The sequence below is a fragment of the Buteo buteo genome, chromosome 7 (assembly GCF_964188355.1).
Source record: "Buteo buteo chromosome 7, bButBut1.hap1.1, whole genome shotgun sequence".
Lineage (NCBI taxonomy): Eukaryota > Metazoa > Chordata > Aves > Accipitriformes > Accipitridae > Buteo > Buteo buteo.
This window is the reverse complement of record NC_134177.1, coordinates 1,672,087-1,744,175: the sequence shown is the minus strand read 5'-3', so window position 1 is coordinate 1,744,175 and position 72,089 is coordinate 1,672,087. Positions and strand designations below refer to the sequence as shown.

The 72,089-nt window shown below is 40.1% G+C and overlaps 2 protein-coding genes across 5 annotated transcripts in view; one reads left to right on the top strand and one right to left on the bottom strand.

Moving 5' to 3' along the window:
* The window catches only part of STRIT1 (small transmembrane regulator of ion transport 1), a 5,529-nt gene extending 3,481 nt beyond the window's left edge, over positions 1-2,048 (top strand). The window contains exons 2-3 of the mRNA XM_075033176.1: positions 1,271-1,370; positions 1,461-2,048. Coding sequence (XP_074889277.1) covers positions 1,271-1,365 — 95 coding nt within the window. The 3' untranslated portion in view covers positions 1,366-1,370; positions 1,461-2,048. The remainder of the gene's footprint in view (positions 1-1,270; positions 1,371-1,460) is intronic.
* A 16,058-nt stretch (positions 2,049-18,106) lies between these two features.
* MME (membrane metalloendopeptidase) lies at positions 18,107-69,283 on the bottom strand. 4 transcript variants are annotated; one of them, XM_075031240.1, is made up of 23 exons: positions 69,036-69,283; positions 65,186-65,355; positions 63,732-63,767; positions 56,462-56,623; positions 54,811-54,891; positions 53,960-54,055; positions 53,736-53,854; positions 52,649-52,714; positions 49,150-49,284; positions 46,676-46,777; positions 43,510-43,646; positions 43,317-43,410; positions 40,177-40,305; positions 39,136-39,234; positions 37,185-37,265; positions 35,800-35,903; positions 33,259-33,317; positions 29,412-29,531; positions 28,573-28,706; positions 26,288-26,353; positions 22,786-22,881; positions 22,298-22,374; positions 18,107-19,525 (listed from the first exon to the last, which is right to left on the bottom strand). In XM_075031240.1, the coding sequence occupies exons 2-23, from the start codon at positions 65,343-65,345 to the stop codon at positions 19,426-19,428; spliced, it is 2,253 nt and encodes a 750-aa protein (XP_074887341.1). In that variant the 5' UTR covers positions 65,346-65,355; positions 69,036-69,283; the 3' UTR covers positions 18,107-19,425. The 4 variants fall into 4 exon arrangements, with proteins under 4 accessions (XP_074887341.1, XP_074887338.1, XP_074887337.1 ...); XM_075031237.1 differs by having other exon boundaries at positions 69,024-69,160; XM_075031236.1 differs by lacking the exon at positions 69,036-69,283 and adding an exon at positions 68,556-68,924.
* Between the last annotated feature and the right edge of the window lie 2,806 nt (positions 69,284-72,089).

The window sequence follows — 72,089 nt, the reverse complement described above, 5'->3', positions numbered from 1 at the left end:
CATGCAGATTTTCTATCTATATGTTCTCTCTTTCCCTTTCAGTAGGTATACCATGCAATATCATGGTGAGACATGTTTGTGTTGTGCATAGCTTTAAAAGAGCAATGTGGAAAACCTTAAATTATTAAGCATCCATCCAAAATCTGTCTGCTTGATCTAGTGTGCAAGGTGTCGTGAATAGTTTCACATTATTTATTAATCCTTTCAAAAACGTGGAAGGAAATCTTTTAACTGCAAAAGATGTGCTTTAAAATGTTGTAATATATTGGTAGTAATATGATCTCAAAGGTTGATATGCTGCTTTCTGGCAAGCTTCTGCTATTTGCAGGAAACTGATAGATGGGTCTTTGAAATTCTGATGCTGTATAGAAACATATTTATATCAAGCACTAGTCCTGCTTTCTGCATGCTCCTTGAAGAACTATTGCTTGCACTGGACTCCATGTCTCCATGTAATTTTTTAGCTAGTTCTAGGACTAGTGGGCTATATACAGGCGAGACGTCACGTGTTTGTGCCTGGCCCAACTCAGCCAGGCAAGTGGTACATTCACATTGGAAACTCTTATGTTATTTTCTTACTTGAAAGTGGGGAACACCCTTGCAGCAGGTAATTACGTCAACTGTAACTACCCTGTATCGCTGTGGTGACAGGGTAGGAGAGGGCTAAGTCAGGCACCCTGCACAGAAAGCACAGAGATGAGCTATGAATCCCTGACACACAGCTGCTGGCAAATGTCCCTTCGGGGTGTGGGAACTCATACAGCATCCCCTTATTGCAGCCCCAGGCACGCTGATCTTAAATGGGTGTGATGTGAAATAATCACTGTATTTTTAATCTGCTGTTGCCAGCCTAATGAGATTTCTAGAAGGTGCTGCACATGTCAGGGATTGAATCCTGAATCTGCTGGGATAGCTGATACCAATAAAGCCCAGTACAGATGTTCTCCTGATGACCTGTGGAGACCAAGGGCAGGAGCGTGCTTTTCTCCTCCCTGTATCCTGCTGCTTTTGGAAGCGCTAAGCCTTGTACCTATCTGATTGCAGAGACCATAGCGTGGAAATCTCTTTGGGCTTTTGCTATGTATTCTCATTAGAAGGCCTGCCAAGATACGGTGACTCCATGCTAAAAACAGCAATCATAGATAATGTGGCCTAAGCTCACAGATATCTTTTTGCTCTGTGATAATCATGGTTTTGATGTGTTTAATTTAGTGAATTCAGCATCAATGTAATGTGGCCTTCCTGAAAAAGACCATCTTTTCTCTTTCAGCCCAAGTCCCGCTTTCACGTCTCATTGTACCTATACTCCTTGCAGTTGGCTGGATAGTGGGTTGTGCACTAATGGTTTACATTGTCTTCTCTTGATAGAAGTAAGTGACTTCTACAGTTATCATATACCATCCATGCTTTCTTTGGTTTGCACTGCCACCTTTTAAAATGTAATTTTCTTTGTTTTACAGGACAGAAGAATTTACAGTTATGTTGATTAGAAGAACCTGGAAGTTAAACTGAAATGTCTAATGACTACAATATGTATAAAATGAGTTATTTTTAATATCAACACTGTAAACATGGTGTACACTTTTTATCTACAACAAAGGTTTGAAATGCTAATTAGAACATTGGGAAGAATCATCAAACCAATTTCCCAGTTTTCAAATGTTTCGTAATTGTGGGAGTAGTTTTTGGAGTCCAGTGGTAGGTCAGATACCTGCCTGTTCTGCAGCCTGCTTTGTTGTTGCCACCCTCAATTTAAGCAGTTTTGGAAACAGTATTCCCAGAGTTAGTGATGCAATGGTGGACAAAAAAGTGAGTTAACCTCATTTGTGATATGTGCCAAGCTTGGGAAGAAGTATCTTGATGTGTTTGGGAAAGTTTTAAGTGAGTTAAGATAATTTTTTAAGTTTTGTAGTAAAAAATAAATTGTTAAACTTAAAATATTGTGGTGGTACACTCTCCCTGTCCCAAGATCTGAAGTATAAAGATCTGAAGTTTAAATAAATTTTCTGAAACTACATTTAAATTCCTCATTTAAAAAAACAAACAAACAGTCATACAAGCATACCAATACATAAAGCAAAAAAAAGGCCTTTAGAAAATGAAAGGAAGACAGGGTGAGTTACATGGAAGCAATGCATCCTAAAATGTATGACTACATCATAAAACATTTGGGTTTTATTTAACAGTATGTAGATAAATACCAAATTAACTGCTGGTCTCTTCTGTTTACATGATGTTCAGGGCCCAATTTTGTATTTTTCCATTGGCAACCAATCCGGTTCTTGTCAAATGAAATGCTGCTGGACTCAGCGGGCACTGAAATGGATTGAGACCATGTAGAATTCCAGTCCTGTTTTCTGGCATGCTGGCAGCCTCCCTCTGCTGGCACCAGCTGGAGTGCAACCCAGCGAGACTGGAGAACAAAGCTAGAATTCAAAATGGAACTAAATAACTAGTCTGGAAAAAAATGCAATGCAATAGGTGAAAATTTAATTCCTACACCTTACAGGAATTGTTAAAAAGCACAAATACGGGACAGGGAGCTGCTGGCTGGATAGCAATTTTCAGAAAAGAGCCTTGAATTGCCATGTATGACAGCCTGAATTCAGGTCAGCAATGTCATAATGTTGGTGTGAAAAGTGAAACTTTGTCTGGGAAGATTATGAGAAAAATGGCCTGAGAGATGCATGAAATCACCCCCTGCTCTACCAGCAACGGTAAGGCCTCCCCAGCCTGCTGCAGCTGCCTTGGGCACCACGGGAACCAGTCATGGGCCGGTGGGAAGAAACTCGGGGGAGGGCAGCAAGGGGGAACTGAGGTTTGTAACGTTCAACCAGTGGGAAGATGAGCACACTGGAGTGGTTCAGCCTAAGAGCAGACTGGAGAAAACGTAAGTCTTAAGTATATCAGACTTTTTGAAAGAGGAAGGGAATAATCTCTTCTTGGTGATAAACAGGCCAAGAAGTAACGAAGAAATAGAAAGTAAGATTCAGGCTGTCCGGGCACTGAAGCACTGGAAGAAATTTTTAGGCATAATAATCAGTATTATTGATTACTGGGAACCTTTGGAAATGGATGGACAAACATCTCTCGGGCATGCTGCAGGAGGACAGGTGATCCTGTGTTGGTGCCTGAGCGCGACAATATTTGACATCTCCTTATGCACGAGTCTCCATGACTATTGGGTACTCGCATGAAATTCTGCAGGACTGTTTGTAGAGAAGACAGAACAGACTGATGGTAACAAGAGGCAAGTACTACTTCCAACATCAAGCTTTTGGCATACAAGGATAACATTTTAATACTGGTTGCAGGGTTAGGAAAACTCTGTATAACGTCGAATAGGAGCCGCTCACACATGCGGTGCGTAGGTAAAGCCACGCGAAGAAAGGCAGCAGTGCTATTACAGCAGGGAGACTGACGATGGGGGCTAATGTTCAGATGAATGCATTGCATGTCAGTCGACTGCATCTAACTATGGACTACGTAGCAGAAAGGGCTGAGCCTTCCATCACGTATTTAATGCCTTAACTTCACATGTTCTTAAATCCTCCTAGATGTTTCCTGAGTCATTAAGAGGAGGAAGAGGCACGAGAGAACCATTTCTTTAGTTCAGTCCAAGGGGCGGGTGGGCTGATTCTCTGTATTTCCCAGGTTTCATGCTCTGCTGTCAGTGAGCACACTCATGTGCGTCTACCGAGGCAGTTCAGACTCACCTGTCAAACAAGGGTAGAAGCTGAGAGGATCACAGGCCTTTAGGTGAGACAGGCTGTATCTACCACACAAGTGCTGGTAGGTGTTGCATGATGTACCAAAATGTAGTATACTAAACTGTTTGCCCTGCAGTCATCTGAAGATACTGTAGTGCCTGAATCAGCCTTGGTATGGTACTCCTACGCCTTTCTTTAGAAACTTGGCCTTATGGGGCACATCGCTGAATATCAAACTTTTAAAATAGGTGCTATCAGCTAAGGAACTTCAAACTTTTTAGAAACAGGCAAGAGTTTATTTCTTGTGAGGCCTGAGGAAGTATTTTTAGCTTTATTATGTGGAAAATTTCTTGGAATCTATTGTTATGAAACAGAAACATGTATGTCCTTCAAAAAGAAAACATCGGACTTATTTAAGGTTGGGAGGTCCGTTGTACAGCATAGTGTGTCTAGAATTGTGGTTCAGACTCGTTGTCGCCTCCTGATTATCCTGTACTAGGCGTTTTGCCTTTTTAATTATAACTTGAGATAATTATATTCACCCTCTAGATAATGTGACCTGGTCATTTACATCAGAAATGATCATCAGATTATCTGAGCCACTGCATTTTCACAGACAGCTTTGAGCTTGTGAGCTCGAAGATTTTTGTACTAAAAAGTTTCTGTTCTCGGAAGACTAAATAATTAATAATTCAATCCCTCGTTAGAGAACTGCTTGGGGGAAGCATGTCTTGAAAATCCTAGCAAGAGGTATTTTTAAGGGAATGTGAAAAAAATCTTAGTGACCCTTGATGGGGTTAGATAGAGAAAGAAACTTTTTTTGAATCCTGCTCATGCAATTTGTGTACTTTTGAGAACATGAGGAAGGGACATCAATCAGACATCCTGTCTCCGTCTGTGGTCAGTGTCTATTATCGGTTAGGAATGGAAACAAAAAAGAAATATATTTGACTGTAGCGCAACCATGAAAATGCCTTTGCAACTCCAGCAGCTATTAGCAGCAGCACTGAAGCATGACATTCTGTTCTGGGAATTCTCTTAACACCAAGTTACTTCGCCTGTGAATGAACTGAGGGCAAAGGGGCACTCCTGTTTCATCAAATGTCCTGAAAGAGAGGGGATAAACCCTGCAGTCTCTTGGAGAGCTGGAGACTGCTAATCTCTGCAGCAGCTGCTGCTTCCATGCGAGGACCTCCAGCATCACCAACTGTCTTCTGGTCACTTCCAGATGAGAACATCCATTCTAACTCACTCGTACATGTAGACTATATAAGCTAAGAGGCTAGTTTAAGCCTATACTTCAAGCAGATACCTTATTATCTCATTTTAAGGACCAATGCTTCATTTTCTGAGACTGAGACCATCCAGACTGATACTAGTTCTGACTGTCCGAACTCTAGACAACAGGGAGGCTCCTTGAAGACAGTGGTAGATGCACATGTAGTTCAATCATCTGGTATTTTTCAAACTCTCCCAGAAAACCTGATGCTGAGAAACTGATTGCCATTACACGAAGTCCCAGTCTATGTCTTGTCTTACGAGCTCATTCTTCCTTTTGCAAGCGGACAAAGTAAATAGGGAGTTTCTTCCCCTGCACAACTTGTCAACAGTATCTGGTGCTGCATTCCGCTGGCAGCGCAGTACGGAGCCTGCAGCAGCTCTCCTGCAGCAGCTCTCCTGCAGCAGCTCTCCTGCAGCAGCTCTCCTGCAGCAGCTCTCCTGCAGCTGCCTCGCAGCGCTGATCTGGGCTCTAACCCCTGTGGCTGCAGCGCATCCCACGGATGGCACTGCACGGGTGGGCCCACGAGCTGCCTGTCCACGGCTGCTGCCAGGACAAGCAGACACAGTCAGTGACTTCGTAGTGACCATGTATGTATCTTTACATTTCAGTTTACCAGGCACTGATGAAAACAGTTCTGAAAGATCCAGCTGACCCAAGTGGTGTTTTCAGGTGTCTACCAGCATTTTAAATCGAATGTTTCAAATTAAAATCTTACAGAGCTAAAATATAAACAATGCAATATGTTTTAGCTTTACCTGATTTCTGAGAGCAGAAAGATCTGATTTGGCAAAGCAAAACAAAATAACTTTCTACGTTGGCTTCAATAGTGTCAAGCGAACTTGCTATATACAAAGGAAAAGAAGTTCCTGCCAGTTTTGTAGAGTAACAAAATGAGGATTATTCCAAGAAAATATGCATCCCATATGCTGTTTAAAGCGCACAGACCATTGCAAAGTGGCCTTCTGCAACCACCTTCAGGACAACCCACTCAGGCGTCTTTTCATAATGAGCCTATACAATGCACTGCTGAAGCTTCCCACACTTGCAGGGGTGTATTGGGTAACAAAAGGTTTGGGTTTTTTCTTCTTGAAAAATAAAACGAATGTTTGGGTGCTAAGTTTTTTCTCTTGGAGAGATGCTAATGAGTTAGGAGAAAAAGAAAATATACACACTCAGATTTCTTCCAAAATTCAGGTGCCTTGCTATTAAAGTGTGGCGATAGCTTCAGTTTTTCTGTCGCCGTGCCAGAACGTAGAACATTTGCATTGTTATGATGCTGGAGGGGACTCTGGCTTCATTACAATATAACGCCATTAAGGCCTAAAGAGCTGTATCGCATCACCTGAGATCCAGTTCTCAATGAGCAAAGGTGGCCTGCGCATGTTTAGGGTGGACATCTTTTTCAAGCCCCCTTTTCATGTCTATTGTTTCCTTCCAGATAGGATATTTTCTGTGATCCAAGATGATTGTTACTGATTAATTTATTATTCATCTTTTTTTTGTTTTGGTTTGGGTTTTTGGGGGGTTTTGGTTTTGTGTTTTTGGGGTTTTTTTTGTTTGTTTTGGGTTTTTTTTTGTTTTGTGGTTTTTTTTGTTTTTTTTTTGTTTGTTTGTTTTGTTTTGTTTTTTTTGTTTTGTTTTTACAAAAGCTAAGTGGGAACATTTGGATTCCTATTGCTCCAGAGAATGGTTGCCAAGTTTGCACCACAGCCTCTGACTGGCTTTCCCTGTTACCCGCTGAAGAGCTATTGGAGTAAGTTGATTCGGGGTGAGTCTCCGTCCATCTGTCCTGGGATGCTGCGGGTGGCTTCCTGGTAACTGTTCCAGTCTCTTGTTTATATTCTTTTAATGCTTGTAATCCAATTTAAGGATATCAGTATACACAACAGCATTACTGTGTTCCTCTCCGCTGCGTACAGAGCGGGGCCGTGGTGAGAAAGCCTGCCTGTAGACCAGAGTTTATCCTAAGGAGACCTTCCCGCTCCAGCCCTAAGCCAAAACCAGGGGCTTTCGGGGCACTTCGCCCACCTCTCGTGTCTCTTCTGCCCCAAAGTCTAACACCGGCCTGCTCCCCTCCTTGCTTTTTACCCCTGCTGCCTCCAGGCCCAGCTTAGCTGAGCCTTCCCCCCCGGCTTTAAGCGCAGCACTAACTGCGGGCCCTGCCCTAACCCCCTTAGTGTTCCCCAGCGGCGTTAATGGCGGACGCTTCCTTGCTCTTGGTCTTCTCTTGGTTGAAGTGGAAAGCGGAAAAAAACCACACGGTCGGTCCTGCCCGCTCCCCTCTGCTACGGCAGTCCCGCTCCAGGATCTCCCCGGAGGCTTCCCGGCGCTGTCCGACCGTGGGCCCGGCGGGCGGGAGCAGCCCTCGCTCTGAATGGCGTCCCTCCGGGCTCGTGGGGGGGGAACGGGATGGCCGCCCCCTCAGCCCCGCTGGGGCTGGGCCGGGAGGGAGATGGCCTGGAGGAGACCCTCACCCTGGAAAGGAGGTGGGCTGGGGCACCCTGGAACCTTCTGGAAAGGGAGGGGCTACAGCCTGGCACTGGGGGGCGGGGCCAGGGGAACCTTCTGGAAGGGGGTGGAGCCGTGGAGGGGCACTGAGGGGCAGGGCCAAGGGAACCTTCTGGAAGGGGGCGGAGCTGCTGAGGGGCGGGGTGAGAGGAATGTTCTGGAAGGAGGTGGAGCTGCTGAGGGGCGGGGTGAGAGGAATGTTCTGGAAGGAGGTGGAGCTGCTGAGGGGCGGGGTGAGAGGAATGTTCTGGAAGGGGGCGGAGCTGCTGAGGGGCGGGGTGAGAGGAATGTTCTGGAAGGAGGTGGAGCTGCTGAGGGGCGGGGTGAGAGGAATGTTCTGGAAGGGGGTGGAGCTGTGCAGGGGCACTGAGGGGCAGGGCCAGGGGAACCTTCTGGAAGGGGGGGGAGCTGCTGAGGGGCAGGGTGAGGAGAATGTTCTGGAAGGGGGTGGAGCTGTGGAGTGGCGCTGAGGGGCAGGGCCAAGGGAACCTTCTGGAAGGGGGCGGAGCTGCTGAGGGGCGGGGTGAGAGGAATGTTCTGGAAGGGGGTGGAGCTGTGGAGGGGCACTGAGGGGCAGGGTGTGGCAGGGCAGTCCTGTGGCGCCGAGTGGAAGCAGGGCTCAGGGCTGGCTGGGGTTGATGGCGTGGTAGGGCTGAGGTGGGGATCGCCATCTGCCTTTCCTCCTTCCCTCCCCGTCAGCCCAGGCATTGCAGGAGCAGCCCGGGACATGGCTGCAGCACCTCGGCCCCAGGCAGGAGCCCCCCTGGCTTGGCTTAAAGCTGCCCCTGAGGTGTGTTTCAGCAAGGGCTGGCCCAGGCGTCAGCCCTGCCCCTGCCCCTGCCCCAGGGCTGTGGTGTGCTGGCTCGGACCCTCGTACGTTTGACCTGCAGCGGAGGTGGTGTCGCCACAGGTAGGAGCAATGCTGAACGCAGCTGACTGAATCCTTAACCCTGTCTTGTAACAGGAGTGCATCAGACCCGCCGGGCATGAAACCAAAATAGTTTCAAGTACATCAGTAATGGTATTTCTTCCTGTGTGTGGTAATCCAGGTCTAACTCAAATCCTACCTACATTTGCAGACCCGTCCCTGGCTCTCATCTGGGAGTGCAGCAGAGGCTTTGGAGCTGTGTTCCTTTATTGGGGTTAGTAGCACACGATTAATTACATTTGCTTTTCAATATACTGTTCTTGTACAAAGCTGCAGAGACCGTTGGTTCCTGTGTGAAAATAGAGGACTTCTAAGTTCCTTTTTCTGAGAGGCTTGTTTCTATTCAAAGCAAATACTCCAAGTTATGTAGCAAGATTTTTTTTTGTTTGTTGCAGTTTTTGTTTACTGATGTTTAAGAAACTGACCTAGGGGAGTTGATGGCCTGTTTAGGTCAATTGATTTGCAGGATGTTATCATGCTTCACCAGCTGTAGGAGTTGTAGTCGAATCCATCCTCGCACTGATCCAGGTCAAAGGGGTTGACCGGTGTGCAGCTGCATGGGCTATCCCAGACTGGGTGCTTATATTGCCGGTAGCCGTCAGCGGGTTAGACTTATCCACGGTCTCTTGCTCTTGACATTCACGTCAAAGCTGGGTGCAGTGAGCAAGCAGTGCTTACCAGAGAGCAGGACGAAGGATCTGTCTGAGGGATGGGGCCCGTCCTTCACCTCCAGCCATCTCTCCAGCTTGCTCTGTTCCCTTTGTCTAGAAAGAGGGTTGCGGCTTCTCAGTCATTTGGAGAGTGGTCAGCTCGTATCCGTTTGCAGTCACAGCACGTTGATTAAAATGCATCAGTGTTTATCGTTCTTGTAGCAGCGCTACAAGGCCTTCCAGGTCGCAGTCTCTCGAGCCTGGCGCTGTGCAAGGAAGCTTAGTCAGCGACCGTTTCAGCGCCAGTGATTTATGAGTTGAGGTGTAATGACAGGCTAGAGGGCAAATAGGGTTCACACCTACGATAGCCTTTTCTGTTGTTACTTATAAATTTGTATGATTTAATTAATGATTGTAACCTCTTGTATATCGAGATAGCTCTGATCGTTGGAGATAGTCTTAAAAGGATAAGTTACTCTGCTAATATCACGTGCCTCAAGCTGAACTATTTAAAACTGATTTAATAATCAAATAGTAGCTACTGCATAAATACGTTATTCTGGGTGGTAAGGGAGGGAGAAGGTCACTAGAGAAGCTCAGTACTTGGATGAGATCCCTTCCTGGAGAGCAACAGTTAACTAGAATTAGGAATGTAGGGCTGACAAAGACAGCCGGGTTTACTGATTCCAGTCCTGAAAGCTGTCCTCGACAAAGGTGGGAAGTGTTTCTTGTAAACAGGTGAAAACATTTTGGTGAGTTTGTAGCCTCCTGTAGTTGCATCTGGTTGGAGATGCACTGGACAACTGATTTATTTAGGGAAGAGCCTGGGAGTTACTGCCAACTTCCTCACTGACACAAGCTCTTCCGTAACAGCAGTTGTGAGTTATGCTTTCTGCCATCCATTTTGTCTAGGTTACCATACCTCATCATGGTGATTAATGACTTTGCCTCACTTCGTCACCTCGTAGCTGGACTACAGGCATGTAATTCATGTGGGCGTGAAGCCCAGTCCTTAAGAAAGTCCAGCCTAGTGTAGGAGGTCTCAACACCAGCAGGATAACTGTCTTCTGCACCTATATTAGCTTCTCGTAAAATACTAAATCAAGTTGCCAGTGTCAGTCCTTATGTTCAAGGCTGTAACTGAAACAGTAGCAGAATACCTAAACAATTCTGGATGAAGAATATAGTTGACAAGCCTATTTTTGAAGCACTGTGTGGCTACCAGAAGATGACCTGTGCAGGAAGAAGATCTTTCTCAGGACCTGGTTCAACTCTGAATCGAATTCTGACTTCTGAGGTCCAACAGAAAACATACCATACAGTTTTTTGAAAGTGGATGCTGTATTGCACGTCTGCTATTGCAGTGAGGAGAACAATAGCAAGCTTATTTTTGTTACGATTCTGCTGGTGTATTATGGTTGAGATACAAGACTTGGAATAGATATGGAACATTTGGTAGCAATCAAGTGGAAATAGATCAGAGTCTTCTCAGAGAATTTTAAAACTTCATCAATAAAATCCCCATATAAGGAAGGAAGCCTTAGAACAATTGAATGGTCTACTTAGTAGCCTTACATGTGTAATCTCACGAAGGATTATTCTAGACTATTGTTTTCTGTTGTTCCCATTAGTGTAATATCTAGTCGCTACGTGAGGGTCCGCATGGACAGCGGAGAACATACTGAATGGTACTGTTGTTGCCAGGAGATCAGTGTAAAACTGAAGCTGCGAATGGGAAGTCTGAACAGTGTCAGCATGAGAAATTTTGTCCCAAATATACAATTGATAGGTTCTGCTATGTTTGCAAGATTTTGAGTCGTACCTGTAAAGGCTCTAAGGGGGTTGCATTGTTTGGAAGTCAGTGCACACATTCCTTTCCTGGATACAGGAAAGAGTTCCCTTACCAGAGGTAATCATGTTTGGTGCGAAGTGTACTAAACATTTGCCATTACACGGCAGAGTCCCAGGCAACACAACAGCCAGCTGAGCCTGCATGAGGGAATGAATATAACTTCATAAAAAAGGAGGTGAGTAGGACTCCAGGGCACAGATCCAGCCTTCTGCCCATTACTGAGTCTGAGAGGCTGGTCTGAGCTCATTAGGACTCACTTCTATTAAACACTGATTTTATGAGGAAAATTTTTTTTTCTGTCTTGAGTCACCACCATCACTTCCTCCCATATTTGGTTCTGGTGTCTCGATGTGTGATGTGGTGAGAACAGCTTGAGTTAAGGCAGACCAAAGGAGACATTGAGACATGTGGAATCTGAATAATTTGGGAAAAATCTGCCTGCTGTCAAAACTCAGTTTTATATATATATATTTTTATAATCATTGTTGCCACTTTCATTTGTTTTCTGAACCAACTGCTTTCTGTTCTGTGGAACATTGCTCCAGTAGTGTAAAGTTGGTTGTATTATATAAAGTAATTCCAAGTTCTGCTATGCTCACTCACACTGTGACTGACTCAATGTGTGCACCTTTGATTCTTCTGGAGGAGAATTTATTCCAGTGCCTCCTGATAAAATAATTTTTGGACCTTTTTTCTAGGTTAGTGGAAGGATTTAGTTCTCAGGTAACTTTTGAGATACTTAATTTAATCTTAATCTCCTTCTATGAATATTAGAGCCTCAGAATTTATTTTTAAAAACTTTTTTAAAAATTATTTTTCTCTGCTACTTTAATACTGTAGACATTGAAAGTGGGCTGTGTTCCTGTAGCAGTTGTCTTCATTGCCTTTCTTACAAAGTCAGTAAGACCTGTAAGTGTGACAGAGCAATAAAATGACCCACTGATTTTAGTGAAACACTAGTAATTAGCCACATGCACTGAGCTCATGTGCATGTCTGTGTGAAATACAATTATCCATTTCTGTGTGGATGTAAAGTAATAATGATCAGTGTATGGAGGGGCTTCACTTGGAGAGAACACATCCCAAAGCAGCTGGAAAGATTTTTGCCTCATTGTGGACTAGGAATTCCTTGATGGTTTAGCTAAGAAAATGAATACAGTACTTAGCAGTCTGTCAGCAGCTGGTCAAATAAGAAAAGCACTGGGGTATATCCAAAGGAAAATTAACAAATAACATGATATATTACAGTAACATCAAAACTTTCCCTGTGTTGAGTTAAAAAGTAAGAAGTCCCAGAGAAGGGGGAAAGAAGAACATGGAATTTGGACTCTGAATAAATCCCAGAGAAAGAGCTCCCCAGTGCTAGGCTTTTCTAGGGAGGGCAGTCCAGCAGTGCAAATGTTGCTGGTGTGCTGGGAAGACTGAAGCATCCTCTGGGTCAGTAGCTGAACTATGCCGTGGGGAAAAAAGTTAATCTCAGTTCCATGACAGTCTAGCCTTAGTTTCATTTCTGGACAGCTGTGTCTGATAAACCTTTCAGCCTATGTCCTGTGGTTTTTTTTGTTTGTTTGTTTGTTTTTTTGTTATCTTCTTGCTTTCATCTGAATTTGCCATGAGTGAAGGATGATTTTTAAGGTAAAGGACTAACATCAAGACACTCCATCCCTGTGAGAATTGAAACGAGGGTGTGGGAGCCTTTGAATCAGAATGTGTCCTCACTTAAACTGTGAACTAGTTTAGGATGTGGCAGTGCTAGAGTCTGGAAGGAACAAAATAATTTACTGACCACGTTTAACCAGTAATGCTCTTTGAGGGAAGGAACTAAGGTAGCAGGGATGGGCTCCAACTGCATGGTTGCTGCCTTTGTGCCTTGTTTTGCATTGGAAGGAAACCTTGGGGCGTGGGCAGGGAATGAAGCGCAGGGCACAGCCTGCTCTGAATGATCAAGGGGCAGGACTGAGTGCCAGAGTATCTCCGACTTCTGTTCCAACACAGCCTGTAGGTTGTGGGGTTGGCTCACTTCAGTTTTTCTCTTAAGTCTGCTGACGTTTTTCTTTGGGATTAAGCACAATGTTGGGGAAAATCCTTTCTTGGGCAATTATTACTCATTAGCCATTTGGGTAAAAAGCTCTCCTAACAATGTTATAGAATATGTGTGAATCCATTATGGCTCCTCTGGACACAGTATGTGCCATATCTTACTTATTTTTTGCTGTATTGTGATTTTCCATTGGGCGTTACAGAAGATTGAGAAAATTCGGGTCTTTTATATTTTAATTTAAAGGCCCATGATTCAATACCTGATTGAATTGAACTGATAGGTTCAAAAAGGAAAAAAATAGTAACTGTAGCATATGTAGGAAAATAAGTAACACCTGGTTAAGAAGTAGTGGTTAAGGAGTCACTTGTCCAGAAGAAAAAGTCCCTAAGGGTTGTCATCAGTGGCATCTTCCCTGTTGGAGCTTTTCTATGGGCTCCGAGTCCAGACGTCGGTCAGCAGCTCGAGGGTGGCCCAGCACCTCTCAGGATGGTGCGGTCCTGCCTGCGGAGCCTCGTCAGAGATCTGCCATTGGCCTCGGCAAGCCTGTGGCCCCAAGTCCCTGGGCAGCAGAAGTGAAGCTGTTTGACTGTGAATCACAACATCTCAGCAGTACTTGGATGAATTATTTAGTGATGGTTGTCTGTTATGTGTGTTTGGGAGCTGTTTTGTTAATGCATTGTCAATTAATTGACTAATGTCAGTATTTACATGTATTTTATATAGTCCCTAAAGTTTTGTCAGCCTGCTGCTATGGCAAGTCAAGTCAATGGAAACTATCAAAAGACATCTGTAGAACTATAGTGACTGATTCTTAGATTTTATGGAAGGTGACAGTGATACTCTAAGTTGCTTATAATATTTTTTTTTTTTAGGTAAAATTGAGAGGGTTTTTTTCCCCAGAACTATGGACAAATGCAGCTGTTTGCCCATTGGATCCTGCTATATCTCAGTCTCACTGTCCATTAAACTTATTTTTTAGTTTAACTCTGTCCTTTCTTGCAGTGAAGTAGATCAGAGAAAGCTGTTAAATAACAATATTTTTTTCATACCTGTAAATGTTTTTTTTTTTCCCTGTACATTTCATTGGTGTTAACAAGGATACTGCGATAAAGCAAAAAGCCAAACTGACATTTCAGCCAAAATGAAAAAATGTGAAATGTATCATGAGCAAGAGATCATGCTCCCTCCAGCTTTTCTCCTCACATTTTGATGCTCTCCACAGAACTTCAGAGCTTTTAGAAGGGTAGGCAGGACTTGGCAATGGCAGCCTGACCAAACTTTCGGGGAAGGGGACTGTAATACTCTTTAGGCAACCTTTTCTAGCCCCGAGACTGATGAGCGTAAATCCTACGGGACTTTCAGCAGCCTTCATGCAGACAAATACTGGGAATGGCTCTGCAAATCAACTTTGCAAGTGAACAGCAGTTACTTACATAATTAATTGAGATATTTTGTTTCATCCCTTTTTTCTCTGATGGTTAGGAAATGAAGGTGGTAGATGTAACCAATATTTGGGCAGTATTAACTGTTTACACAAGGAGTGTTTGTACCATAGTACCTTAGCTTTTGCTTGGCTAGTGCTTGCTCAGGTATTTGTAACTGCAGGTCAGTCTGCCAGTAATAGATAGGAGCAGATGTTCCTGCTCTATTATAACTTGTAAGATGTTGGATTCAAGGATAGATCTACACAGCAGTATGCTCCAAAACTGCTTTTTGTACCAAAGAAGAGAGTGCCAAAATTCATATGAATGTATGTAAAGGAAAATAGAGCAGAGGGAGAAGTTGGAGCTTAAATGGGCAGGAAATGAGGAAAAACATGGCAGATGGACTATGTGACTGTGTGGTTATTTTGCAAGGAATTGATTTCTCTGAGAGAATACAGACAGAAGGTGACTTAAGTAGCTGGAAAACAAAAACCAAGAATAAAACTATCAAGGGCAAGGGAATTAGTGGAGTCTAACAAGGAGGAGATAGCCCATATTCATCCACAAATCAAGATCAATTTAAATACCTGTCAGATATTAACACATTTTTCTTTCTTTTAGGTATGAAATACTTTCCTCTTCCAGAAATTCTTGCCTTCTGTTGAGGTAATACTGATTTATTTTTTTTTCTCTTTTTTGCTTTCTGGTTTTGAACGTTAACAAACATGCACTGATGCACGCTTCATAGGGCACTAGTTAAATTTTTTTCTACATGTTTTCACAAATTCTTCCATCTCTCTGTTGTTCATGCCAACTTGATTCTAAGTGTGTTTTCAGTAAAACAGAAACACATTTTCTTAGGTGATGTAGCCAAAGCAGGTAAAATTTACAGAAAATGCAAACAGTTTAGCAACACAGTGTTTGTGATACCATGTTTACTGTTTCTGTAACTTTTGGCAGTAAATCTGGCAATTTCCTGAATTTACAGGTGCCTCATGCCAAGCTCATGGGAATGCTAGAAAGGACCAGTGCATTTGCACACAACTTGAACTCCTACTGTGAAATCTTAGAGTGTCTAAATGTGGAGCTGAAGAAGCAGTAAAATATGAATGCTGCACTGAGTGACATGTCCTTCAGTCTCATTTGTTGTTTTTGAGGCCTTTGGTAAATGCTTTCCATGGCATGTCTATAAATACTTCCCTGACATATTGACACTCTGTGAAAGAAAATCCTGGCTGGCACTAATTAGTTTGCAAGCTGTGATGAAAGGTATATTCTGATTGTCTCTGCTTGTTTGTTTAATGTCAGATATCTCGCATCTGAATGGTTAGTGCTATGTTTCTGTTATGAAGACCTGAATTTCACTTTTGCATGGGTGAGGAAATCATAATTGCCACTGGTTAAAGTTTGGTTTCAAAGACATATATTTTACATGTTAGTTTTCTGTTAAATGCTAATACAGGGCTTCCCTGCACTTAGCTGATGCGCCAAGTGACTTTTGGAGAAGACTAAATTGATGAGAGGTGGTGATTGATGTGCCTAGCCCCAGGACTGGTATCAGAAGACATTCAGACCTGTACTGCAGATGATTTCTCTGTTTTCTCTGGTTCTGGAGTAATTTCCTACTAGGGCTTATTTCAGTAGTCACAGCTATCCACACTGTTCTGATTCAGCTGTTTCAGCCAGGAGTAAAGCCAACCCTTCATTTCTTTTCCCACCTATTCCAAAGGGGGAATAAGGAAATGAGCAGCCTCATTTGCACCTACAGGCTTGAGCCTGTGGATAGTGTAGCCCGTCTGGAATCATAGAATAGTTTGGGTTGGTTGTGTGAAGGAAGGAAGGGGGGTGTCTCTTGGTGGGATGTTTTTGGAAGTGATATAGATGCATGGGCATATGTAAATCTGTCTTTTACAAACAGTTTGACTATTTAGGTTCCTACATTGACCAGGTCCTTTTTCTTTAAACCTTTCTCACTCACACACATCAAATCATGGAGTGCTTGTGGGTTGTTTTCTAGATGTCCATTCACTTGATTTCATGATTTCATGTATGAAAGGAGATCTTTCTGGCCCTTTGTGCAGTCAGCAATAACTAGTAAAACTTTGCCATTCTTCCGGTCATATGCCTTATGTTTGGTTTCATTTCACACACTTCTTTCTAGGCTTCTAGCTCATTGTTACAGCTGGACTGTCTGTAACAAAATAGATGGGAAAGGGAAGCAGTGAAGAAATGGGGGTTTGGGGAAGAGAGTCTTATAATTCATGAATGTAAAAGCTGAGTTTGATGACATGTCTAAAGCCAGCTGTCAAATGTGTCTATGTTTTGTCTCCTTAAAAGAGTGTCTGTTGCAGCTCTGGCCAGGGTGTTGCTAGATACTTTCCACAAAGGGTAGCTTTATTTCTTCCTGTGACGGTGAAAGAAATGACCGTGTCCTTGGTAGTATATATGAATTCACCTTTCCTGCTCCATTAGGAGCTAGCGTCAATCAAGATGCAACTATTTTTACATGTGTATAGGTTGCTTAGAAGTGAAAAAACCTTCAGCGTGTAGTATGCCTGCTGTTGAAAATCACAGGGAGGAATCTGTATCTCCAACACTAAATACGCTCTTTGAGGTTTTTGTCTGTCTAGCAAGCAAATGAACCACAAAGTCTAGCAGAAAAGCTTGCTGGTACACTATTGAACAGGTATTACAACTCATCTACCTGTATTGACTTATTCATGGTTGGGTTTTTTTGCTATTCTATTCACTAATTATTAGTGAGTCTCTATTTATTGATTGTGACACTTAATACTATTTATTCTGTATTTAGTGATCCACTGGTTTACTTACCTTCTGAATTTCTTTTTCTCTCCTTGATGAGTGTTACCATGTCTAGCTGTAGAATGGGGATAATGGTACTTCCTGTTTCACAGTTTTATGGGCTTGAATTTGTAAAGGATTGAGTTTCATTTGTATGCATCAGGTTAACGATAAAGAGTATAAAAAGATCTCTGACAAATATGGAGAAAAGGGGCATACATGAAAAAAGGGACTCAGCAGAGAGGTAAAAACCCTGTTAACACAACTTTTGTTTTTTTTTCTAGCGCTTTTCTCCAATTTCTACTGCTTTTCACTCTCTGCTTCCCTTTTGTGGTCAGGAGTGACTTACAGGCAGCAGTGACTAGACAAAGAATGGTGTGGGTACAAGGGCTCTGCAGGTCCCCTCTGCGCCCTGGACATCACGTGCCTTCAGAAGGGTCAGTGGGAATTGCTTTGTGGCTGCCTGTGGCCACTTGATCTGTCGGGTGCACCACAAGCAAAGATCCTTCCATTGCTTCTTAGAAACTGCAGGTACAGCCACCGTACCTCCAGCAGCAGTGGAGCTGTCCTGGCTGCTCCTGGATGCCTTCGCTATTGCTCTTGCATTAAGCATGACTCCTCCAGCTGGGAATTCACAAAAAGGATTCTATTTTCTGCTCTCTTTATCATACTGTTGGGGAAAAGTCTGGGAAGACAAAGTTTTCTGCAGGCAATTTTGGTGTGATTTCCTTAGATACTAAATAACCTATTGACATCTGCTTTTAAATTAGAACAAAATTATTTGAATTCTCCTTTTGTCAGTTGTTACAGATGTTGAGGTGTAGGGCTCAGGGGCGAGTATCGAAATTTATTTTCAGAGATTTTTTTTCTTTTGTACTTTTGTATTTCCTATAAAGAACACACATTGCATTTGGCTCACAATTTCAGTTTATTATCAAAATGTTTTTATCAGATGACAAACTCGGAAAGCTAAAAGGAACATAGGTTTTTAAATATACCTATTGTAGCAGTCATCTGAGGTATCTGGTACTTATTTTTGGAAATCTGTTTGCTTTGATATACAAAGCAGTAAGTTCCTTTGCAATCTGCATGAGGATGTTTAATACATATCATTGCAGATTTAAAGCCTTTACCTTCTTACTTAAAGCTCCTTCTGATTCTTGCAATCAGCTGTGCAGCTTTAGTGATGTGAGGACTGACATCGATCAGAACATGTACAAATTATGTGCAGGATCAGACCCTAAATGCTGAGAAAGTCAGCCTGAAAACTTGAATATTGGTATACTCCATTGGAGAACTCAGTTTTGTAGACTTTATCTTATTGCCTGATACCATACTTTGCTCAAATTTCCCAGTTCTATGCAGCCACTGATAAAATATATTACAACACTTCAAGTCAAAAGTGTAGCTCAGATTTAAATATAAAAACTATGATTTATACATTACTAGAAACTTTAAAAAAGACCAACTTTAGAGAAAGCAAGGAAAAGCTTAGAAAACTGTGAAAGGGTCTTTGACCACAATCTTACAGATTATATGTTCAAAAATTAATAAATTACCTACAATTTCAGTTTGGCTGGAAAGCAGTAAATAAACTATTGTAAATAGTGACTTCAGATAATACACACTGGAATAATTAGTGAGAAGTTACTTAAGTACAGCAGGTCTTTGGACTCCTCTTGTATAAATGGTTTCAAGTAAAAATGAAAACATTTGGTAGAACTGATTTATCATAACAGCAGAGGATACAAAGTCTGACACTTAGGATGAAAACTGTTGTCTCATTACCATCTTATGATGTCTAAAACTGTGTGTTACTTAGTATTTCCTTCCTCCGCTTGATCAGAAATACACATTCACTGACCAGTAGGAGTTAATGTGTTATACTTCGACATTTTAAAATAAATCCAAAAAGCCATTGGCCAGTGGGGAACAGGATTAACTGCAAGTGAAATGTTACTGTACACTGTCAAGTGATGTAGATTCTACAGGGTTCAGTGATAGGAAAAGCAGCCAATCAGCTAGAGCAGCTAATTGCTGCATTGGCATTAGTCCTTCATTTGATGTTTTGATGTGTGATTTTTTTTTGTTTTTGCCTGTTTACTAAGAATTACAGTGACTACTCTAGCATATTCACCTCAGTTTTCTGCCCTCCTCCCCTTCTCAAAATTAGTTCAGAATTTCTTTTTTTCTGGAAAGCTTCTCAAGATGCAAGGTTTACGGTTCCGTCACCAAACTCGGCACTTTTTAGCAGGATCCATGTAGTTTGTCTTGGTGCATGAAAAGGCTTCAGAAAACTCTGGAGAGTTTTGCAGTGATCCTATGACCCTTTAAAACAAAAAAACCAACATCTTGTCATTATTGCTTGCCTTTGTTTAAAACAAACAAGACCACATGTTTTGTAACTTCTTTTTTTGCATCACCTCAAAATACTGTGGGAAATGCTGTATTTCTGAATTGTGACTATTGCTTCCATTTCACCTCAAGGAGTGGCTGGATTTTCTCTTTTCAGTTTGTATGGTCCCTATTGCAACCCCTCAAAACACAGGATCTGTCCCTTCGTTACTGGCTCTCACAAAACTTCCATTTATTTCACTAGGAACAGGTTTATTGCTTGTCGTTAGTTTTCACTGAGAATTTTTTCAGCTACATTTTGCTGACAAGTTTCTTGGTAAAGGGAAAAGAAGACCCTGAGGTAGAGGACTGCGGTGTAACTTTTCAGTGAACGTTCATTTGTATTTTTACACATTTTTTACATTTAGTGATCTAGGAGCGCTTCATTCCTCTTAAGGACTGGAACTGCTAAAAAGGGATTTTGCCAGAAACAGAGCAAAAAGTATTTTGGGTGTAATAACTCTGTTTATATTTGTTATTAACAAACAACTAGAACAGCAGTGGGCTAAGAATCCTGCTTCATTTACTAAAATCCCCAGAACTAGAGGGATTTGGTACATAAGCAGGCCTTGACCTGTATCTGTTACTGAACTTGCTGTGTTTTAATTTTGCATGTTAACATTCAGATACAGATTCTCTGTCACCTGCCTGTGACAATTACCTGATCCATGGCATCTTTCTGTTAACATCTTATTTTTCTAGTGGACGAAAGATTCTACCTGTCCAGTACTCAAAGTTGTTAGCCCATAAACCAAAATTGGGCTATGCAATTAACAATTTTTATGAAATGCTGCCTGTTCTACCTGTAAGGAGAAATAGCCTGCAGTCAGTATAGCAGGTATTAAACAAAAAACAACCCCTCCCCCCAATTAAAAAAAAAAAAAGAAAAAGAAAAAGAAAAAAAGGCACATTGGGAGCCATTGTGACATTTTAATAGTACGTCTTTATGCGGTAATTTGTGGGTATGTCTCGTGTACTGAAATGCTTTCTATTTTAGAGCTCTTGGGGGGCCTCATCCTGAAAATTACTTCAGATTCTAAAAATGTTAGTATGGTTTCTCATTAATATTTGTGTAATTTTATATAAAGTTTATAGCCTTTCCTACTGATGTAAAAACAGCACAATACGTGTTGTAATATATCCAAGATACACACAATTACACAGAGATGCTGAACTAGTGAACTTCAAAGGACTCATGACTCATACAAACTAGATATGCAAAACAGTTCTGAAGAACTGCTGCAGAGCCTCATTAGCATTGTGACCAAATTCAGCTGATGGTAGGACTTGATGCATAAACTGCCTCTGGGAGAGATCTGCAGAAAGTACAAAAACCACCCACAGTGAAATGCCAGTCAAGTAGCAGCTGAAGGAACAGTCACTGCTTTCACTAAATATTTGAGTATGTGGGATAAACAAAATAATTCTTTGGTGAAAAGCCGTTGAAAGAAAGATACTGGAGTTAACGTTCTGAATTGTATCAGGAGAGAAATCAGCTATTGTGTATGTGAATCCTGGAGATGACACAGCCTTTCAAAGCTAACAGAGATGTTGTGATGTCTACATTACTACTTGATCTCATGGCATTTGACCAAACAGATTTATCAGAGCAAAAACATGGTTACACTACTGATGAATAGGTTGCTCTGACTTAAGTTAAAAAGAAAAGATCCTAGTCTGGCCCAAAGACTTCCACCCTGAACAGCCAAGTTTCCTGCATGACTACTGAATTCAAGCCTACCTATTCTTGGGAAGAAGACGACTGGGTACACAAGGCAAAAAATACAAATTTGCTTGTTGCACCACAGCACACAAGTTTGTTACTGACTGAGGGGCAGTGATCTTCCACCTAGAACTCACTTCTGGTACTCCTGCATCAGAGAACAAACAGTGACCTTGTAGAACACCTGGGGCACAGCGGAGCCCCAGTTCTGTGCTGCAGGCGTTATGAGTAATGCTGTTAACATAACAGTGAAGACGGGCCAATCCGCTCTGTTGGAACAGAAGAACATCCTTCTAGCTCTAAATGGCAAAGGCGTTCCTCATTCTAATGATGGCAAAGGCTACCGACAGCAGGTCATTTCTCTCTCATGTCAGTATTATCATTTAAAAGAAGATGAATTCTTCTCCATGCTTTGAAGAGTAAAATTCTTGCACCCCACAGATTAACTGGAGATTTTTACCTGTGACTTTAGCGGAGGATGGAAGTCCATCAATAGCCTTTGGTCTTTACGAGAACCCTATCAGGAGCTACTGTGGGAGCCAGGGGACTTCCATAAGAGCACTGGATTCCAGACACAGTCACTGGGACTCTGCTGTAACAATTGTGCACATTTGGTAACAGCCAGGTGATGGTGTTTGTGTTCTGTGATGAGGACTGTTCAAAGCTTCTCAATAGTGTGGACAGAAGTTGTATCATCTCAAGCATGAGGACAACTCTCCCACAGCCTTGTTCTGCCTGTGGAGCTTCCTGGGAAGGACTGTGCCTGTTTCTGTTAGCACAGAGCTATACTAGGGCTGGGAGGTCTGGAGGGACAGTCTGTCTTTCTCTTAGCCATCTTCAGTGTGCTATGCCTATATAGGTATGTATGCCTAAATCTACCCTGGTAAGTGCAACCTAGCCTTTTGTGTAGAGTTTTTTAAATTCTATAGCTAAAAGCTGTGTTGCACCTAGGAACTGCACTGAAGATTATTACACGTGCTGACCTGAATTTGCCTGGGCTGTGCACGTCAGTTTTGATGGAGTTCACAGCATATTCTGGTCTGTATGTTCCACACCATACCTACACACGTAACAAAGAAAAGCATTTGTGAGCCATAAGATTGTCCAGGAAGAGACCTGCTGTCATTTCACTATGAAATACTTAATGTCATGAGAATAAATTTCACATTAGAACATAGAGAAAAAAAAGTACATTTAAAAAAAAAAAAAGTATGCTGTTGTCCTCAGACACAGGCATTTGGACACAAGAAACTGTCCACAAGACTTAACTTGTGGCTGAATTCATTTATTTAAGGAAGATAAAAATTATCTAAGACAACCTTATTTCCCTACTTTGTAGTGAACGCTGCTCAGCTTAGCAACTCTGCCAGCTCTTAGTAAAACTGTGACAATCAGCCTATACTTCATGACTTACTGTTAAACTGTAACTTTAACTGATTTTCAAAGCCTTCAGTCAAGAAGTATAGAATACCTGTGCGAAGTTCAGAAAAAACAGCTGTTTATGGTTCATTTCAAGACCAGGAAGAAGTTTTTCTTTTCCATGCTTTTTCACAAAGTTTTCATAGGCCTGTAGAATGAATTGAGTAGAAATGTTAAAAATTCCCTGCCCAGACAGTCAAAATGAAATGATGACAAGGAGGAACATGGATTCTTTGACATAATTAATCATAGACTACCTTGGACTTCCATCTTACCACATGCCACCTTTAAGCAGAAGACGACAGGGCCATTCCTTAGTACTGTGATACCAGTGGCCTGACTGAATCAAAACAGTTTTCTCATTGAATGGGCCTTACAGTAGTGTTTTAGACCAGGTTTACTGAAGCTGCCCGAATTATATTGGAATAAATGGTAAGAGAAAGAGGCTTAAAGAAGGCAATTTATTGTAGCAAAAAGAAGTCAAAGCTAATGGAGTAATTTCAGTAAGATGGGTACACCCAGATAACAAGATTTTTGCATAACTATGCATCTTTTTACAGGGGAAGAAATCAAGAATGCAAAGGAGGACATATTCTGAAGTACAGTAGCTATAGAGAGTTAGTACTATTCTTCAGCAAGCTTTATAATAAATGAATGTATTAAATGTCATTGGACTGTTACATATTTACCTGCCAAATCTTTTCACAGAGTTAATTAATGACTGCATAAAGCAAGGTGGTTCTGTGTTAAAAAAGTAGAATATGTTCTGTAATGGAAACGACTGTGAGATTCTCTGACATCATCTGAGGGGTAGGTCTAGGGAGGCATCAGCAAGCTCTGTGCTAAAAGCAGCCTCCAAATTGTTGGGGTTCACAGCTGTCTGTATAAAGATTCACCCACAGCAGCTCTGTCTCCTGCAGGTTCTGTGGGTCACGCATTACTGTCAGTTACCCTCAATATGCACCTTGTATAGTAAAGATCCACATGGAAAAGCATGCTGCTGTGCTGCTTTCTAAGGCACAGTCCCAAAATGAGCATACCTGAGGTGTCTTACATGATTTGGGGACTCCCTGTGCATGGATCCCTGGCTAAGTGACTCTGCTGGGCAACCCAGCCTGCCTCTGCTCAAGGAGGCACAAATGATCTCCAAGACAATCAAGATTCATTCTTTCCCCATTTGTTCATTTTTCCCTCTTCCACTGCTTCTTTCCGTTAGACTTGAGAGATGTGGGGTAAAAAGCTTCAGCTGTGGCAAAAAAATCATTCCTCTCTCCGATTCTACAGAACACATGTACTTGCTGTCCTGTTTACAGTTTGGTTTTCTCTCAAATGTTTGTCACATAAGCATATTACAGATTTTTTTGCCAGCTATTGGGTTAGAGTCTAAATACCACACTTATGGTAAGATATGATTTCCCTGTATACAATGCAGAGTTCCAGGATCCAATCTTACTAGCACAAAACTGATTCTGCAGGGAGAAGACATTAATTTATCAATTATCTAACGTTCCATTATGGAAAGTAGATTTTTTTTTTTTTTTAAGCGAATTGCAACAGACTTTAAAACCTTTCCATTGTAAGAACAGCCGCTTTCATGTTTCTTATGAAGACCATGTATCAAACAATGTGTTGTTAGTATATCATTACTGATAGAAAGATGCTGGCAAACTGGAGAAATGTTCTGACTAAAGTCAGTGCCAAGTTACGGCACGAGTAAAGCCAATCAACTGCACAAGTGCAAGCTAAGGTATGAGCGGTTAACAGGTCTACTGAAAAGGCTCCGGAAGTTTTAGTGGATAACAAGTTGAACAAGAGCCAACAGTGCCACAGTACTGCAAAAAAGGCAAGTGTCATACTGGGATGCATAAACAGAAGTGTCTTATATAAGATACATGAAGTAATCCTTCTACTCTACTTGGCACTGGCCAGGTCTCAGCTGGAGCACTCTGTCCAGTTTTGGGCACTACACTTCAAGAAAGATGTGGACCAACTGGAGAGAGTCCAGAAGAAAGCAGCAAGAATGAGCAGAGGTCTAGCAAACATGACCTATGAGGAAAGATTGAAAGAATTGGGTTTGTTTAGTCTAAAGAAGAGAAGTCTGGGCCTTCAAGTATGTAACAGTCTTCAAATACGCAAAAGGTCACAGAAAAGAAAGGAGCAGATTGTTCTGTGTTTCCACTGTTGAAAGCAAAGACATGATGGCACTTGAACGGCAGCAAGGAGGTAGTGGAACTTCTCTTACAGTATGTCTGAATGATACAGAAATGGTTGATTCTACCTGCTAGGAGGTGGGGGCGGGGTGGACTAGATGAACTCTCAAGATTCCTTCTGGACTTTTTTTACTATTTATATGATGTCATAATAATTATAAATATCCAATTCTTTTTTTGTAATACTTCTGACCTTCTAATTTTTCTCTGGCTACTCCCATTCCTTTCAGAAAGAGTATCCTCTTTCATGAGTTTGTACTGTTTTTTTAAAATGCACAAATGATCCAGTAATTGACGATCAGACTAATCTAATAAGCCACACTGACACCTCTTTTAGGCTTCCAAATCATTCTTTATACTCTCATTAATAATTGTATTTGCCCTCAAACCTGTGTATTTCTAGTGAAGTGTTGCTGATGGCTTTCTTTGCAGAAGCTATGATGATAACTTTGAGAAGTATGAGTTGGCCCATGCACCCCAGCAGGCACTTTGTTGAGGAATGACAGCACTGTGAAGTGTTCAATGTTTGGCCACAGAACAAGGTGTTCAGGGAAGGAGAGGGAGGGTCACGTTATTAAGGCCTGCCACCATCAGATTTGCAGGTAACAAGAAAAGTTCAGAGAAGCTGATTTGCTTCTCACCTTGCAACCCGCATTCACAAAGAGAAGACCTCTGCTGCTTTTCCTTTCAGTCTCAAAGTTGGCCCATCTAAGGAGTTACATACCTATTTAAGGAAGAGAATGAAAGGAAAGCCAAAAACTATACAAGCTTTGATGGAAGGCTTAGCGCAAGGAGTCCAGATATCACTGACATCTTTGGATACTTGTACAGGGGACCCAAGTCACTTGTACAAGACGATATTTTGAACAGTTTTTTTAACAGTGAATAGTGTTCCATATAGGCAGAGACTGTTTATGGGTAGAGCTTAGAAGAAAGTCATTCTGTCCCTCCTTCCTGGCACAAAAAAGCTGGTGAAGACAGAGGCAGACAGCTGCTCGGTATCATCAGTTTAGTTAGGTGATGGTCCAAGTGTGATTCATTAAATGTTTTCATTCTACAAATTCCCTATTCACAATAGGAAAAAATAATAATTAAAAAAAAAATAGAGGGAAAGAAGTCAGCTGAAAAAAAGTGCACTAGGAACAGATAATATATATCAGGAAATAATTAACAGGATGATAGAAATACAACAGCTAGTCAATAGTTTTAAACCATGCCTTGATGACGCAGTAGGTATGGTCCTGTCTCTAACACAAAAATAATGTTTCTTCTTCAAAGGCTCTGAAACTAATTTTCTTAATCTATGATGGGTTCAGCTAAAATAGAAAAATGGATACTTGTTACCTTATATGCTTGTCTAACACCCCCATTATCAGCAATGTTTTCTCCTAGTGTGTTGATTCCACTCAGCTGTAAAATAGAAAGGAAAAGTATAGTTTTTTGAAAAGAAGGGCTTATCCAGGATCTGTAATGTCAAACTTTGTGCATTTTCTCACTTTTTAAACATGAGAATTTCCTTAAAATATGAAGTTTTAGCAAAAGGTTATGTTACCATCTCTGAAAAGTCTTTGCCTCCCTTGTCTCAAAATCCATACAAATACTATTGTTTTCCCTAATTCTCCTCCTTCCCTTACAGACAGCTTTCTAGGCTCTCGTATCTCTTTCACCCGGATTTTCTATTCTTCCTATTTCCTCCATGTCTTTAACCCTCAGCTTCTTACTACAGTTCCAGTTAGAGGAAGCGGGCAGAACCTCTCCATATAGTTTGCAAAACAAGTTAAAATCCAAACTCCAAATAGTGGAAATTATCAGTTAACAGACATCAGCAAATCTGCTAGAAAGTAAGTATTTTCCTGTATATTGGGCAAGTTAGGTAGCTCTTTGGTAGCAAGATACATAAAAGATATCTATTTAGCTAGTATAGTATTTGTAAGTTGGTCAAGTATCACTAAAGATGGTGAAGCTTTGGTAATGGAGAATCTGTAATTTTATTTAAAAAAAAAAAATTGTATTTTCAACCTTTAGCCCAAGATATTGGCCTATGATATTCAAAGCTGCAAAATGTAGAATCATCATTAGATTGAATTTAATGTGTGGAAAAAATGGCAGAAAAATGTTGAAATATTCTTCTCTATTTTTAGTGGCCTCTCTGTGAGTCCCAACAGTTTAACACACAGATTACGAAAACCTCAGGGCTGGAAGTTTTATCTTTTCCCTATTCTGTATGATGCAATACATTGTCAGCCTCTAAAAAAACCAAACAGTAGTAGTCAGAGAAATAGCTTCTTGTAAGTGTCTTCTCATTTGCAACTTAACTGTAGGAGGACCCATCCAAGAGAAATTTTGCTCTTTACAGAAAAACAGGTGGTGGCACAGTTCAAAGCCACACATGGTTATCCAGTGAAGTCCAGAATAAACAAGGTGGATGTTAAAAGCGGTCTTCCACAATGCAACGCAACCGAGTGCTCCTGTAGTAAACTGCTTTCCTTTCTTAACTGGGCAGCAATGATCTAGGGGCTGACACTCATCATGTCACTTGTGTGGAAGATGCAGGAGTGTGAGCTAAACACTGCACTGGTGCAGTATGTACCTTGGCTGACAGAATGATGGCAGCTCAGCTAGTAACTGTGGTTGAAGTCTGCCATCTGTAGCTTTGAAGTATGTGCACTGCCAGCCTGGGACAGTAAAATCCCTATGGCAGCAAGGTGGGAGCACTGTGAAGATGATAAAACTGTCTCTAGATGATTAAAGCTGGGTTGTGTACTAGAGACAATGCAGGTGCATTAGCAGAGCATTTGGTCACTCCTGAAATGACATGCTATGAAGTGCTGTGTTATGTATACAGGGCTCCCTCCTTCCAGTGGCGGTTTTGCAGCTTCCATTTTAATAGGAAGAGGACTGGTCTCCTGTTCAGTATGAGTAATTACAGTATCAGTGTCACCTGTTTCTGTGAGTTAATGGAATATTGGTCTTGTTGGGACACAGAACAGACCTGATCCTGCTAACTGTTCTCATGAAATTAGGGCTTCCAGACACAGACACTACACTGAATGCCTAATAATTTTAACTCTGCAGAATGCTATAAATGCAGTCACATTTAGATTGCCTGCCTCTCCTAAATCTATCATCTTTTCCTCTCCTATTGTACCCTGATTCTTCTCAGACCTTTTAGTTCTGTAGTCCAGCTTTTTCTCTGGGGGAAAGAGCAAGAAACTTTTGAGTGAAGGAAAGCAGCAGGTAGGATTTGTTTTGATGGGGATATATATTATTTGCACATCAAGTTTTGGGGAAATGAGGTTCAAACTTTCAAATTTTTTTTTTCTGTTCCTTCATGGAATTCAAAAAGAGCCTTTGACGGCCCAGAAAGGCTTCTAAGGCAAAGGCTTCTAGGACTGCCACTCATTCAGAACGTAAATCCTGCCTCTTTCAGAACAGTTGGTGTATGTGTGGAGTTTTTACCACTATCTTTAATTTTAAGAATTTTTGTGTGTGTGTGTGTGTAGGGGTGACACTGTTGGCCATAAGCCAAGAGAGCATTCATGTAAATAACAGTTTGCATGTTTAGGACATAAGATTTTGTGTTTCCTCATTAAAAATAGCATTGGTTAGTTACAAATAAATATACATACATGCTGTCCACCTGCTAGGTCCCATGAAAAGTTTCCGTACTGGTACACCATACACTGGGATAGCTCCTTAAAACTGCGTGCTGATTCTTCAGTCCACCAGTCTACAAGGTCTCCATCCTCATTAAAATTTCTGCCTGTAATAATATGCTAACAGAATTATGTATACAGGAAAAGAGGTTTTTGATGCAGTAGGAAGGGTAGCAAGTGAGCATAGTCACTCATGCAAAAAAATTGCTGTAATGAGGCAGTCATACAGATGATGCTTTTTTTTCTTTTTTTTCTTTTTGCTAAGAGGGCTGTATTTTAGAGGAAGAGAAAAACAAATAAATTCATACTGAATCAGAAGATGGGATTAAGGCTCTCCTAGGAAGCCTGGTATGGTTCTGACCTGTGACTCAATGCTGGATTGATCATAGTGTGGGTCTAGAAATGAATCATGTGGCTGGGCAGCAGGTCTGAGAGGTAGACCCTTGAGTTCACACCTATGCTAGCCTAGTGACACAGCCTGTTTACACTTATGTGTAGTTTATGATGGTTTTTGATGCAGCCGTTGGGAAAAGCAAGTGACCAGCAACTATATTAAAAGCCCTTGTGTGCCGCAGGCCCACATCCTGGGCTGCTGCTGCAGACTAGCAGCTACAGGAGGGTCTGTGGTATTCCTTGAATCGCACTTTTGGGAATCATGGGGAACAATACTGTAAAGCCTCAGAAATCCAGATTTGGTCTTATATATGGAAACTTTACCTTCATTTTATCTGCTCTCTGGAATGATTAAGCACTAAAGCATGTAAAACATTCTGTGCATTTTAAGTTCTGTAACTAGAAACTCAGTGCCTTACCATTGTCATCAAAACCATGTGTGATTTCATGACCGATGACCATGCCTATGCCACCGTAATTCAGAGATTTGGGCTGGGATGCACTGAAGAAAGGGGGCTGCAAAATGCCAGCAGGGAAAACTGCAAAAAAATCCACAACACAATTAAGGCCCTACCTCATTATCCTATGCGCGCAGTGTGAAGAGACCATTTTTATAGGCTTGAACCAAAGTCGTGCTGTTCCCTCATTTACCAGCAACAATTAAGTGAGTTGACACATGATAATTGCTGTAGGATAGTAGGAACAGACCAGCAGGACAACTCCCCTCTTCAGACACTTGCAAAATCATGATCAGCTTTTACTTTGTCTTTGGTACTATTTTACTTTGCAAAAAAGCAGTTTACTTTTCCAATTTACAGCATTTAGCATTCTCAGACTCCCGTATCATTATTAAATAAACCTCACAACATCATGAGAAGTGGGAGGGTGTTCCCCTAGAAGAATAAATTATTTGATCATTGTCCCCACCACAAATCAATCTCAGAGAGAGGAATTTATTCTTCCATTGAAAATACCAGTAATTCCCACTATAGAATTAATAAAAATAGGTCAAGCTGGCAATGAAAGAACTGGAACAAAGCGGTTCTTTTCACACACTTCTGTGCCCATTTTCCTAGGCTTTTAAGAAACAAATTAGTAAAAATATCATGTTGCACTTATGATCTTTTTATAAGTGAAGAATTTAAAAAAATTCTATAAAATATTCAGTTATACTTTATATCCCATGCAGGCCTTTTCCCTATACTTCAGCCTCTTGCAGCAATACAAAGTATTTACTCTCACTGTGAATGAGATGTATGTAACACTACAAAACTTGAACAGAAAAGAGGAATTGGATGACAGTTTTCACACAGCAAAAGAACCAAAACAGATATTTCTTGCATTTCAGCATAAATCCAGTACAGTTCTAGCAGTTTCTTTCAAGAGGAGAAAGAACCATGGGAAAATGGAAAAATAATGAACAGGTTAGGAAAAAACCTGTTTCTGCTGTCCTGGGCAAACTGCTGCCTACTGTCACAGTAATTCTATTACCTTGTTAGTTCGACATGGAACTAAATATCTAAATGTTTTGATGTTGTTGTCAGAAAGTATTGATAGTAAAGACAAAGAGTGTAAAGCCATACTGTGTGATGGGCTATTCTGATGACTGACAAAACAGGGTGGTATCTGGAGTGTATAGCATCAACGCACTATTCTTTTTGGAGAGTACTGCTAGCAAGATATTTACTCAGAATGATACACATCAGTCCTGGTGGCCTGGAATATTACAACTGTAACTCCCTTGGAGCTCAACCTGTCTTTTACTTGAAATCATAGGACCATCTTCTCCCCCCCCCCCGGCAGACAGTTCCCCAGGACTTTCAGTTCAGTTGTTAATTAACACCCTGTCACCTCATCCGCTTTTAGAGTAAAATGTCAGAATTCACAGATTTTATTTTTAACTCCACCCTTCTGAAAACAACTTATTCCATGACTTCTGTTACATACCACAGGTCTGAAGTGGACAGGCATTCCTCCCACAGTGGGATACATTTCAAGTAGAGATTTAAAGAGAGAAGTGCAACACCTTTGGGACCTAACAGGCAGATTGTACTTCTCAGCTTTGTGAATATCCAAGGCAGAAAAAGGCATAATTTCCCCCAGAATCTGTGCAGCCCTGGACAAAAGAAAACATGCTGCTTTTCTTCTTGAATGTGTTGAGAACAGTAATGCCTTTACCAGGACTGTGTTGCACAGTATCCCCCCAACAGCCAGAAACACGGGTCAGTTCAATCCTGCATACCTGCCTGTGGGTCAGAGGTAGCTGGTACCTAAAGGAACATATGGTGGGCTACCTTACTAGCAGCAGCTCAGCTCATTTTTTTGAGGTTGAGTGGCATCCTTATGATCAGTGCTACTGATAGAACAGTAAAGATCAGACCATATTAAAATGTAATCATAAGAGCTCTAAATTTCCTACACATCATGCACAGAACTCCTCTTTAGAGGGATTTTTTTTTTTTTAAAGCATAATACTAAGCTAATTCAGACATCACTCTAAAGATCAGACTGCTTTAATTATCCTGTGGCATGCCATAGCTAAAGGATGAGGTAAGAATTTGTAGCTCATATTAACTGCCAGTCACCAGTTTCAGTCTTCCAAATCATGATTCCTTTTCTATGAATTACTGAACAAAACTATTTTAAACAAAGCCTTCTGAGCAGATTTTTGTGCTAAATGTTACTAATGAGCTAAATGCTCACTTAGGTTTGCCACCTGCCAAACTGATTGCACTGTCTTGCCATCCTTAACCAAGCAGTGCTAGTCAGTTAAGTCAACACAGTTTTGTCTCTATGAAGTCTATCTTGGATTTCACAATGCTTATTTCTTGTCTTCCTTATAGTACCCACTGCAAAGTCAGAACAGGTTAGGTTAACTGGAAAAGTTCATGAACCTTGGCAAATATCACCAAAGTTTTGACTAGGATATGAAACCTAAAAATAGGTTAGTATTGTAGCTGCTGAATTCCTCCGCAAACAGCACCATTTGTAGTGTGCTGTATTCTCTTGTCTTGTTTATGACTGCACCAATACAAGGAGTTTTCTCCATGCCTCCTCATTCTTGCCTGCATGCTGTTGAGGCTTACAACGCTGCAGTCCCACTGTGCCCACAATACTACTCTCTGTGCTTCTGAAGGTGCAAGCTATTGCAAAGACACAGGTGACTAATGGGAGAAATCAGGATCATATTTGCAGAAGTCTGCTTAACAGATCATCTGACTCAGTAAAATCTGAAAACCTAGGACTGTAGGACTTTTTATCTTCAACTCTTCAGTGGGGACAGAAATAATTAAAAAGGAAAAATCCTTTTGGAAAGCTTGGCTTAGTTTGTTTATTTATTTCTTCTATTATAAACCTAATGCTACATGTACACTCGTGCAACAGTGACCATATGCTCCAGAAGCACTGACCCCATGAGTTCCTGCTCCCATGCAGCATGGGACAAGTTTGCTTAGCACAGCTTATGTGAAGCTGATCACTGCAGTCTGTGTTCTGAGCACTGGATCTTACAGCTGTGTATGGGAAAGTGCTGGAAATGAGGAAATAGAAACTGAGAACAAGCTGGTTTCTCCACTAATATTTTAGCATTATTTCATCATCAAATGCAGAACTTTTGTTGCCTTGATAATACGACATTTTTTTTAGACTCTCTGTAATTACCCTTATGGAAAGCAAGTGTACCGCTTCATGAGAACAAGCATGGGGCTTTGTGATTCTGGCCTATCATGTGAAATGTTATGGGATTCTGAGCAGTCCAGTCAATGAACTGGTATGTTCATTAACCAGCAGGATGAAATTCAACATCCTTCCCCAAGCCACCCTAAATAAGCTTGTACAAAGGGACTGTGAAGGGGTTATAAGGACTGGAAGCCATGTGCACGCTGTGGCAGAAAGATCCACGGCTTGCTTTTAGTCAGTGTTTCCTTTAGGTAGAAGTGGTACTGTACTCACTGTTCATCCCTTAAAAATATAAAAGGCTGGGGCCACCAAATTTACTGGGTCATTCAACTTCTAGCCACTCCACGCTGTTATTGTTTTCATGGCTGAATCCCAAGCCTCTGTCCTTGTTCTGTACAAAGGCAATTCAAAACACGAGGGAATGAAAACACTATGAATGAAACCTCCAGTTTTGCTGCACTGAGGCCCTTCTGCAACCCCCATAATATTAACTTCTTGATTTTAAGAATACATACATACATATATATATATATAAAAAAAAATTTGACCATTAAATCTGTATCCAGTTCATAAGTTGGTAAACCTTACCTATCTGATTTCTACTTGCTGAATAAAAAGCATTGACAACAGCAGCTCCACTTATCCACCTAGTAATAATGGAAGGATAAATGTTAGAATTTCGGTTCTTAATGGCAGAGTTAACGATTACTAGAACAAACATAGAAATTGAATAACAGAATCACAGAGTAATTGAGGTTGGAAGGTACTTCTGGAGATTATCAAGTCCAATGCCTCAGTGCGCTCAGCCTCTCATTGTATGTCAGACACTCCAATCCCTTCATCATTTTAGTAGCCCTTTCCCTTTGTTATCCAAACTCATTAACAATGATACTTAGGTTTTGTTTCTATTTCCACTCATATTGCAGCATTGTACAGGCAAAATTTCCCACATAAAGAAACTGAAACACAGAACCTGAGGTTATAATGGTATCTAAACACTTGGGGATAATGGAACTTTTTTTAAGACTGCTTACTTAAAAGAATTTCTGTGTCACCTATTAGTGTCCTATATCCAGCTATCTCAAGAGACTATTATAATTTTTTCCTTAATTTCTTGAGGAATGAAGGTACATGCAAAGATCATCATGAGCTCTTGTAACAGAGGCATGGCTTGATTCACAGTCCTATGGTTTAACTTAAACACTACCTACTCCTTGATGAAGGCTCTCAGCATTACTTTTGGGTCCATCTCAACACATGGGAAATAATGAGTTTTAACTCTTTTTTTCTAGTTTACTGTTTTACTGGCTTTCATCAGTGATCACCTAATTAAATTCTTAGAATCACAAGCAGGGCTAGTGTTTTGCTGTGGGTTATTCTTGTACACATTTAATAATATTTCAGAAAATATGTCAGAGAAAATGAGATAATGGTTCTACAAAATAAAACAGCTAGGCCTTACACAACTGAAGTTTTATTTCCTGGCTCTGTGCTCTCTGAGTGAAATTAATTGCTATGATAAAAGATCTGTTTGATAACTGTATTGCATATGCCAATCATAAGCAATGCAAAGTATTCTAACAGTGGCTATTGCTTGATTAAGTGAAAATTAATTTGCGGAACAAATTATAACTATCAGAGGATAATCAATTGTGGTTGATACTTCCACGCTCACTTTAGGTAATCTCTGAATGCAATTAAACTTATGGTAGTTACTCCTAACTAACATACGTCTGTGAGAACAGAATAGGAGTTGTGTTAAATCAAGCTGAAGCAATTGAACAAGCCAAGCCGAAACGCAGCTTGAAGTTAAAATAGAGCAGAAGTGAGGTGGCTATTAAGTGAAACATAAATTTTCAGTTAATGATATGTAAACACAGAACAGCAAAAGCAACAGTTGGAATTATTTATCCACAATAATGACTATAGTTCTGAAAAGCTATGACATAGTATTTGGAAAATTCATAGTGGTCATTCCAGAGGTGTGAAGTATATACTTCATCTTCTGAAAAGGTGAGTTTGAAGATGCAATATGACTGACTAGAAAGAGTCTGAACAGTTGCAGGTTTTGATATTTTTTTTCTTAAAAAAGAAGTCTGGAACGGCACTATGAAAATGATAAAGTAATTAAAAATAGAAACACAGAATCATAAAATAATTTACGTCAAAAGGACCTTTAGAAGTCATAAACTAGATCAGGTTGCTTAGAGGCTTATCCATTCAAGATCTGAGTATCTCCAAGGATGGAGATCTGGAGGTCTCACAACCTCTCTGGGTCTTGTTTAACCACTCACATGGTGAAAAGTTTTTCCTAACAATTAGTCAGAATTTTGCATATTCCAGCTTGTGTCTCTTCCCACTTGTCCTATCACTGTGCATCTTTAAGAAGAGTCAGGCTTCTCTTGTGTCTCCTCCCATTAGGTAGTTGAAGACAGCAGTAAGACCTCCCCTCAGTCTTTTCTTTTTTAGACTATACAAAGCTAGTTCTCTTCTCCTCTCCTCAACATAAATCCAGTTCTGCAGCCCTTATTCAAATCAACAGTCTTGCAAAGTTTGCATGGACTATGGTTACCAGAGTCATCTTTCTGATTTGGTTTAAATTAACTTCCAAATGGGTCAGAGCTGGGACAGGAAGAGTAGCCAGTACACCTAGGGAATGTGCCCTGTCAGTCTTTTGGTACATCTACATTCTACATTAATATTTTAATTTGGAGCAGGAGTACATTTCTGAAGTAAATTCCTGCTCATCCTCATTTAATCGTGCTTTCTCTTTTCTCATGCAGTCTCTGAGCAAGAGAAATGAAATTCTCAGGGATGACATTCATCTTTCACATGAACTTAATTAAAAAGCTGCTCTCCAGGAGTCCACTTAATCCACTCTGGGAGTTAAGGGACCAGAGTAGACCTACTCCAGAATACTTACCCTTCTACACCATCTCCCAATTTCTTTGCCCTAGTTGCTAATGTAGGTCCAGCCTTTGAGAAACAAGCAATTGCCCTCTTACCTGCCCTCTTCATGGAGTAAAAAGTGCAGAAGGAAGGTCATTAAATCATCACTGATTACCCTCCAAATACCTCCTCCTGTGGAAACTGGATGAAAGACTACACACAATATTTTTAAATACTTACTCCTCTTTGTCCACCTTTTCTCTAAGCTTTTTCAACCTTTTCTTCTGTGTAAATACTAAATTTTCAATAATGTTTTCAAAGTATTCTTCTTCTTTGTAGTTCAACTAAAAAGAAAGAGGGAAAAGTACTTAGTGGTGGTGTTACTGAATTGCAATAAAAGACACATAGATCTGGAAAATCTAGTCTTAAGCATGATGAGCTAAGCAGCACATTTTTAAGAGTATTTTTTGATCTACAATTAGAATTTGGTTTACAGTGCTCTGCTACATCACAGAGTTGATATTGTAGCTGGATACATGTGAGCAGCTGCATAATTTTTTCCAGACATCTTTATTCCCTCTTTATATTTTTTGAGTGGAATTCAGCATTTGCTGGTTTTGACCCTAATCTCTGAGAGTTGCCAACCTGAAAGCAGTAGCTACCAGCTTGGTAAGCTGCAATTCCACCTTAGAAAGAATACATGAATAAAGCTTAAATGGTGTTTTAAAAAGCATACTTCGGTTGTATGTCTCTATTTTTCAAAATTAAAACTGACTTCTAAGACATATTCTGCCTGAACTTATATGTATACTAAATACATTAATGGAGTTACTCTCACAAATCAACCTACAAGGTAAAAGAATACTGAGGTCACATTTTGCAGTGAAAAAGCTCAGATGCAGTTTAAATTATACGGGTCATCCAATGTCATACTTCAGGGACTAATTCTAATCCATGGACAAATAGGTACAGTTACTAAGTTATGTGTACTTGCATCCACTTCAACCAATGTTGCGTCAATCAGTGGCAGATTTAGAAAAACTGGACTGAACACCATTGGCTCCATGTTTTATTCTAGCATAATTCCTCTAGAATTTATACATTCCCTTGAAATACCATCAAATACTTATCACCATCTGTACTGGACCAGCTGTACTACACTGGCTTTTAATACATCCTTATTTACTATTAGTGAGGTGGGTACTGGTCTCTTCTATCAAGTAACTAGTGATAGGACGAGAGGAAATGGCCTCAAGTTGCACCAGGGGAGGTTCAGATTGGATATTAGAAAAAATTTCTTTACTGAAAGGGTTTTCAGGCATTGGAACAGGCTGCCCAGGGAAGTGGTGGAGTCACCATCCCTGCAGGTGTTCAAAAAACATGTAGACGTGGCACTTCAGGACATGGTTCAGTGGGCATGGTGGTGTTGGGTTGATGGTTGGACTCGATGATCTTAAAGATCTTTTCCAACCTAAACGATTCTATGATTCTACACCTGTGCAACTAAGCACCAGATTGTGTTATTCTGTGCAGATGCATATGGTTCGGCTTGGCTATGAAGGTAAATTCACCATTTTTTCTCTTAAGACTCTTTTCTAATTATACTGCCTATCGCGGATACTTACCTCCTGGTACTCACTGTTCAGCTTATTGTCATCAATCACGATCTCATCTGGATAACCAATCCTCTCTCTAATTGCTGCTGCCTAGGGACAAGATAATGGGATACCCATAGCAAATCCAGCCATATTTTTAAATCAATCATAAATTATATAATAAATGCAATATGGAAGCAACTGCAGAAAACCCAGGATGTTAACTATTTATAGATTTGTTTACATTTTTTTGTTCATTGAAAGCACTGTAAAGTTTATGGTTAATTGTAACAATGGAAAATTCTAGAAAGTATGTTCTGTTCCTTCCTTTGTAAGTAAACTTACAGAAATGTGCACAAGATAGCCAAACGTACGTCAGCTATGCTTTTGAGTTGAAAGGTTGGTTTAAACAAATAGTAGAAATCCTGAAATATTTGACATATTTTACAGCATTTAAAATAGAAATAAAATTAATAACTGGACATTTTTTAACTTCAGTACATTATAGGAAAACACATTTACAAATTCCCAGAAATTTGTACAGTTTGACTCAGTTTTGGTCTGTATCCATGTTTCTTAACTAGCTGCCACATCTACACTGGACTAAAATAATTTCTTTAAATCCTGAACAAAGTTTTTAACCCAAACCTTACCCAGTTTCTTTTGATAGCCAAGTATTGATTTGTATTTGATGGCAATGTCAGGAGTAATTAAAAAAACCCAAAGAACAAATGATTCTTCAGCAATTCTTTCTACTATTTCCATAAAAATATGTCTTAATAAATTTGGCAGTAAAATCACATTATTTATACAAATTATTTTCTGATGTAGGCTATTCCCACAAACAAGTGAACATTATAAGCAACACATGGAGTGCACGGGTTTCTGATCCTAACTTTTCAGACAGTTTGCATCTCATTTTGTCAAATTGTTCGTAACAGTGGAAGTATTTCATAGACTTTGTACATATACTGTCTATGTCTAATCACAGTACAGAAATTAGGATTTTCAGTTTACTACATGACTTATGCTGCCATTCCCAATTTGACGTTACTGTGTGGTTCTAACTGATCAACATGTGTAGCTATGGAAATAACACTAGGAATGTACATAAAAACCTGTTCATATAACTGCATCGTTACTGTCTGATCACATCAGAATCAGTGTAACCTCACTGCATGCCATGACTGTCTTAGCTATCTGTTGCAATTGTAGCTTTTTGTGGACTTCACAATCTGGAGTTGTTTGATAAACCAGTAATATTTTGATAGTTATTTTAAACGTTTTTTTCTAAGATCTTCTAACATAAAATTCTGGAGGAAAATGCCAGGTCCCACTCTACAATTAATAAAACCATGATATTTTCCAAGCTTTTTTAAAATTAAATTTTAATAATAATTTATCATTAAAAATGCAAAATTGAAGTTTTTTTTATTATCTCTACAGTATAACAAAATAGAGATGTAATAAATAGTTCTTTCAGTTGCTTCACTCCCAATTCAGGGCTCTCTACAACTGATTTCCGTTACTTACTCCAGTCTTACATGAACTGTCTAAAGCTATGTCTGCCCTTAAGAGAACTCACTGATGATGTCCAGCCTGTGGTTTGACTTTTTGTTTTTGTCCTGTTGCTCCTAATAGCTGGTCAATTCACCATAAATCATTCCTTCTCATTTTCAGTATTACATTCTTGTAGATATTGACTGTCTAGCCCCTTAATCACTGATTTGCCTGGAGGTCTTAATCTTGTATATAGATTCCTCCTATTCTGTGCACTTATCTCCACAGAGGCCTCTTCCTATGTAATCTGGATCTGATATAGGAAGTCTGTAAGCTGCTGTGCCTATATAAACACAAATATATGGGAGTTTGTATATATAAAAGTGATAGATGTTACTGCTTATTTTTTTCAGGAAAAATAACTGAAATACTGATTTTTATAGAAATACACAACATTACTAATATTTAAGATTTAACTTACTTTTTGTTCTGCTTTCTTTTTGGTTTCTGCATCCATCCAGGTAAGTTCATCTAAGGTTTTTATAAAAACATCACGTATATCTGCAATCATTTCCTCAACCTTGGAAAAAACATCAGTATGTTACAAAACCACATAAAATGATCCAATTATTTTTCCACAGTTATGATTTGTTTATTACAGACTTTTTTTTTTTGCACTAGCTGCCTAAGTCTATGCTGTTTATGGGCCACACTCAAAATCTGGAGCTCAAGTTAAGTAGTACTTTTAATCTGTCCTGTGGGAGGAAAGGAAATAGGCATGAGCTCACAAGGCAATGCAGTTTAGTTACTCAGTTAACAAAACATCTGACAGATATCCATCCGCTGGATGTTGTACATCTGATCAAATTACTGTGTATATGTCAACCACAAAAAATGGTGTATCTTAAGCCTGGATTACAGTAGGAGTGATAGGAGGAAACTAAGGCTTAACTTCAGTTAATTTTCAGCAATTTTCTGTGTGACTGAAGACAAAAAGAAATAATCAATTGTCCCTATGCCCCATGTTGACAGGATGTGAACTTGCGTCGGTCTCAAAGAACAAGCAGACTGTTCATTTCAGTAAGTGCTGTTCCTTGGGCGTGCTTACTGGCTTGGGCACGGTCCATCGTTAATGTGCCAGTGGTGCTTTAGGCTCAAGGCTGGCTTATAGACCAAGTGGAGCAGGCAGATGCCTCTCTCCTTCCAAGTGTGCACACATAATCTTCATATTTCACACGTTACTTCACACTGTTGTCGTTTGCTTGGAAAGCAGGCCAGCTCAAGACAAGTAATGCAGAAGTACTTAGGTGCAAAGGAATGACTCTCCTAGCACATATATTGTTACTCCTCAGTGGTACACTGATTGAGAAGCAAATCTGAAGGTTAGGTTTTTGAGAAAGTGACCTGCTACATAGAAAAGGTTAATAAAAATTGTAATCAAAGCTGTGTAAAGAACTGCATGGTAAGTGACAATTAAGTGACACTTAGACGGCACGCAGGCTAAGTTTACTAAAAGCTTTACCACATGTTTACTGTCTCCAGCAAATGCTTCCTGTACATATAATCGTCCCACTGCATTCTCCATGTTGCCATTGACATAGTTTGCACAACGACGCCAAACAGCAGTTTCTGATGTTGTGCCGTAAAGTGCCTGTGAAACATAAACATTAGGTAAAACAGTGACATTTGGGCCCACATAAGGTGAAGGAGAATGGTGACTGACTGGCGGACGTGTTTCAGAGAAGCCTAGTCAACCTTAAATACATGCATTTATTCACAGTTGTGTTTATGGCAGTTACGTGGACTCACTCTGTAATGGGAACATTGGTTACAGGCTGAGGAAATACAAGAATCATTAGCAATATTCTTTATCCTTTCAAAACATGAAAGGTAGAGAGAAGAAAACTACTCTAAAAGCTAAGAATGGGAGACGTTAAAGAGGAGTACCCTGACACAAAGCTTTCACTGTTACAGGGATCTGTATTGCAGTTCCATCTCTGACAGGGCCATTGTGATTATGCAGCAAATTAATTTCCGCAGTGGTAAGACTGTGTTTTCTACCCAACCAGCAGCTTCTGTCAGAGCCTCCCATCTTTGAGAGCTTGCAAAGTAGAAGCTTGTTTACTCTATGTGATGTTGCTACAAGGCATGCAAGGATTTGGTCTTGATAATGTGTAAATATGTGATAAAGCTGAGTGGTTAATATAATGGTATGGCATCTGAACACAAGGAATATAGCAGACAGTGTCATTATAGGACAACTCTCTGAAATCACATTCTATAATGAAGTTTATATTCCATAATGAAGCAGCTACCCATCTCTTCAGAGGTACAGATCAATGACTTTGGCGTTAAAAGCTCTGTAACTACTACACCTTGAACTGAATTACTAGGAAAATAATGTTTCTTTTTACTTTAAAGCATTAAGGACACAGTAATGGTCTTTTGAAAATGTTACCAGTACAACACAGCACAGAGGTGTCTACTGCAGGTCTTCCTGGAGAGCCTGTGATATTGGAGCTTTTTGTAACTCATTACTGACAAATAGCTGAATAGACTAGAAAATCTGTCTGTCCTTAATCTATGTCTTTCTTAGATACTCCCTGCACACAAACAGGCTGCATCAGTAGTCATTTGCTTATATAGCAAAAGCTTATATAGGAAAAGTAAATATGACCCCTCTCCCCCAGAACTTGAAGTAAACCCAGTAATAAATATTAGCAGTACTGTGCTTAATTAAAATAATAACTAATTCATAACGACTATGCAATGAAGATTCTAGTAGATCACCTTGTGCTGCTCAAGCTTATCCTAGTCAATCATAGTTCACTTGGGTAGAGGGCTATTTGAGACCATGGTGGACTTGCATCAGACTAGGATTGCCCTTCACAGGAACCCTGAGTTAGACTCTTTTCAAGTAAGCCTAGTGTCACCAGAGGTGCATAAGAAAAACCAAAGTGGTGCTTTCTACAGCAACAGAAACTTGCCTGCTTATTAGTAAAAATAACACGCAATTAAAATGCGTTATTGTGGATTCGTACATGTACAGTGCTGATGCATCTGAAATTACACCTCCTGATCTCATGGGGCATAAATTCTCAACCAGAACATTGTAAGGAATGCAGTTTTTTTCTCTTTAAATAGATCTTGGGGAAAAAAGAAAGATACTGATGTGTTTCTTTGGTGGGAGTAATTGTATCCTGAGGATACAGTTCCAGTAGCTGTAAGTATTAAACTAGTATCATGATAGTACTCTGCATGCTCTTCCACCCCCACATCTGGGCTTCTTGACAGAAGATCTGCTGGAAGGGCACAATTTTGAACAAATGTTACAGTGAAAACTGGCAATTTGACCTTGAGATGGAGAACCAAACTTAAGTGATTTAGAGTGACAGCACAGCCCCGCAGTAACACATATAGGCCAGTCTACATGTGCAGCCTAGTCAGCTGTTGAGATCTTTTTGCTGATTTCTTAAGGAAGTGGTTGTAGATCCAGTGATATTTCTGCTAGGACTCTGGCACTTTCTTTAGCACATTTTAAACAGTATGTATTTAAAGCAAATGGAGTTTTGAGTGACTAAGTGACTAATCAGCCACATAACCCAGAAAAAAAATGGTATGGGAGACTCATAGAATGCCATAACTGTGCTAACGTTTATATATGAAAGCAAACTTAACAAGACAAATGCTAGTTTATTTCCACTGCATTTAGTGTGAGAAGTTCAAGCTATACTATATCATATATTATTAATTAGTTAGCAAACAATTGTATGTTTTTATACGCAGACCATGGTAAAATATTTTCCTGTTGTTCTTCCAAATTGACTTTTTTCTAAATGAAAATTCCTCAGTGAAGTCCTAAGATGTAGTGGGGGATGACTTTAGTTTATAGAGTGCAAAACATACTATTGCCTGATGATGCAGACGAAACAAATATGAAGCTCGATATTAAAATAGTTTCATACTATAAAGAGTAGGGGAAAAAGCCAAATAATCAATGAATAAGACTGCCCCATTCAGATATATAAAACTGACCAAACTGAATGCTTGTTGACTTCCTCCAGTAATTATTATCTTTTTCTGTAACAAGCAGAATCTCCTTAAAAAGCTGTGTATGTGTGTTAAAGTATGGCCATAACCTTTTTCAGTGGAGCTGAGCAAACTCACAAAGTAGAAAGTTCTACTGTGGAAATACAAAGAACTTCCATCGCCAACCTGTTTGTGAAATTGCTCAGCATTTCCTTAAAAGCACTAAAATACCTGCAAGATCAAATGACTGAAAAAAGAAGATTGGCCCCATAATGTTTAACTTTGAATATATTACTTTGGATGTTGAAGAGTTTGTAACAAATCAATCAGAACTGTAGAGTAATCATTTGCAAATAACTGGGACTGTTCTGTTATCAAAATGGGGATTAATTTAGATTTGGAAAAGCATAGACACCAATTACTAGAACAGTGCTTTTCAAATTCACTCCAGCTGTCAAGCATTTATCACATAAATTATGTGTACACTGCAGCAGAAGCTTCAGCAAACATGTCTAGCTTTTGTGTGCAAAATTCAAAATACATTAAATTTTTATAATTTACAAGTACATAAAAAAATTATCTTTTATGGTTCACAAAAGTCATCTTTACAACTTAAAAGATTAATTTCTTCACCTTACGAAAAGCATTCCTTGTGTCCTTGTAGTTACGGCTTAGGCTGTTGACAAGATCCATTACGAATCGCCAGATCATGTAATTTTGAAGGTCTCTGTTTAACAAAACAACAATAATAAGCTGGTAATGTTTTTAGGCTTTTTAAGTTTATTGGAAATAAAATGCAAATTACAAAATTACCTAACATACATACCTGCGAGTGTATTTATTAAGAATAGACTTCAGCCTGATAAGGTATTCTGGATCATAAACAATGACATGTTCAGTGTTCTCAACCTTAATTTGTACAGTTGACATTATATCATTTATGAATTTTGACCAGTTGAATACCTGGAAAATCAATATGCATTATTAGATGGTTAAATCATAAAGAAACAGTATTTAGCATTTTTTCCAGTTAAATATGTTTGTATAACACGAATGCTCTGCCTTTTTAGTTTTCCTAATTGTTGTACTACTTGTAATTGGAGTCATATCTGAGATAATTTATATCCTCTGTACTCTAAAATCCTATTAAAATAGGGTGGTATTTAGCAGAAAGGGTTGAGACATTGTTTTGATTTCAGACTAACACAATTAAAAATGCTATGACCCCTTCCTTTTAGTCTGGAAAAGCAGAAAAGGTATATTAAATAAAATCTTCAGTTGCCTTTTTGCTATGTTTGGCTAAGAACTTTTAAATCAAAGCATGACTAACAGCCCGATTTTCAGTACAGTCTGTCTCTGTATCTATGGGGCAATAAGATTCATGGTATACTTGAGAATTCATTCTGAAGCATATGGTAAGGACTTGTTCTGAAGTATGCTGAAGTCCATAAATGGATTTATTTTAATAGGCTTTAAAACAGACACACTAAATCCACTACCTATAATGAATTTTTCTCTGCATGCCACAGTACTAGATACTGGAGAAGCAACTGATTTGATAGCAGGTCAGTCTGTGGCATGCCATGACAGACAAATCTCACACAAGGGTTAGAGTTCTTGTTTGTTTTCTGCCTCTCTGGTCCTAAACCCCCATCTTCTTTATGTGGGTATTCACCTTTGTGAGAGGCCCACGTAACTTTCATGACCTAGTACCTATGCAAATTATTTTCTGTTAAGTTTTCATTCTGTAGCGTCCATCTAGTCTGAATAGAGCATTACTTTAGTGCGTGGGCACTCTCAACTGGGAACTCTTACTAGTTTGCTGATAAGAAAAATAATTTCGCTTTGATAAGTCATTCTCTTGCCTACTAAGAGAACGCAGCCTTTCGTCGCTCCTCAGCTGCACAGCACTGGGATCTGAGCCATGCAGCCATGCTGTAAGTGGGCAAAGGAGCCAGGCTGCGTGCCACCACGTTGCTGTTCCTCCATCACATAACCCAGAGCAACAGAGTAGTATTAATGGGAGGTTATAACCTCTGCATTCCCCTACCCAGGAAGTTCACACCTGCAGCTGGTGTCAAGTGAAGTATTTTCACAAGTATGAAGTGTGTTACTTGTCTTCCTCTGTATGATACCAGCTGAGAGAGATACATCCTTCAGCTTGGAATACTGTAGATTGTACAGTGTTATGTATTCCTCCAATTTCTCCATTCACTTCTTTAGTCAATGACACTGATGTTACAGCTAACTCTATATACACTGCTTCAAATTCTCCATGTTGGCCCAAGGATTTCTAATCCATGGCCTCTGTGGATCACCATTTAACTAAGAAAATGATTCAGAGCAAAAGCTGAAAATAATCATCAAAACTCTAGAGCTACTCAGTGCTTTTACCACACTGGGTAGGTACTCACTTTAGTAATGAAAAGGAAGCTGCTACATTTAAGAAAAACAAATAATCTTTGTACTTTTTTCTTTTTTTTTTTGTTAATTTTTTAAATTTTTGTTATGCCTATTACTTTGAAAAGTATTGGTGATTTTTCCCAGTCTGTATCTTTTGAGAGGAAAGTTTTATTGGAAGAGGTAACATCTGTCATCAGACAAACTAATGTAGCTGAGGAAAGCAGATAAGCTTTCAGGAATAGAATCACTTCAGGTTTGAAAGAGAAGCAGCAAACTTCAAGGTAATCTTAGGAATAATTGCTGTTCTATCCTTAGACAATTACAACAATGCTACCAACTCCCATCATGTATCTTTTGAGCATTTTTGGATAAATTTAGAGATGATTATTACTGATCTGCAGCCCTCCCCAGGAACTAAAAATAACCAGGGCAATACCACTCTGTGACAAGAGAAGTTAGTTTCTCACATTATGACTGTAATGGTAACTGTTCAATTAAGACCTGTGGGAGAAGGTAAATTATGAAACAAATTAAGTTAGGCAGAAGTGAACCGTCATATAATTTAAAGTTGAAGAATTTAAAGTCAATAAAAATAGCACTGATTATGAAACTGTGGTAGGAATAATAGTATTTCATAGTACCTTACTGGCCTCAAAAGACTCAATAATGCATTCCTGCTAGTCAGACCACAGTGCTTTCCATGTGACACTTTAGTTAACCTGCTTGCTTGTTGTGCAAGATACTGACGTAGAAGTCATTTACGATAAAAAAATATCCAGGTCTAGTAAGACATGATGTTACTGAGGAGGCACACCTATGTTATCAAATCTTTGGCTATTCTTTAGCTGGACTTTGTGGTGCCATGAAGTAAAGGTTGTACTGCACAAATGGGACATGGCTCAGGGTAAGAGGTAAGGCAGAGCTGAAACATCCCTGGGAGGAGCTACAGTCGGAGTAATGGGGAGAATTTTCCTGATTCATAGTCATGACTTCCTGGGCTCCTTTCTGCTTGCTTTGGAAGCCCATCTTACAGAGGGAATGTTGGAAAAACAGGACTTTTTGTTCTGAATCTGCAGCTCTGGATAAACAGAGAGGGCCTGAATAGTCACGCTACAGCATACTTGAATCAACTGGTGGCTACAGTCATAACGTTTGTCCTGGGCCCTCTAGAGCTGCTGTGGTAATTACAGGAACGGAATTTATTTGTACTCTGTAAAGGATACTCTCCTGATTTGCTGCAAGGGTTATGTATATGCAAGTTTTGCAAGATTTATCATCCTGATTCCATGAGGGTAAATCAAACTAATTATTTTTTTTTCTTTTGTCCTTTTCCATCTCTTTATGTTGAAACAGAGGGCAAGATCTGCCTTCAAGTTAGGAGAAACTGTGGGTACAGAAGCAAGTCTTTTACATACAGTTTAATGTCATCAGATGTTTAGGTTAAGATAGTGTGCATGTCAGGTATCCTGTTCAATTTCAAATATGTATCAGCTCAAGAAAGAAATGTCTTTAAAAGCAAAAATTGTCAGGCTTCATTGTTTAATCAGTCGTTAATTAGAGGTTAAAATATCAGATTATTGATCACTCACCTTATGATCGATTTCCAATGAGAAGTTGTTCTGGAGTTGTGCCAAGGTCATTTTATTGTACAGCAAAAGTGGATCATTTCTGTCTTCAGATTTTGTTGTTGCCTATCGAAGTTAATCATAAGAAAATTATTAAGTACATCAAGTCAGTTCACAGGAATTTTGGTAAGTGGAAGTAAAAAGAAAGAAAACCAGTATTTCTGGCTTAATACATTACTGTAAGTTTGCATTAACTGTAAGGTACCTTACAAGTAAATACAGACAGCATTTTATAGATAAAAAGTATATAAAAGGACAGATTAAATTGACTAAATTTCTGACAGCAAATTGGAGCTTTACTCTTTGGATGTTTTGTGTTAGAGCATCAACAGCTCAGGCTGTGCAAGAACACTCGAACATAGACCCATATCACTCAAAGCACTGAGTAGACACTGTTACCAACAGATACACTCAAGAATGTGCTCATGATATTTATGGGATGATGCAAGGTGCAAAATCCTGGGAGAAGGGAATAAAGGAGATGTATTTATTGAGTATAGGGTGACCAGTGTGCTGTGGTAGGAATACAGAGTGAGCGTTCTGATCAGGATGCATGTGCTACCTGACACATTCTTTCTGGAACCACTGTATAGAAAGAAAGGGAGTCATAACTCAAATAAGCTCTTTATTAGTCTAGGCAATGTGGGTTTGCACCAGTGTGTTAAAAATGTGCATACATTAACACCTTAATAGCACGACTCTATTAGGGCCATTTCTTATAGACAGTAAAACTGCCTGACTGCCAGTGAACTGTGTCTGTGGTGGTGCTTTACGAGGCAAGTTAATCACTGGAGTCTCTAGACAGCAAATGTCAGCAGGGAGGTCTCTGGAATTAGGGTGTGGACAACATAGACTGAGAGGAGGCAAAACCAGCACCTGATGGTAACTACACCCTTGGTCTCCAAATACTCTCTTGGATATCTTCCTGTTCTTTTCCTCAAACACTAGTGTGTCCCTTGTCTGCAGGTTTCTGAAGTGCATTCTGGTATCCTCTTTCATTCCTTTGTTCTCATGCAGAAGCACCTTGTGACAGCATCAGCACTTGTTCCCCTCATACTCCACCCCCTTTTAACTTCCACTTTTTTTTGATGGCAGAGAGAGAAAATAGAGGTACACAAACGACTATGGGAAAAGAGTGATCTTGTGATTCATGAGAGTAATTCATGGGAGAGGCTACATCACTACTGCCTCAAGCACTCTTAAATGACTCGCTCAAGAGAGAGAATAGTAGATTTTACCCATTTAAACTGTTTTGAAATATAAGTCATGCCAAGTCTGATTTTATCTCCCTCTATCCTTTTTTAAAAAAGATTTCTCTTCCACTTCCTCTTTCCTAATCTATTGTGCATTCAGTATTTTTTTCTGTGTTTTCTTCAACAAATTCCCAAGAGCATAATGCCAGCTCTCTTCCAGTAACATTCAGGCTGGTGCTGAGTTTTTGATGAAAGAGGTTAAAAACCGAGGCAATAGCAGCTTACCCACCACTAACTTCACTGTCTACCAACAGCAACTGCTGTGGAGACATTTCAGTTGTGGTTTCCTTTTGTACTCCCCCTTAAATCTTTCTCCAGTTAATTCCTTTTCTTTTAATAATCTTCCATCTCTGATCTAAGCCCAGAGGTGTGCTTCTCAGGAAAACATGAATAAAATCAAAATCAGATGCTTTTAGTTTATACAAATTGAGGGGGGGGGGAGGTCTTCCTATGCCAAACACGTGCCCTTACTATCAGTGTAATTTGAAACATAGCTGAAGCTAGAAAAATTTGTATTTAGCTTGTTTTACAGTAATCCTTAGATTCAGGTCCTTCTGAAATGTTTAATAATCATAAGCCATGTTTTTGCTCATGAATGCTTGATTTTCCATTTGTTTTTCTCCATGCAAGTTCAAACTGTAGCTATTTCTCCAAGCCATACTTTAATGGAGAACAGTGTTTGATTAAAAATGCACTTGGAACAATCAGCATTGTGGAGCAGCTTATGCAGGACAAACATTACTTTGTGTTGCATGGCAGGCCAAGGGTTGGGAATCTACTGCTCTGATAACCAAACAGCCCACAGGGAAAACAGGACAAAGGGAGAAGAGGCCTGAAAGCATCTCCCAAAACTCATTTTCTAAAACAGACTAAACAGAAACCAAGTCTGTCTCTCTCTTGCTCTCTCCTTCTCCTCTGGAAGGGCTTCTGTGAACAGATTAGAATAAAACATTTTGCTATTTGGAAAACAGCTAACTCAAATATTTTCCCTTGCTCATTAGAAGGCATGTCTTTCTTATTATGTGTTCCTCTTAGGTGTTCCAGGCCCCATACATTTTTGGTCAGCTTTTGGTCCCACAAAATAACATTAGCAAGTAACTTAACAACTCAGTTTACAGTTAGCTTTCTTAGGTATTAAGAAAAAAGTCAGTTATTTAAAGGATACTTTAAAAATGTTTTTCTTACATTGGCAATCTCTTTCTCCAGGTCCATAACTCTTTTCATTTGTTCAGAAATCTCGCTCTCATTGAAAGAAATATTTCTTTCTTGTAGGATTAGTTTAGCTACAGAAATCATGAAATCAACATAGGCAGAACATGCCTGCAGGAAAAAATACAAACATTTTAAAGACAAAACTCTTCAAAGTATAGCATACCTTGATTATCTTTAAGATTTCATCTTCATTTTTACAAACTACAGTTCTTCATCCCTTTCTTAAACAGTTTAATAGTATTGTATTCTGAAATACTGTTAGATCACAAATAGAAATTAACTTTGAAAATTCCCTAATGGAAAATTACTGTATAATTTGTAGCACTGTTCAAAGCTAAACACTCTCAACTACTGCACTGTGTTTTCATTATTTGAAATGAGACATTTGTACGTCCATATTTAAACCATCACCCATGGTTTTTCTAGCTCACTTTAATTACAACTTCCAAAAATACTGCTTCCAAAGAGCGATGTTCCCAGAAACATAAAACCAAGAGAAATGCTGATGGACTGTGTTGAATTAGCGTTGTGGGAAAATTACTCCCAGAAACAGCATACCTCCTCTATTGCTTCTTGGAACATTTAGAAATCATGTTGCTGTATCTAAATTTAGTATATAGCTAGATATACTATAGACAATATAGTATATATTAAATTTAACATAAAAGAATTCACCAAGGAGAAGAATGTAAATATGGAAGTATATTCTCTTAAATATTACACTGTCAAGTATCTACAGATCTCATTATATTTTATGGAACTTAAGATTATTCTAATTCCTCTTTGATAAGCCACATTCATTTTTCTATCCACAGAAATGCTGTTTTCAATATGCTTTTTAAATGCAAATAAAAATACATAATAAATCTATTTCATGCAAAATAGCGTAATCTACTAAAAGAGTGATAAACCTAGGGTTAATAAGGTGTGCATGTCATCAGCTTTATTAATAGAAGTATTTTGGTAAGTTCAGCTCCTAAGGCAGTAGGACGCACCCCTTTAATGAACGCTACATTTATACAGCCATCCCAGTAACTACTTTCCTTGCCACCCATTTCCTGTCAGCCTCCCCTACCTGCCAACAATGCTGTGCTATAACAGGCTGTGTGCGCTGGAAAACTCTGAGCAGCTCATGAAAAGTACTGACAGACTTCAAAAAGACAGGTGGCTCACAGCATCCTGAAGGACTGAGCTCTCAGTGTTATTTTTAATCAAGATAGATTACTTTACCAGAAAGAGAAAAGCCCAAGAACCCACTGACAGCTACAAGTCACAAAAAAGAGTACATACCAAGCCTGCAAATTCCATTTTAAAATAGTCAAATACAGTTTATAAAAATTCAATACAGACATTACCCCAAACCAGTAAGTCAACGGAGATTTTCAGGTACCAACTAATGGACTTTATTTTTGGCCTAAAGTGCACATCATTGTATGGTCAGGTAGCAAAGAAATGTCAGCTGATTTCAGATGGACCATATAAATACTCTCAGATATTTTAGTAGGAACTTAGATGTCAGAATAACTCCTGTATGAGCAGAGGAATTATATATCTTACAAAAGAAAAAGATTTTTAAAATATCTTCTTCACAGGTTCCACCCGTAGCTTTGTGGTGGGAAGTCCTGACAAAGCCAGAGGTTAAAGTGCAGAAGGCAGATACCTTGTTTGCTACATACAGCTCAAAGAGTTGAATGACACAGCAGGAAATAGACCCAAGAAAAGGCTGCCCTCAGAGTGCAGGGATTGAAAGGAGGAACATCTCTCACTTGAAGTATTCACGCTTGTAAGAATATTATGAATCTGCCTTTCAGTGATAAATCTCTGATTTTTAAAAAATACTTCCCCTCTGCTTTCCAGCAGTAGAAAGTGGTATGATACTTTCAGGTAGGTCAGAGATTAGAATGGGAATTGTGTTTTAGTGCTGCAGTCGATGTAATACAAGGAAGGCAGCAAATTGTGATATGTGACCCAGCTCCTAGAGGCTATAACACATGTGATAATAATGTAACTGAACAGTTAATATGGTAATGATGATCTTTACTAGCATGTGATCTGTAATTAAATGTAATCGGTATTAGAGCATTAACTGTTAGCATGTCAGCAAAATACCCACAAACCCAAAATGTGTTGTATGCTTTCTCATTCCTTCTGCATTTAATTACACAGAAGAGAAGTGGCTAATTAAAGGGTACTGTGGTAGCAGTTTCAGCTATATGACTTCAGCAAACACATATACTTCAGCTCTCAACGACTTAAAGCATATCCAACATTAGCAACAACGGATACACAGTGCCAGTGGTAACAGGTTAATAAGAATGCATAAGAATAATAAGTAAACATGAATTAAAGAAGACCATATGAGATTTTAGGTATCTGAAGCAATTTCTATGATATCACATACTTTAGCTGCTGCATTTTTGTTCAGCAGTTGACCTAGGGGACTGTGATCTTTTCAGATCTTTCACGCAGAAAAGTGTCTTTGGTTCTGAATGGTTCTTTTTTTCTTTCTAAGCCTATTAGTGATATGACTAGTCCACCCGGACTCCACTGACACCTGCAGCACTTGCCAATCAATGCCAGTTGATCAGTGTTCAGAAATGGCATCCTTTTTGTAGTGACAGAACAGGGGTGATCCATAAGCACTCATAATCTATCTTAATACAACTTTGACAGTTATGATATACCTCTTGATTCAGCTATGAAGCCTGGCAGAAGCTGTGTAACAAAGCTAAATTGTTTCATGTTTATTTCCTTCCAAGAGGTCCTAAATAGTCAAGTAGCTGTTCCTCTTCTGACTTTCATAATCACACAGGAATTGTGTGGAAAAGCTACTTTTCTTCCACATATATGTTCAGTGATTACAAGAGAAAGGGAAGAGAAGGGAGGGGGACACAGGAAGGGAGAGAGGTTGGGATGTCCGGGCTGTAGTGATGTCAGAGGAATGTGCACTCTTCTCATCCAGTGCAGAGACAATTGGTACATACTAGCAGCTGGAGTCTAGACAAAAACCCCTTGGCTCCTAGTGCTGCCAGGAAGATCAAACTAGGTCACTAACTATTATGGCATAATATTATAACACCTCATCTTCAGGACACTTGTTATACTCCCTCCCATTCTTAGCTAACTTATTTCTACTTGCCCTTAATCTCATTTCTCTGTATTCTCTTCATTCCCCTTTTGGCTCTCTTGCCTTCTTGCTCACTTACCCATGTTAGAACTTCTTTCTCCAGTCTGTCACACATACTATGCTCACCTGCAGATCAACCTTGCTTAAATGCTCATCATTATTACCTTTCTATTCCAGTTTCCCCAATTCTCCCAGTAGTATTTCCCAGGGGCAGTACTAGAATCTCTTTCAGGAAGGACTGTTCCTGCTCTTTGCCTATCCCCGCTCTTGAGGATATGTCTGCCTTGGAAATATAGGCTAAAACTTCTAAAATGTAGTCACTGATCTGTCAGCTCTTCATCTTACCTCTTTGTATGCACCAGTGCATTCATAGTAGTCACGAGAAGGCAGGCCAAGCCCAGGCTGATCAATCTATAAATTCAAATAAAAATTAAAAAGTGCTTAAGGACAAAATGGCATAGCATTGTACTATTCTTTTGTCAATTACAGGTCACTGATACTTCACTCTTGCCAAATTATCTTCTGGCCAAAGGGGAGTTTCTCTCTCATTCTGTTGCCCTCCTTTAATTCCTTTCACTCTCCTTATATTTTTTGACTTTCTTTTCAGTCTTTCTGTTCTGTTGCTGAACAATGCATGCTATGCATAACCAGTGTGAAAACAGTGCATGTACAGAAGACGAAACAGTCCTCAGTCAAGCAAGGCAGTTACTGCATCTTTGAAATTCATTCATGTGAAGTAGTCAAGGATCTATCTACCCATTGACAGGAAAGATGAGACTTTTGCTCTTGTAACTGTTGTGTCTCAGGAGTAGCTGGTGAAGATTCACCATACGTAATACTGCCTTCCTCTGGATTTTCCATTTTCAGAGATCATCTTACGTTTATAGGCAGGGGACTCTTGACATACTCCTTATGCAAATGTCCTCAGCCACTTTCATATCTGTGCCAGCAGGTCCTGTTAGTACTTTGGCATCTGAATACCTTGTAAAAACAACCCCTTTGCTGGGCTTTCTGCCACTGGGATCATAGCCCAGGTTTTCAGTGACAGAGCTTTCTGCCTGAAGTACATGGTAAGGAAATCATGTTTACTTATTTGCTTGCATGCATATATAAGTAGATCATGTCTGTCTTCTGTCCAGTGTATGCATAAATTGTGTCTGTATGTCTATATATGTCTCTGTTATTCTCATCTCACTGAAAGTAACAGCGTATGAGTGCACAGAATAAAGATATTGACTTTGAGAATGGACAGAGCACTGTGAAACTGATAATTTAAGTTTGAAAACGACATAGATTCACAAATTCATCTACCACTTACTCTGGTAAAATTCAAATCACTAATGTTTCTCCTGGTTAACATTTATGTCTATGCTTCTAGTTATTTTGCTGCACTTTTATGATCAACAAGGCAATGCCACCCAGGGAGACTTACATGAATGATATGTGCTGTGGAGTTTTTATCATCCGTGCCAACAAAAAAATTAATAAGGACCTTTTTTCCATATCTGGAGTTTAGCTGTGCAATAGCTGTCTCAGCTGTCCAAGCAGTACCTAAGCAAATGAAAGGTATACTCAGCTTCTATTTTTGGTAAGCAATGAAAAGTACAATAATTTAAAAATTTTAACTGAAAAGGAAAGAAATACAGATTATCTTACCGTAGGAAGAATCCCAGTTAGTTGTTGCTACAGGCCAGTCAGATACCTTTGGCAATAAACTGATTAAAGGCCTTCCACCTCTGCTATCAATGATAGCTTTTGGAAAAATTAAAATGAGTTACCATGACAATTTAAAACACACAAATGTTACACTATTATAATGAGTTCAGAATAATGAGGCTGAGAAATATGTTTTCACCATCACCACAATAGAAGTATGCTCTGATGTGTGACTGTACTTTAACATTTAATTTAAAAAATGTTTCAGTCATGACTGCAAACAGCATATGCAAATCCTTGTGACCATGACATTGAAGAACAATTGTATTTTCACTCTACAGATATCTTGAAATAATATTTTTAAGAAGTATTAGTAACTTTATAGAACCTATAAAAACATGTGATTTAGGAAGCACTGCTAACTGTTTTACTGCTCCTCATTCTAGTGGCAGCATCTAGCTCAGATTCTTGAAAGAAATGATCTCCCTGTCTTTCTAGAAGCCTGGCATGCTAGTCATTTTTCACCTCATCCCTGATAATTTTTAAAAGAGAAGTTAACTCACATTTAACTGAAAGAATTTGAGTTTAAATATCTGCAGCAAACTGGTAACTGAAGATCAATGTAATCTCACCTAAAATATCAAAGCTAGTAAAACAGGAGATATAACACTAATTTTACTATTGACATTCTTATTTGACTCTATAGAATGGATACATTTTAGTTTTCATGACGAATTTCCAAAAAATTATGCACAGAAACTAGGATGATATAGGTATAGCTGACTGTGAAGATGGGATTCTTTGGATGATAATTTATGTATCCTATAGGCATAAATTCAGGAGACACTTACTTTCATTTATGCACGATCTGTACAGAGTTTTTGCCTTCTGCACTGCTGTTATATCATTACTGCTTGGTGTGTCGAGGACATCTGAAACACACAGACAACAAATGTATCTTAATATCTAATCTTTATTGGAAAGATACTGAAGGAACCATAGTGGATACCATCCTGAGGACCAGAGGGCGGACAATAAGTACTCCGCATCCATCTCAAATTCCAGGGAAGCTTTGCCTTTCAAAAGCCGAGGGTAGAAAACTTTGGAGATTACATGGCTTGCAATTGCATCAGTCTGTGTTAATAAACTGAGCATAAAGGAGTCAGGTAGATACTCTGTGGATCACCCTTGGCAAAATACAAACGCTCCGACTTTTCAGGGACAGTTTTTAGGTGACCAAGCTATTGTGTGAAGAGAATTGCTGTCAGGACTCTAAGTGTACCAGCAGGCTCTAACTACACTGACCAGCCTATACCCATCTTTTCCTGTAATTCTATCCCGCAATCTCTTCACTGTAGCCAGGAGTTTAGCTGTTTGTGTTCAAGGTCTGCTTTGGTATGGTGCAGCTGTGTGGCCGTGGATCATACTTTCATGAAAACAGTTAAATTGTAAGAGCAAGCTGTAAGAAGCCTCATCTGGTGCCTCTACTTGCACACCCTATGCCTGTTGGCTCAGGAGCAGCAGTCCAGGTCAACTCCTTGTCCATGCTCTCATAGGTATGCTGGACCTTGCCTGGCTGACTTGCCTGAGACCTGCTGCATGACTATGGACTTGTCTGGTGATCATGGGGCTGTTGGCTGAACCCAGTCACTGTCACCGGACCTGCTCTGCTCTTCTGGTTTGGATCCTGTGGGACTGAGCCCCTCGTCTGTGAGGCCTCTGTCCCTGCCTGCCTCGAGTGACAGTCAGCTCCTGGATCACCTTCCCTTGTGGGGCAGCCCACTCTTGCCACTACTTTACAATTACTCCAGTTACTACTTTACAATTTCTTTGCTCCACAGAAACTGAAGCTTAAGGAACACCATGGCATCCATAAACCGCAAACCTGGCAAAACCAGAAGACATGCAAAGTAATCTCAGTCTGAGAGCGCGGTTTGGAGAATGTTTCATGAGCCTGAGTTCTTTGTTATTTTCATCTGAGAAAAGGGAATATGGACAATTTGACACTATTACATTTTGTGGAAAAAGGAATATTTGTAAGTTTATGATATGACTAGTTAGAAAATTGCTTGCCTGCTCTTTGGGATTTAGCTGATGGAATACAGATATGCAGGACATAGGGCTGCCAGAGAGCAACTTCCAGCATTTCAGCTGACTTGGACACAGGCAGACCTCTTTCTGCTTCACCTAGCGTGGCTGCTATTGTTAGTGCATGAGGGTAATGATATGGATTTCAGTTGTTTTAATATGCAGATGAGCACACAGAGTACAGATATCAGAAAGGTCAGGTCTGATCAACTCTGCTCCAGTGTCAGACACAACAGCGTCTTCCACAGCATTCTCCAAGCAAACAGTTTGTGGTAGATTTGTCCTGAACCAAACACAAAGAAACTGAAATATTCGGTAGTATTTTAAGCTTTGCTAGACAACCACATCATATTAGGATAACATGTAAGCCAAAGAAGAAACTTTATATAGTCCACAAACATAAACCCCACTGACCTTTTAAAACAACTTCTAGTTCGTCTCTTAAAATGTCAAAGTTACTATAACGGGAGCTGGTTTCTGGAATGACGTTCCTCTTAAGCCATCCTCCACAGGCATATTGGTAAAAATCATTACAAGGCTCTGCAGTGGTGTCCATATTCTCAAGGATACGGGCTGCTGCAATATGAGACAAATTAAGGCATAAAGAATCCTTAGAGAAAATAAATGAATACATTTGTTTGCTTTGAAGAGGGAAGTAATAAATGTATTTCCTTTAGTTTAGAATAGGCTCAAGCCTACTTGAATGTTGTAAACTAAACAAAGTACTAGTAAGTGCACAACAAATTACTATTCCTTTACTGCCCATAACCTATATACTTTTCTGTTGCCTGTGTTTACTGATGGGTAAACTGACTAATGTTCCTACTCCCTGTGAGTGGTTGCTTAGTTTTAAATGAAATGTAAGATGTTTCATTTACTGACTTACACTTTGCACTGAAATGTGGTGAAAGGAGAGATTAAAAGCACAAGACATATCAGAGGCTAAGTATCCACTGTGATGTAATTTAAGTAATTAATATGATGTAGGCTCAGCTGAATCTATTTCAATAAAATAATGACTTTGTTGTACCGATTAAGTTCTTGTCAAGAAAGTTTTCCTATTAATGCTTTTCTGAATCTACATAGATTTTTTAGACCTATTCCACCTTTTATTCTAGAACTGATACTGCCGCATCCTATCCCTACTGACCCTCTTGAAGTGGCTTGTCAAAGACTAACCAGTCACTGACTGATCGTGACATGGGATTCTCTAGTGAAAACTGATTCCTTGATGACAGTTTCCCAGCTGCTCTTCATAAACCTGTGCTGCTACTTTTTTGTATTCCTCTTCCACCTATACTGCTTTCACCACTAGTATGCTAGCACAAAGTCTTTCACAGAAAGGAGAAATGCTAGGAGTCAAGCAAGAGCTAGTGATACCTCTGAACTCCCCAGGACACTGAATATCCTTCCCATTTTTCAGACATTATTTTTAGTAAATGGTGAGGCTTGTGATTTCCAGTGTTCATCCCACCCACATGGGTGAGCCAAATATTTATAGTTATTTCTCCAGTACTTTCAATATTTTCCATGTCTGTTATGCTGGTGGAAATGAGAGGTGGATAGACAGGCAATAGTATTTATGTTGACTTGCCTCCTCCCACCCCTCGTTTTTCTTGGGATCTTCAGTTGGCTTACGGTTGTTGTATTTGAGGCCAACATCTGGTAGTTTTACAATGTTCCAGTCCTTGGAAGATGGAAAAAGCCATGAACACAGGCATTTTCAATTTTAGACTGCTTCAGTAGCATAAAAAGCATTGCGGAAATAGGTACAATGCCTAGGACCTGATTCTTTTTCTTCTGAAGTCAATGTCAGGCTGACTTCAATTTCAGGGATACAGCATCAGGCCAACAAGAATAGACTGTGAAATTCAGTCATGTTTTTACTAAGTTTGACACTTGCTTTTTACTCATTCTTGAGAAAGCCAAGCATCCAGTCCTACTGTCCAGTAGAGCAAGGAATTTCCCTGCTGCCTGTAAACTTGGACAACAGGCAATGGGCACATACAGAAATAAGAAAAAAATATCCTATTCAACTTAAGAAAAAACTTCTTACTGTAAGGGTTGTCAAACACTGCAATAGGCTGCCAGGGAAGTTGCGAAATCTCCATCTGGGGAATAATCAAAACCTGACTGGACAAGATCCTGAGCAACTTTCTCTAGTTGACCCTGCTTTAAGCAGTGCTGTTGGACTATGTGATCTCCAAAGGTCACTTCCAACCTCAACTTTTCTGTGATTGTGTAAAAACTCTGGTACTTGTTTCTGACTAGTTTGTCTTATTTTCTTTAGGAGAAGGGGAGTGTTTTGAATGATGCACTTTATTCCTGTCCTAGCTCCATCTATTTGCTGTAAAAGAGGAAGATTGCTAATTATTACTAACATCTCCTGTTTTAAGGGTATCCTTACAAATCTCTCTGCTAGGCTGGAGCAGCATCTGAAGGGCAACACTGTCCCTTGGATTATCTTGGCATGTGTTAGTCCAGCAGCAAAGTCTTTAATAGCCAGGACTGGACATTGCAGCTCACTCATTCAGAGCAGTGTGCCAGCCCTGTCAAAAAGTAATGGCAGGATAGATAAATCTTCTGACACCAAGAAAAGATGGCTCTTACCTACTGTCTTTTGTCACTTTTGCAAAAAAAAAAAAAAAAAACCTCCAACAAAACCCAGGAGAAATCCACATCTTGCATAAATCTGAGAAATTACTAACAGTTTATGTAATATCAAACCTTGCTTTAACTGTGGAATCAGGTTGCTCTGGTTTGTAATCAGCATCTGTTTAATCTTCCTTGCCTACTACTGTCACACAAAAATAATCATCTATCATAACTTTTCTGCTGTAAAGTCCAGGCTAGCCAATATTAGCCAATCAACTTTTATCAAAACTTGAAGTTTAAATACTGCAAACATAACAGAAAGAGCTCAGTCATGGGAACTGTAGTCTTTCACTTAGGGCTTCATGTAAAATACATGGACTAAGTATCCAACTCAAGAATACTCTCCTCAAAAGTGTAATTTGTACCTCTGAACCCCAAGATAACCACCCAGTATTTGGCTGATACCATGGATGTATTAAAATCAATGAAATGTGATTTTGTTATCAACCAAGCCCAGAAGCATAAAGACACATGAATTGCCCCTTCAAAGTCAGTGGGACAATTAGGCTGGACAGAATCCAAAACATGCTCTAAGTTATTTATAAGTTGATACTTGTGCCCAAAGAAGTTTATGGTAAGTTCATGGCTGTACACACTGAGACATTTTTGCTCTGGAATAAGTGTGAGACTGATGAATATTTTATTTTAATTCTAATAGGTTAATTCATACGTATACAAATACAGATATTACATGGTATACTTTTCATTAGTCCTCAGTATTGCTTTGATGAACCAGTGTTTGGGTTTGTTCCTATTCTCACTTGTTTTTCAATTTCCTAACTGTCACTGAAGAATGTAGAGCCTTATCTCTATTACTTTTAATGATTAATTATATTGTGGTACTCCTGATTGCCAGTTGTTGCTTTAATAGCTTACAAATAAAGTAATATAGGCTAACATAACAACCAGTGACCTGGGGAGGATATAGGAGAAACACAATATGCTTACCTAGGTGAAACTGGTATGAGAGAGATCAAAATTCCCTATTCTCACCAGTCTGTGCTGAGCTGAGTAAAATTAGCAGACAGTATGTCAGCTTATTAAAGAATTTTCAAATGTAGCAATTACATGCTATCTTCATGTGCTACACTAGAATGGATTTCACAAACCTTGCTAACATTACCATGCAGTTACTGATATTTTACTGTGTGTGTAACCAGTGGAATTTTCATTACATTTTTTCTTCTGGTCATTCTTCTGGTCATTTATTTGAAGCTCTTCTAGTAACTGTACTACAAATTCTGTCAGTATCTTCACTTTATTCTTTTTCACAGGCTTATACCTATTGCAAAATTTTGAAATTCATTGCAAAAAACTGTCACAGTATTGGTCAGTTATGGTGCAAGGCATTACTATTTCACTTAATGTCTATTGCTAATTATAGTTCTTGAAACAGAAGTTAATACTTCTGTCTTTCTATCTGCAGCTATCTGTCGAACTTTTCCTGTATGTTATTGTACATGGTCTGGAAGAAGCAGCCAAATTAAAGATGAAAATGTTACAAAATTCTGGTTTCAGTAATATTAAACTTGTAGATTAATCCCAGTAAGAATATTATTAAACAGAAAGAATACAGTTTATTTCTCTGGATTAAACACTTTACATTGCATTTTTAAAATACTAATTTATTTTGTTATTAAATTATATAATCCTGACAAACTCTTTGAACTATTTTTTAACCTCTTGGAGCACTGAAGGCCTGAGCAGATGCCAGCTAACCATTCTGGGCTCCTGATTCACAGTGTTCTGCTTCCGGAGCCGAGAACTCACTCACTCTAGTGACCACCTAATTGAACAAGTTTTCTAGGTGATTACGTCCTTACCAACACTTGCCTCCCCTTTTCATAATCTGACTATATTCCATTTAATGGCCATACAAGTGTGGAGAAGGCCTAATACTTCTATAGCAATTTCTACATTAAATGCATCATACCATGGTGGGACATGGAAATCCTGGCTCAGTTAATAAACAACAATTTTAAATTCAAGCTGGTCATTCCCAACATTGCTTAGAGCTATCCATTCTAAATCATTTACAGACAGATGCAGCATTTGGAACTGACAGTTCTGTAACAGCTAGCACATCCAAACTTCATGTGGGGGCTCCCTGATCCTAACTGCTTCCTGCATACTAAGATTTCATTGCTACAACAGTCTAATAGACTGTGCAGATTTTTAGCTGCTTCTGGTAATTGACCCTTGCTAGGCAGAAACACATACTAATGCTACAGATCATAACATGGTCTGAAGTAAGGGTTCTAGTTTGACATCATTGCTTTTGCATCTGTTTAAATCTTACTTGAGGTATAGCCCCACAGTTAAAACTTAATTATAAAGATTGTAATTTAATCAGATACACTGGTTGCCTCCCTGGACTCTTACAGTACGGTAAGTAAACACCAAGTATTAACACCTAGTAAAATACAAAAGCTGTCTTTCACCCAGTTGTAAATTTTATGGGTTCCAGGCTGGAGTGTACAGTTCTTGCACATGTAGTAGTAGTTACTCACAAGAGCACTCCCCCTGTCTGCAGTGGATCAGCTTCCATGTCCTATATAGGGACAGCAGAATGTGGATTAAAGAAAACCTCTATGATGTCAATTAGATGATTTTCCTGCCAGTAAAAAAAACTTTCATAGAATACATTTATAGCACTACCCTGGCATTTTACATGTTTTGAGACTGAATTCTCACTATTTCTTTAGGAGTTATTCTTTCAATGTTTGAACTAGACAATTTGTAGAATACGGGGCAGTTGATAGTAAATGAGATAAATGTGTGAATAAAATAAAGCTGTATTTAATGAAAAGTGAAAAGAGATTATGACATTAGAACCACACCGTACATTTCTATTTTTGGGATGTTTTAGTCTACCTACCCTTTTTTCTCTTTTTATATTTCATTATTATCTCTGTTGAATTGAGGCAATTTATATTTTAAAAAAATGCTCCTTCTTCACCCCGTTATGTAATTTTGTAAGCCTGCCATTTTTCCTTATCAGTGTCCTTACTGTAATCCTTTCACAATTTTACTTCTGTATTGAGAATCTTACATTCAGTAAGAATGTTTATTTATCCCCTTAAATATCTGCATGCTGTTAAATCTTTTAACAGAAGCATAAAAGAGTAAAACTATTCTGCTTAATTCATTTAGCCACTTCTTGCTAGGTCTTCAGTTTACATTGTGGCTTATTTCTCCAAACCTTCTACTGCTTTTCCTTTTGGAGTTCACTCATCATTATATAGTCTTACCTGAACTTTTTTAACAGATATGCATAAGTATTTAGCCAAAACCGAGCATCTTCAGAGATGCTGGACTTTGGCTACTGTCTAAAATGTGACCTAAAACGAGTAGTCCCACAGAAGTAAGGAAACCAATATAATGACCTTTCTACGCTGTTTCTGGCATGTCTGCAAGTCTAAACGGGGCCTACGAATCAAAACCTTTTGGAAGCCTCCCATGGGGTGCTGTGTATGTCAGATTTCCTAACAACTGTACTTAACTTACATACACTTTTGCTTGCAAGCACATACATTTTTCTTGCATGTTGACTGTCAAATCCTTTACTACTCCTCACCACCCTTCCTGTTTCTCCTATTGACATACCTGGTCTCTGTCTTCTCCTAGGGCTGTCTTTTCTCTCAACTTCCAGAGAGGCCAGTCATGACGTACAGAATCTATGTAGAAGTTATGAGTTCCACTTGACGTGAAGATAACACATAGCTATCAGGGTGTCTATGATGCTTTTCAATAGGAGGTTACCAAGGTTGAACAAAATGCCAGAAGTTTGTTTGGTAAGCTGAGAGGTCACAGTGTGGGTGCTGGGAAATGATCCATGTTCTAAGTTTCCGCTTTAGATTTCTTGCCACCCTCTGTGACTGGGCCACAGCCTTTGTGAACTGTGGGGCCAAGTTATTCTACAGGGGTGGAGAAAGCGAAAGAGGAACGCCTGCCAAAAAGTAATATGAAGAGTGTGATTTCAGGGGTCCCAGCTTCGGAAGCTTCCCAAAACCCCACATAATCAAAAGAGTCCTGTTATAGGGGTATATAGATATAACAAGGTTGATTATACATTGGCAACGTAGGGCTCTCCTCCTGACTTGGAAAAAACTTGCTGCAAGGGCATGAAGAACTGTCAACTATTTGACCATGGAAAATGGCATGAAAGGAGAAAGCAGGGCAGAGCTGGCATAGAGCCCCTTTGAAATATATGTTGGCACAGCCAGCTAAATGCTTCTTTCTTTTGAGGAATGAGAGAGAGAGGCTGCTTCTGAGCCTAGGATCAGTCTGTATTAATGAGGTGGAGGAAGTGTTAGAAAGAGAATGGGGACATTTAGAAGCAAATTAGGCAAAAAAGGAAAACCAGCATTCATTGATCTGGAGGAGAAAACAGAAAGGATAAGAGAACTACAGGTGAGGGGAAAGGGAGAGCATTGATAACTACCACTTGACCTACTACAAGAGGATATGTATTATGGAACTCGGCATTCCTCTGATGCATTTTAGTAGCTTTCTAGCAGAGTTCAGACCGGGATGTCACCGAAGTATTTTTTTATGCATTTGTTACTAAAGAATGAAGTTAGCTTGTCAGACTATAAAATTTGGAAATTTTTTTGACATGATTAATATTGCATCTCCTTAAACATGGCTATCAGTGATCAAGACTATTTTTATGTACCTTCGTCAGAGACACAGCCTGTGCTTGAATTCTGACTTGGAGGTAGGTGTGGGGAAGAGCCATCTTCTGATTGACTTAAAGCATTTCTGAAGCTGGAGGCATTCTTTGGAGAGTCTGTTTCTAAGTCTTAAACTAGCCAGACCCTGATGACTTTGTAAGATCCAACAATATCATATCACATCACAAGGTTTTACATTTGTAGAAGAAATATGCTAAGAAAATTATTTGGGTTAGCAGATCCCAGGCCTCATTGTGCCATACTTGTCTGCAGTTAGGTGGGAACATTACATGGTGGTAATTTTCTTGAAAAATATAAAAATTAATTTAAAAGGAATGTATTTTAATTCTTACCTGATTTTATACAGTCTGATGTCTTGCAAACCCCATCTAAAAAAGAATACAGTCATATTCTTAATTCTTTATTGAATATATCTAAAACCTATTGTAAATATTATTTTCATTGACAGTCACTTTAGAATTGCATTTAATTGCAGTATACAGTAACATAAAGATGAATGGACACCTCCCACTCAGCAAGTGATTTATAAGATCAGGCTCTAAAAAATATCATGTTCATCCCTTTAGGGTCTTTCAGTGCTAGTCACTCATCATTTGGAATTTTTGTAGTCATCAGAGGAAAATGTTCTATCAATCAATTAGGGGTGGGCAAAATATATTTATAACAAAGAAGAAATTTACAGAAAAATAGCACAAGAACTGAAGGCAGCTGCAAAGTCAGTTTGAATTTAGCAATACCCTTCAGTGACAAAAAGGTTTTGGAGGAATTAACTGAAAATTCTGAGACATTCACTCTGAAGTCTTCTAAACAAAATACAACATTCAGGAACATGAAAATGTTTCCTTTTGAGACTTTAGAAACAAAATATTTTTTATTTTCCATTTCAGAATGGCATTTTTCCATTCCATATTTGAACTAGACTATAACAAAAACTTTAAACAAAATTATTACGTCCTTTAAAATGAACCAAAGCATTTCATTTCCAATCTAAGGGAACATTCTAGTTTGACCCCAAATGGAAATTTTAGCTTCTCTGTATTATCTTTTCCAAAAAATTATCAGCGTATTTAGCCCTGAATGGAATTATTTTCAAATATTTTTGTATGGCTGCTGAATCACAAAACCTCTTAGTATGACTACACTTACTAAGAGCCCTTGCTGCAACAGATTGTAAAAGGAAAAAATAGGATTTTCATATATATTCAGGAATATGGAGGAAGCACTTCAGTTTGGTTTTCTTCAGCAGTCTTGTATTTTGTAGAGGTTTTTTGCTTACTGAAGTATTAATTACAAACAGAAGTATTGCTAAGTCAGAACAAGCAAATGTTTTGTGTTTACCACAACTTTGCATGAACAAATGAATTTACAGAGCCCCTTTTGGAAAAAAGCAGTTTTGTGGCAGTGTCCAGCAGTAAGTGTGGATGCAGCTTTATATTTCAGATAATTGTGTCATACTGTCTAGTGACATACATATGAAATATGGTTATGATGTAGCAGCTATTAATCATCTAATTTTACACACTGGGTAAGGTACAATTTTCTATTATTGAGCAAATAATTCTGAGCTGACCTCATTTTATTTTCTTAATGTTTTATGTAGTGCAGCTATATATACCATGCAACACAGTCTTTTCTAATACAACATTTTAATGTAGTGCAACTTCAATTTTTTTTACTATATACTAACAACTGGATTCCCTTTAGTAAAGCAGTTTTTCTTAATTTCTTAAAACACTTTTATATTCATATCTATTTGTACATTTACAGACAGTTTAAGTGTACTTACCATCATATGTTGCATACAGAACTATCATTGTGATCGCTACAATAGCTAGCAGAATCACTACAACAGCTAGCCCTATTTCCAGGCCACTCCATCGCAGTTTCTTCTTTGGTTTTGGAGCATTCATTTCAGTTATATCCATCTGGCTTTCTGACTTGCCCATAACCCAGCGTCTGAAAAGGCAAAGGGAAAATGCACTGGCGGACTTATACTGAGCCACAGGTCTCGAAACTGACTCCTCAACTGCACACTAACAAAGATGTTTTCTAGGTGAGTTTTCAAATAATTTGTAATACTACTAGAATGTCAATCATGAAATTAAAAATTCTCTCCTCTCTCTCTCTTGCACACACACACACACAGAGGTACATACTATGCGCTATTTGTCATTTACGGAGAACAGAAGACTGGTCTTCCTTCATGTGAAGAGGCCACCAAATAGAAAAGGGAGGCTAATAAACCAAACCCTCTTTTTACAACGTACCTGTGTGGTTTAATCTTGTATGATGGTACAGGAATTCACAAGCAAGCAAAAAGCAAGTCTCCCTACTTGAATAAAAATTAACTTAATCTGCCAATTACTTATCTAATGCCAAAGGTCAAAATATGCCATTGTGCTTTGCTGTCATTTCTTCAAATATGATGTAAGCAATTCTTGACTACAGCTTTACAGCTGTCTCTAAAAATAGGAAAAAAAAAAAATTCAGGCTCTGCTGGGCGCCTGTCAAATTCACACTGAAGATAGTGAGTCTTCACAGTAATTTTTAAAGAAGTGTGACCAAGTCTCTCTTTTGAGGTTAGAACACTGTAAATTAGAAGTAACTACAACACATACACACAAAACTGGTGGGAGCGTGAATGGACTTATGCTCACTCATGAAATGTGTAGGCAATAGTAGATTTTAAGATTTTATTTCTGTCACTTTTTACAGATAACTTGGCCACCTTTTGCAGTACTACTGTTTTACAGTTCTTTGCTCTCTCTTCATCTGCTCCCATTTATTTACGGCCAGACCTTCCTCTCCTGACAGGGATTCAAATTCCTATATATACAGCAACGTATTTCTCAGTATTTCACAATGAAAACTCAACAATTTCTATTAACAGCATTTCCTGGGGATCTTTACATCCACAGATAAAGTACACACCCTTTCCATTCAATGAGGAAGAATATGAGAGTTCCACTGGGATAAATAATGGAAACACCTTCATTCACCAGACACCTCATAAGAAGGTCAACCAGTGGTGCAGGTCAGGGCATTCAAGTCCTCTTGTATTCATCACACCCTTTTTTCCCCACTCTCTGTAAGTTGGTGTAACAGCAGTAAGGGAACCCTTCCCAGTTTCTGCATCCATTCAAGTCTAAGACTTGAACTTAATTATTTTAGTTTTAACTGTATTACTGGCTTGTATTGATCTTTGTCTCCTCAAGCTGCTGCAATCTTTCAGATATCCAGTCTTTGCTTTTCCTCTGGACCTTCTGTTTCTGCCTGATAGGTGTTCCTTTGTTTCCAATAATCTCTTCCTCTCTTTGATGTCTACCTCACCTAGAATACTAGCTCCTCCACTGCAAAAACATGTCACTGAAGTGACTATGTTTATTAATAAAGGTGTCAAATAACTCGGTATTATGGACCTAAGTAAACAGAGATTTTGTGTTCCATGTGTTTACACAATACCTGTCTCAGTGGATCCTTGGATACTACCACACTAACACTGTTTCTCTACGTTAATGAGAGAACATTTTATTTCAGTGTGTCTCATCTCCCCTTTTGTCACTACTCCCTGGACATCAAGATGCATGACTGGCAGTGTCAGAATCACTGGTCTTCTATGGCTCAGGAAGTTGGAATCCTGCAAGGTCTGCCCAGCCTCTGTCTTTCCAAACCCATGGGGACCATTACAACTGCTTTCATTTCCCTCATGAGCCGCTATTTTTCTCTGAAGAGTAGGTTTTTGGTCAAATCAGCAAGTGGTTTCTGAGGCACAGGATTGAAATCCCACAGAACCACGTAAAAGAGCGAGCTATGTAGAGAAATTTGCCCTGCATTAACTGTGAGCTATAAATGCATAGATAATAGAAAAGCAAATTAACAGTTATACCCTTCTCACTTCCAGTCATATTAAGCAGCAAAAGATGTTATTTATATTGACTAAATACTGACCAGTCCCAGAATCCTCTGAATAGCTGGAGTCTAATTTAAGAAATGATGCTTATCTTCTGACTCTGATGGTGTCTTTAGAGCACTGAAAACACAGTTCATTAGTGCAGCAAGAAACACTGTACCTTTCATGTGCAAATATGTTCCTTACAGTCAGCTAAGTTTTTCCAAGTGAGCTAATCTTTCTGTTCCTCCAGGAGTGTTCCTCATGTTTAAAGGCATCCCACTGACTAATTTTTACTTCCAGTTATTTAGAGAACTTATCCCATCTGCATTAAGGAACACCAGGTGAAAGCTTCTTTATGTGCTAATTGCAAGCACAGCAAAAGTATAAGTATAATTTAAGCATATATAAGCCTAGGTATTACGGTTTTCCTACATTTCTCTTACGGCTTCCGTGATCTCCCCTACTCTGCCTGCTAACGCTTAGATACAACAGAGAGCTGAAATTACTTTGACTGATCTGGTCTAGGTGGCATAGAGAGTTAACGCATTAGCTTTTCTTTTCGGGATGCGCACATGAAAAATCGACTTGTGCCTTACTTGGTTCTCAGTGTAGCCTCTACAGAAAACGTAGCACGTCACAAGAATACTTTTAAATTTTTTTTAATAACTTGCGTAGCGTGTACCGTGCAGACGAGCTGCCCCAGGCGCGGTAAAAGCGAGACGCAACCGGTAGGGACGGCTAGGACGCGCCACGGGCCACGCCGCCGGTCAGCCCCATCCGCGGGGCTGGCAGAAAGCAGCCGTACCGGCCGCACGGCGGGGACGGCGCGAAGCCCGACCGGCGTTCGGCTCGCTGCCGCTTATAAGCGCGGCCCCGAGCGCGGGCTCTCGCGCCGCCGGGTGGCGCCGCGGGCCGGGCGGGCCGGGGCCGCCCTGGGCGGGGAGGGGCCGCCGGGCCGGGGCCGCCGCGGGCAGCGGCCGGCCGGGCCGCGCCGGGAGGGCGCTGGGCGCCTCGGCCCCGCCGCGCACGGCGCGGGCTGCCGAGGCGTCCCGCGGGCTCGGGGCGCTGCTCGAGGGGGCGCGCCCCGCGGCCGAGCCCGGCCCGCCCCGCCGGCACGCCGCCCCGCGACCCAAGCTGCCGGAGCACGCTCCTACCGCGCGGACGGGGCAGGAATCCCCGCCAGGACGGGGAAGCGGCGCGGGGACCCGTCCGCCCGTCCACGCCGCCGTTTGCCCGCCGCGCTCCCCCCCCCCGCCGTACTCACCGGCTGGCGCTCGGAGGGGGTCCGACCCCGGGGCCGCCGCACGCATCCCCGACCGGCGCCGGGCGGAGGCGGGCGCGGGGCGCCCCGAGCCGGCGGGGGCAGCGCCCGCGGGTCCCGGGGGAAGGCGGCGCGCAGGCTAGGCTGGCGGGACGCCGGGCGGCCGCCGGCGGGGCTCAGCGCCCGGCCCGCCCGCGGGCAGCGGCAGGGGCCCGGGGCGCCGGCATCGCCGGGACATCAAAGCCCGGGGCGCTCCCCGCTCCCCGCGCCGGCTGCTCGCCGCTGCCGCCGCAGAGCCAAGCTGCTGGCAATCAAAGGAGCCCTTGTCTGCGGGCTGCCGGACGAGCAGTTCTCCGGGTGACCTGAAGGCTTCTTCCTCTTCGCGATCATAAAAACGTGATGGGGCAGGAAACAAACAAACAAGCAAGCCGCCCCCCCTCCACCCCACCCCCCGCCCCGACAGCGACTAACCAGGCTCTTCACCTCGCAAAGCTTCCCCGAGCGCTTAGGTAGAGGAGAGAGAAGGAGCCGCCGCCTGGAGACAGGCGGTGCAGATGAGCGTTATGTCCGATGGAGCTGCCCCATTCCCGACTCGGGACCGCGGGCTCGGGAGGCCACCTCTGCCTGCCGCGGAGGAGGGTGGAAGGCAGCGAGGCCGTCCGCAAAGCGGCAGCTGAGCTGGAGTGCGAGAGCAGCCCGCACCTGCCTGCCTTCTCCGGTTCTTCATTTCTTCCCAGTCAGTTCAAGAGAAGGAGAGAGCTGATGCACAGGGAAGGTTAGTGGCTGCATGCCTGCAGTGCTTGGTGCCCGTTTCCGTGCAGACTCGTTGCCTTTGTCAAATTAATGCAGTCACATATGCTCTGCGAGATCTTGTATCCTCATTCCCCGAGTGATTTCTTCTCAGGAGGGAGACAGCTGTGACTTCTTGCACAGAGAGGCAGCTCCGAGCTCTGTCATAAGATTTCCCTGCCAACCAAGTATCAAAAGATACTTGCTTCATTCTTACTAAGTTTCATTTTTATTAAGTTTCATTTTTACTAATAAATCTGCAAACATCAGAAGGAGCAATACGAGTTGCTGTCTTTCCTCTCACTCAAACCAGGTATCACGCTCACTTCTGCTGCCTTCCTAAAAGCACCTTTCTTACCACCAAGGCAGAAATGGCAGCTGAAATTTCCGAAATCTTTTATTACCAGCTACACACACTAAAATGTCTGCTGCTTGAGAGGGGCAACCTTCCTCCTCTCCAAGAAAGGTGGAAACTGAATACTGACTTCTTTATGGAACTGCACAGCAAATGATCCGCACGCAGAGCAAATGCAATGAAGAGGGGAGGCTGATAAGGCATTACCTGAGCATTAGCTGTAAAAATGAAGCACTTTTGCAAAATGAACATCTGAAGAAGGAACAAGAATGAATAAGGCTTTATTCACTCAAGAGAAAAGGCAATAGAAGTACCAAAAATAGGCAAGAAAAACATTTCAAAAAGTCTAGAGAACAAAAATACTGCATTTCTTACAGGCAGGAGTGGGGTAAATACTGATTATATCCTTTCCAGAATAAGCATTCAAATTAATATAAATATCTCGCTTTCAACCTTTCCTGCATTAATTCTTGCAGAGTTCCATTCCGCTTACCAGAACAAGCCATCTGCTCCTGCAGGTCAGTCCTGACATTACCTGGTGCCTCAAAGACACCTCAACACAAACAACAGAAAATCTCACCAAGCAACAGAATAGAGGAGTCAGCAAAAACGTATGTAACTAGATGCCTATGGTACAGCCTTGACTACAACAAAGCTTGAAAAGCAGAAGGTGATGCGTGTGAACAGACTGAACCAAAATGGCAAAAAAGGACTTTTTAAAAAATTTTACATGAACCAAAAAAGTGTAGCTGCCTAATTCACCACAAAGAGAGAGAAAAGGGAGAAACTTGACTGGAAATCTGTAAATAGACCAAAGAGGACTAACATGCCTGACAGACAGTGTGAGAGTTTCCACTGTTGTAGAACCTTGTGCTTGGAAAGAGGGATTAGACATTTGTATATACGCAGGCTGCAAGAGGTGTGATCTGTGAGTCAAATGCTGAGATTCCTGTTTGGGCCTTACTTAGGGAAAACTCCCATCAAGTCAACAGTGTAATATCCTGCCTAACATTAAGCAAAGACCCATTATCGATGCTCCCGCAGACAATCGGAGAAGCCAGGTTTGTAGTAGGAGACAATACACTGACTGTATTAGGCCTATGCTATAGCTGAAACACTCTTCGGTCAGCACAGCCCTGCCACTGCCGCAGGACGGCTCTCCTGCTGCCCACTGCTTCCTCAGCCCATGGGCAGGGTGTGACGGGGGCACACTGCCGTTGTCCTGCCACCCACCCCAGCACGCCTCAGCTGAACAGAGGGCTTTCAGTAGGTGGCATACACATGAAGTTCCTTCTTTCACTGACCTTCAAGCTCCACATAGGAACAACTTCTACAAATTCCTAGATGAGATCGACAGTTATTTGGTTATTCTTATGCCCTGTCTTTTTAGGGATAATAAGAGACCTATTGCTTCATTCTATTAATGGAAATGCCCTGCACATTGCTGAAGTGTACACCCAGTGCCAAGATGAACCAAAGAGCAGATTACAGCTTGTACTGATTCCTGTTTGCTTTCCTCTTACTCACCTTCATCTTTCTAGTACTGTCATTTCACAAAGCTAAGAAACAAAAAAGCAAACCAACAGAAAGTTCACCCCAGAATTGAAAAAAAATGAAACCCTCACATTTAGAGATCAGAATAAACAGTTTGTCCTTATAACCTTCCCGAGTTGTCTTATGCTCAAGTAATCTTACTGCTTTCAGTGATAAAGACAGCAGGATTAAGAGTTTGCAGGTTCATCCTTTAGGGGTAAGTTCAATGGGATCTGGCACTACTGTTGACAATTCTCTGGACTTCTGATGGAGAACCACCAGGTTGAAACAAATACATGGTAAATCTACAGAATTAAATAAAACTCAGCATATGATTTAGAGTCTCAGATAATGAAAAAAGAGTTAATTGAAAGACCACACTGGCATTAAATCAGTGTCCTTGAAAAATAAAGGTTTCTGCTCAGTACTAATTTGAGAGGAGATAGCAGTCCTCTCTTAAAAATCAGTGACTAGGGAAGTATGGTCCTCCAGAAACTGTGCCTGCAGGTAGTTCAGAACAACACATAAAAGAAGTTGCACTGTCCAGCCTTCAGAAAAAAAAAACCTGTGTCACAATAGCTCAACTTGAATTCTTCATCAAGTGAAGAAAAGCCAATAACCCATTCAATATTGTTTTCTCCAGTTGGTCCAAACTGACAACAGTAAGACCTTATTCTCAATGTGACCTCTGGATGACATTTAGGAAATTAGGACTCATTTACATTACTATGAAACAAGTTGATGATACTTGTTGTATTTCCTTTTGGGAAAGCTCACTTTCCCAAAGTAACAAAGTCAACCTTCAAGAAACAAACAGCTGCCAACATTAATGCTGCCTGTGTGATTTTTGACCACCCATC

Coding starts and splice junctions, on each gene's coding strand:
- MME (XM_075031240.1), bottom strand. CDS start 65,345: ATGGGCAAGTCAGAAAGCCAGATGGATATAACTGAAATGAATGCTCCA. Junction 54,892..56,461: donor ACTAGAAGTTGTTTTAAAAG/GTCAGTGGGGTT, acceptor TGTGTGTTTCAG/ATGTCCTCGACACACCAAGC. Junction 33,318..35,799: donor GAAAAGGTGGACAAAGAGGA/GTAAGTATTTAA, acceptor CATTATTACTAG/GTGGATAAGTGGAGCTGCTG.